Source organism: Hevea brasiliensis, chromosome 12, assembly GCF_030052815.1.
Source record: "Hevea brasiliensis isolate MT/VB/25A 57/8 chromosome 12, ASM3005281v1, whole genome shotgun sequence".
NCBI classification, from domain to species: domain Eukaryota; kingdom Viridiplantae; phylum Streptophyta; class Magnoliopsida; order Malpighiales; family Euphorbiaceae; genus Hevea; species Hevea brasiliensis.
Genome location: NC_079504.1, coordinates 25517255 through 25589343, shown reverse-complemented (window position 1 = coordinate 25589343; position 72089 = coordinate 25517255). Strand labels below are relative to the sequence as shown.

General features: G+C 31.4%; 4 protein-coding genes across 10 annotated transcripts; 1 reads left to right on the top strand and 3 right to left on the bottom strand.

Moving 5' to 3' along the window:
• Window positions 1-25372: 25372 nt before the first annotated feature.
• Window positions 25373-38359, bottom strand: LOC110640517 (protein PSK SIMULATOR 1). 2 transcript variants are annotated; one of them, XM_058131344.1, is made up of 14 exons: window positions 38069-38359; window positions 37577-37721; window positions 37111-37462; window positions 33695-34020; window positions 33478-33570; window positions 33289-33379; window positions 31148-31241; window positions 28258-28355; window positions 27930-27999; window positions 27124-27227; window positions 26835-26951; window positions 26626-26702; window positions 26260-26304; window positions 25373-26167 (listed from the first exon to the last, which is right to left on the bottom strand). In XM_058131344.1, the coding sequence occupies exons 3-14, from the start codon at window positions 37429-37431 to the stop codon at window positions 25642-25644; spliced, it is 1962 nt and encodes a 653-aa protein (XP_057987327.1). In that variant the 5' UTR covers window positions 37432-37462; window positions 37577-37721; window positions 38069-38359; the 3' UTR covers window positions 25373-25641. The 2 variants fall into 2 exon arrangements, with proteins under 2 accessions (XP_057987327.1, XP_021647535.1); XM_021791843.2 differs by having other exon boundaries at window positions 37111-37505; window positions 37586-37721.
• Window positions 38360-39896: 1537 nt separating this feature from the next.
• LOC110640516 (protein-tyrosine-phosphatase PTP1) lies at window positions 39897-46320 on the bottom strand. Of its 3 annotated transcripts, none has more exons than XM_021791840.2 (9): window positions 45946-46315; window positions 45364-45460; window positions 45177-45259; window positions 44924-45064; window positions 44397-44531; window positions 41666-41814; window positions 41440-41581; window positions 40576-40662; window positions 39897-40403 (listed from the first exon to the last, which is right to left on the bottom strand). In XM_021791840.2, the coding sequence occupies exons 1-8, from the start codon at window positions 46144-46146 to the stop codon at window positions 40600-40602; spliced, it is 1011 nt and encodes a 336-aa protein (XP_021647532.2). In that variant the 5' UTR covers window positions 46147-46315; the 3' UTR covers window positions 39897-40403; window positions 40576-40599. The 3 variants fall into 3 exon arrangements, with proteins under 3 accessions (XP_021647532.2, XP_021647533.2, XP_021647534.2); XM_021791841.2 differs by having other exon boundaries at window positions 39897-40400; XM_021791842.2 differs by lacking the exons at window positions 39897-40403; window positions 40576-40662 and having other exon boundaries at window positions 41440-41576; window positions 45946-46320.
• A 6012-nt stretch (window positions 46321-52332) lies between these two features.
• LOC110640515 (protein WHAT'S THIS FACTOR 9, mitochondrial) lies at window positions 52333-58054 on the top strand. Of its 3 annotated transcripts, XR_009142066.1 has the most exons (4): window positions 52333-54014; window positions 56354-56630; window positions 57131-57893; window positions 58024-58054. XR_009142066.1 is itself a non-coding variant. In XM_021791839.2 (2 exons), exon 1 carries the CDS (start codon window positions 52451-52453, stop codon window positions 53972-53974), a length of 1524 nt encoding a protein of 507 aa, XP_021647531.2. In that variant the 5' UTR covers window positions 52333-52450; the 3' UTR covers window positions 53975-54014; window positions 56354-56752. The 3 variants fall into 3 exon arrangements, 1 of the variants encoding a protein (XP_021647531.2); XR_002492121.2 differs by lacking the exon at window positions 58024-58054 and having other exon boundaries at window positions 57131-58015; XM_021791839.2 differs by lacking the exons at window positions 57131-57893; window positions 58024-58054 and having other exon boundaries at window positions 56354-56752.
• Window positions 58055-60601: 2547 nt separating this feature from the next.
• On the bottom strand, window positions 60602-63299 carry LOC110640531 (protein DETOXIFICATION 54). 2 transcript variants are annotated; one of them, XM_058131345.1, is made up of 3 exons: window positions 62850-63299; window positions 61867-62767; window positions 60602-61450 (listed from the first exon to the last, which is right to left on the bottom strand). In XM_058131345.1, exons 2-3 carry the CDS (start codon window positions 62710-62712, stop codon window positions 60872-60874), a joined length of 1425 nt encoding a protein of 474 aa, XP_057987328.1. In that variant the 5' UTR covers window positions 62713-62767; window positions 62850-63299; the 3' UTR covers window positions 60602-60871. The 2 variants fall into 2 exon arrangements, with proteins under 2 accessions (XP_057987328.1, XP_021647555.2); XM_021791863.2 differs by having other exon boundaries at window positions 61867-62742; window positions 62850-63298.
• Window positions 63300-72089: the final 8790 nt, after the last annotated feature.

Genomic DNA, 72089 nt, shown 5'->3' with positions numbered 1-72089 from the left:
CAATCTCATCTATGTACAATTTGGCCAATTTCTCTAAGCTATAGTCCATTCGGACTGGCAGAAAATGAGCAACTTGGTTAATCTGTCCACTATGACCCATACTGCATCATGACTCTTCTATGTTCTCGGAAGTCCCATCACAAAATCCATAGTTATCCATTCCTATTTCCATTCAGGCACTGGCAATGGATGTAATAAACAAGCTGAGACTTGATATTCTGCCTTGACTTGCTGACAAGTTAGGTATTTGGAGACAAAATTAGCTATATCCCTTTTCATACCGATCCACCAGTAATGCTCTTTCAATCCTCTGTACATTTTAGTGCCACCAGGGTGCATAGCAAAAGAAGACTCATGTGTTTCTCTCATAATGATCTGTCTCAATTCAACGTCATTAGGAATACACATTCTGCCCTGGTGTAACAGTAGGCCATCATCTCTCATAGAAAATTCAGTTTTCTTGCCCTGCTGAACTTCTTTCAGTAGCTTCAGATATTTTTTATTATTCTGAGCAGCCATTTTGATCTGACCAATCAACACTGGCTATACATGCTACGCAACTTCTGTCTGTCCCTCATCATCAACCTCTAAGCTGGCATGCAATGCTCTCAACTCATGTGCTATAAACAAAGGAGAAACTCTTAGACTTGCCATAGTCTTGTGACTTAAGGCGTCAGCCACCACATCAGCTTTCCCTGGCTGATAGTCTATCAGACAATCATAGCCTTTAATCAGTTCTAACCATCTCTTCTGTCTCAAGTTCAACTCTTTCTGGGTGCCCAGATACTTCAAACTCTTATGATCTGTGTAGATGTAATACTTCTCCCCATATAAGTAGTGTCTCCAAATCTTAAGTGCGAATACAATAGCTGTTAGCTCCAAGTGTAACACTCTTCACCTGGCTACAGTGTAACCGAGCGAGGTGTGCTACATTCGGTGTCGGAGCACCCTATCTTATCTTACTTTATTCCTTTAATCATTTTCAAGTTATTATCTTTTAATATCAATTATTTTTCGACGGAGAAACTAACGGAGTTTCCCTTATTTTATTAACGTTTGACGTATTTCACTATTCATCTGCTTGAAATTTTTAATAATATTTTAAAATAAAAATCTAATCAATAATTCTCATAATCATCTCATCATTTCATGCATCATCATTTCTGATAGTTTCCATATATTTCGATTCTTTTTCATTACCATGTATATTCATTCATGCTCATTTCATATATCAAAAATTTCAAATTTCTATTAATTACATAATTTACAATTTACATAATACATAAATTAATTACAATTTCATAATTTATATTTCAACATGATAACTAATTATAAATACATAAAATAACTTTTGTGAGCCCTATCTATATGCATTGCTGAGGAGGTGATAACTTGAACACTTCTGACACTTCTGCAGATCTGGACTCCAAAAATCTTAGTCAAAGTACATACGCGAGGAAATTAATCCATCGCGCTAAGCATTGCTGCTTAGTGGTGCAATAATATAACAAGAAAATAATATATAAAAAAAAATAGAGCATAATTCAAGTATTCAGGAATCAATTTGATTTACTATGATGTTTCTAGTATTATCTATCTTATATGCTAATTTGTTCCTCTTTGGAAGTACTGAGTTTATACAGTAATAATATTCAATATACAGATTAATTCTAGTAGTATTCTCTTTTCGGTTCCTACAATTCTGAAAATTTCATTTTTACTACTTGATTTGATTATGTTTCCATTGCTAATCTTTTTTTTTTCTCATTTCATTCAATACTTTCTAATATTTTTAATTACTAATGTTCTTAAATAATTTTAATAATTTACATTACCCAGGTAACCTATGACAGATTGACTAAACTGGATAACGGGTCGTTGGCACTGGACACCACGGTGCCTCGGGTTATCATATCATGGAATGCGGAATGTCAATCACGTATGCAGTCAGTATGGATAAAAAGCCAAGATAACACATAATTAGGCATAAAAGCCATGAGTGCGGGCATAAAAGCCATGAGTGCGGGCATAAAGCCATGAATACAGGCATAAAGCCTTTCGCAGTACTGCTAAAACAATACCCTATTGGCATGCCAAACTATCCAATCTGACACACATGTCTAGACAATATAAGGGCACATAATATCATTAGATATTAATATATTGTGTTTTATGACTTCATTATTTCATAATAAATTTCAATTATAATTCATATATTCATTTGATCATTTATATGATCACAATTCATATCAATTATCCTTTTATATCATTGTACTCAAAATACTTTTCCTTTCTACAATAATGAGAACTAATGTCTCACTCATACATTAATATGATTCATTTATTTATTCATTATGTCATTCATATTAATCACAATTCAAAATAATGGTTCACATGTACCATTGTATTCAAAACATTTTTTCCTTTTTCATTTATTCATTTTATGAATTCTATTTGTGATGGGCATATAAGCCCTAACTACCTATTCACATCAATTAAGTGGTTTACTTTTCATGTTTTAAGCAATCCATGAACATTTCATGAACATTTCATAAATTTCAAATTTATGGCCTTAATTTCCCTTTAACAATATAGTTTTTACACTTTGCATCTTTGTATTACTATTTACATTACTATTCACTCAAATTGTTGACTTTTTAATACATAATAAATTTATTGAACCTAAGTTCACCAAGATACCACATTTTGCATTCTAAAGTTGTTGGTATTGGTTGCCAATGCCATTTCAAAGCTTAGTGTTGGTTACTTTACAATTTTTAGATTTCAAGCACTAAGTTTACTATTCCATTGGTCATTTGTACAGTAGAAATTTGATAAAATTTTCTTCATGAAAGTTGTTCCTTATTGTGTCTAGTTATATTTCTTTTTTTGAATCACTTCATTTGGAGTTTTGTAGCTCCAGTTATGATCATTTTACCATAACTGGCCGGATTGACTTATACCTAGAATTTCTAGGCAATTTGGTTCTGCCAGATTTGGTGACCTATGTTTGGTTGACAATTTGACTAGGTTATGATCAGAATTTGGATCTGTGTTCTTCATAAAAGTTGTAGGACTATGTCTCAGCTTTCTGCTAGTAAAATTTCAGATCAATTGAACTTTTTTACTCTGAGTTATGATCATTTGAACAAACACTGTTCATTTAGTCATTTTCCAGGGACAGCATGTTGGTCACCCGGATTAGGGTAATTTTTAGATTAACATGGTTTAGTTTTCTGGACAGAGTTTCTTCACCAAAGTTGTGCCATTATGTCTTCTAAAACTTTTTCCATTGGTTTCATTGTGACACCCCTTACCCGACTACAGTGTAGCCGAGCAAGTTATGCCACTCAGTGTGCCGGAGCACTCTATTTTATCTTAATTCATTTTTATCGTAGTTTTGAATATAACTTGTGAAATATAATTCATTTATTGAAATTGTAATTTATTTGAGGTTCCAAAAATTTTAAAGAAAATCCGGCGAAGTACCGGCTAAAAATGGAGAAAACAGTTCTTCGGAACCTGTAAAAAACACTTCTAATAATCATATTCATCCATTCACAAACTCCAATATCAAGATCTCAATTTTTTTCAACCATTCGTTTCTCAATCATTCATCACATGTGATAATCATATATAAATTACAGATAAACATTCACTTTTCCATTTATAAACACAATTCTCATTATTTACATGAACATCAAATTACATTTCGTAAGTTCATTTACACATGAGAAAATAAAATCAATTACAAAATACCAAAATGACACCTAGTGTCCTACCAATGCACTGCAAACGGTGAGGTGACACAGACACTATGCAGAACTGTGAACTGCCTTACCCAATCTGTGGTCTACTGGGCCCTCTGTCCAAATCTTCAGTACCTACGCGTTGTAAAAGCGACGCGCTAAGCATAAAGCTTAGTGGTGCAATAATAAAATAAAAGAAAATAGCAGAAAATAAATGTGTATTTAATGTCTATGCCTTATTTGGTTTGCATTTGTATATCCCTTTTTTTATTTTTTTCTTTTTTCTTTTCGTTAACTTTGTCCACTTTCATTCATTTGGTTGCCCAAGTAACCTATACTGGACGACTGGACTGGATAACGGGTCGTTGGCACTGGACACCGCGGTGCCTCGGGCCGTCATACCATGGGACGCAGAACGTCAACCACGTATGCAGTCAGTATGGCTAAAAGCTATGATATCACATAATCGGGCATAAAAGCTATGAATACGGGCATAAAAGCCATGAATACAGGCACAAAGCCTTTCGCAGTACTGCTAAAACAATACCCTATTAGCATGCCAAACTATCCAATCCGACACACATGTCTAGGCAATACAAGGGCACATAATATCATTAAATGTTCATAAGTTTTATTATTTTATTTTATGTTCCAATTATCGTTCATAGTATTTTAATTTTATTTATAGTAGAAGCATAAATCTTCAAATCTCATTTTTATATAATTTATGCATTCATCATACCATTCACGTTAATTGCAATTTACATCAATCGATTTTCATGTACCATTTGTACATCGAAATATTTCCATTTCTCTCATGATGAGAACAATTAACCCATTTACCCATCCATGTGATTCATCTAATCGTTACAATATTTATATGAATTAGTATTCACATTATTACCTCTCATGTACCAATTTTTGTACAAGGTATTATAATCCTATTTGAAACAAAGACGTAAATCCTAATGATAACTTTATCTCATTTATACTCTAAACAATCCATTTGTGTTAATTACATTTTATATTTCAAGTTGTATTACTTATGTAATATGTGTCATTTTGTTTACTATTCACCTTACTAGTCAACCAAAATGTTGACTTTTTCATACACAATAAATTTATTGAACCTAAGTTCTCAAAGATACCACATTTTGCATTTAAAACTTGTTGGAATAAGTCACAAATACCATTTCCAAACTTAAAACCAAGAGGGCAGAATTTTCAGTTTTTGTGACCCAAATTTACTGTTCCATTAAGCCCTGTTGCAGTGGGAATTTGAGGAAATGGTAAACATGAAAGTTGTTTCTTATTTTGTCTAGTTGAATTTCCTTTTTTGAATCACTCCATTTGGAGTTTTGTAGCTCCAGATATGGTCCAAAAACCACAGCTGGCCGGATTTCCATTCTGCAAAAATTACCATATCTACAGTAACATAAACAGTGACTGCCACTGCCATTTGGGTTAGGTTCTGGTCACAATTTGGGGTAGGTTTCTTCATGAAAGTTATTTGTCTATGTCTTAACTTGTTGCTGTAAAAATTTCAGGTCAATTGACCTTATCTACAGTGAGTTATGGCCAAATGAACAATTACTGTTCATTTGGTCATTTCTGCAGGTGCTGTTGTAGGGTATCCGGATTGGGGCCAACTTTTGGTCCACTTGCTTTGGTCTTTTGGGCATGGTTTCTTCAGCAAAAATGTGCCATTATAAGTATAGTTTCATGTCCAATTGGCCAAACACCAATTGGACCTACACAGCCAAAGTTATGGCTGTATAAGTGGACTGAAATCTCAGTCACCTTGCTACTGTCTTTAGGCAGCCTTCCATTTCAGTTTTGCCATGCATTAACTCACTTCAAATTATGATTAACTTGCCTTAAATGGTCACTAATTGACCATTAAAATGTCCATTAATCACTTCATAAACCAAGTCCAATTCTTCACTCCCAAAACCCTAATTTCAAATTTCAAAACTTAATCAATTAAATTCCTATCACTTCTCATGCATATAACCTCATTAATCATCATCACTAATCATGTATATATGCAGGAATTCATCAAACCCCATAAGGTTCCCAAGGTTGCTGAATTAGGGATGTTTAATTCCTTAACTAATTCTTTCAATTTCTTGAATTTCCCACTTAATTTGGCATGCATACTACACCTAAAATTGAAAGAAAAGGTTTTAGTGCACTAACCTTTAAGTGGCAGATTTTTCCCAAGTTTAATCTTCACTTTCTTTCCCTTTCTAGGCTGCCAAACACTTCCCAATAGGTAGAGACAAGTTTTTAGTGAAGGGACTTAGGGTTTTATAGTGCAAATTCATGGGAAAATGGAAGTAATTAAAGAAAACTTCCATTGAGGGTTATGGAGGAGAGGATCACGTTTTGAAGAAGAAGATGGCTGCTTGTTTTTGGTCTTCCTTGGTCTTTATTTATCTCTTTTATTAATTAGTCAAATGGTTACTTAATTGTGATTGGTTATGGCTTTTAAATGACATCATCAAGATGTCATAAATTGCTTTTTATTTCATTTTCCTTTTCTTTTATCCACTACTCATTTCCAATTTCATTTTTAGTAATGTTTATTCATATTTTATGTCATATTAATTATTTACTCAACTGGGCAAGTCGGCCAAAAATCACCTCTGAAGGCGAAATGACCAAAATGCCCTCCGTTTGGCTTAACGGGTCAAAATTGTCTGTACCGATTGTAAAATTTTTCTAAATATTTTCTTGGCATTCTAATGCCATAGGAACCTCAATGACCCTTCTCTAGAGTTCCAAAAATTATTTTATAAATTTTTACCCGGGTTTAGGGTTCCTAGTTGCGAAAATCGCAACTTCCCTCCGGTTACCCATCGCTTGGGCACCGGCTCATTTGACTTAGTTGTATTTTATTTCTAAAATTTTTACTAAATTTTTCTTATTAATATTTGAGTTAATTATGGTCCCTCACTTTGATTTAAATATTTTTCCGGACGTTCTAGCTGTCCGGACCGACACCGGTCACCGGAACAGTAGAATGCACGGAGTTGCTACCGGGAGGGTGTTACATTCATTGCATTTGGATTTTTGTAGACCAAGTTATGACCATTTTTCCAAAACTAGTCGGGTGAGCTTTAGTCTAGGAAATTCTGGGCAGAATGGTTTTGGTCAATTTGGTGATCTCACTTAGGCCAGCAATTTCATTTGGTTAGAGGCATTTTTGGGCTTGGTGTTCTTAATAAAATTTGTAGTCCTATGTCTAATCTTTCCAATAACACAAAAATCAGGTCATTTGGACCTTTCTAGAGGAAGTTATGGATACTGTTCATTTAGTCAATTTTTTGGGTTAAGTGTTTGGATTTTCGGATTGAGACAGAGAATTGGTCAAGATTTGGACAGAATTTAGGCATGGTTTCTTCATAAAAAATGGGGTATTTTGTCCTAGGTTTCATCTCCAATTAGCCTCATACCAATTGGAGTCACACAACTTCAGTTATAGGTCAAACAAAACCCTAGACTTACAGGTCCGAATTTCCTGCATATGAAACATCACTTCCAATATTCCATCCTCCTTAGTCCCAACTACAATTTATCACTCATAACACTTCAAATGATCAACAAAAAGCCTCAATAATATCAATCTCAAGCCATATCACCAAGGTAACAAAATTAACTCAAACCCTAACTCCAATTTCTAAAATCAACTCTCATGTAAATTCATACCAACCAAGGTTATCAATCATATATATATATATATATATATATATATATATATATATATATATATATTCTTATCTAAGCTTGTATTCAAGTTTTAATTCAACAAAACACATCAATTCCTCCTCTTATGGTTGCTACCCAAATTTTACCTCTCACTTTTATACATGATTTCTTTCAATCTCTTCATCATTTGCTCATATGTAAGCTAACTTTCAAGGAATAAATAAGATTTAAAGGTTAATATGCACTAACCTTAATTGATCACTCTTCCAAGTCTCCAAAACTTCTTTTTTCCTTCTTCTTTTTGCTGCCCAAGTATTGCTCTAATGGTAAAGACCAATTTTTGTGAAGCTAACAAGTAATTTTATGGTGTGTTAGCAAGGAAAATTTAGAGAGAAGGAAGAACAAAAGTGGTGGTGGTAGAGAGAGATGAGGTTTGGCTGAAATGAGGAAGAAAGCTGCTGGAACTTGTTTTATTTTTGTCCTATTGTTATGTCATTTTTATCCCTTTAATTTATTTGTCAAGTGGTGATTGGGTGGGGGCATTATCATGACATCATGTGATGTCATAATTCCAAATTTCCTTTATTTTCTTTCCTTTTCTTTTCTACTCATTTTTAATTAAATTTTTAGCAATATTTATTCATATTTTATGTTATAATAATTATTTACTTAACTGGACAAGTCGGTCAAAAACCATCTCTGAAGACGAAATGACCAAAATGCCCTCCGTTTGGCTTAACAGACTAAAATTGTCTGTACCGATTGAAAAAAATTTTCTAAACCTTTTCTTGGCATTCTAATGCCATAGAACCATCAATGACTCTTCTCTAGAGTCCCAAAAATTATGTTATGAATTTTCTCTCGGGTTTAGGGCTTCTAGTTGCAAAGACCGCAACTTCCTACTGGGTTACCCATCGCTAGAGCATCGGCTCATTTAACTTGGTTGTATTTTATTTCTAAAATTTTTTCTAAATTTTTGTTATTAATATTTGAGTTAATTATGGTTCCTCACTTTAGTTTAAATATTTTTCCAGACGTTCTAGCTGTCCAGACAGACAGCGATCACCGAAACAGTAGAATGTACGGAATTGCTATAGTGAGGGTGTTACACTAAGTCATGTGTCGGATAGTTCCTCTCATGCGGTTTCAGCTGGCATAATGCATATGCAATAACATTTCGATCTTGCATCAATACACAACCTAACCCATTGTGAGAAGTATCACTATAAGTTGTGTATTCTTTACCCAGATAGGTAAAGTTAGGACTGGAGCTTCTGTCAAACATCTCTTCAACTCATGAAAACTCTACTGGTATTTATCCGTCCACTGAAATTTCACATCTTTCCGAAGCAGCTTGGTCAGTAGAGAAACCAACATAGAGAATCCTTTCACAAACCGACGGTAATATCCAGCTAAACCCAGAAAACTGTGAATTTCTGTGACATTCCTAGGTGACTTCCAATTAAGGATAGCTTCTATCTTGCTATGATCTATCTTAATGCCTTCTGCCGATACTATATGCCCCAAAAAGGATATTTTTTTCAGCCAAAATTCACACTTTGACAGTTTGGCGTATAGTTGTTTCTCCCTTAAGGTCTGCAGTACAATCCGCAGATGTCTATCATGCTCCTCTGCACTCCTCGAGTAGACCAATATATCATTAATAAATACCACCATAAACTGGTCAAGGTATGGTCTGAAGATAGTGTTCATCAGATCCATAAATGCAGCTGGAGCATTAGTCAACCCGAATGGCATGACCAGGAACTCATAATGACCATATCGAGTTCTAAAGGCAGTTTTTGGGATACTCTGCTCTTGTACTTTCAACTGATAATAACCCAATCTCAGGTCAATTTTAGAAAACACAGCTGTACCCTTTAACTGATTAAACAGGTCATCAATGCGGGGCAATGGATATCTATTCTTTATTGTCACTTTATTTAACTGTCGATAATCAATACATAAGTGGAGAGTGCCATCTTTCTTCTTAACAAATAGCACTGGTGCTCCCCAAGGTGACACACTAGGGCGAATAAAGCCATTGTCAAGCAATTCTTACAACTGCACCTTCAACTCTTTCAATTCTGTTAGTGCCATTCTGTATGGTGTTATGGAGATTGGGTCCACACCAGGTATTACATCAATCTCAAATTGCACCTCTCTTTCCGAAGGTAATTCTGGCAACTCATTAGGGAACACATCCGAAAAGTCACATACTGTAGGGATGTCCCTCAATGCTAGACTTCCCACTTGGGTGTTTATCACATGTGCCAAGTATGCTTTACACCCCTTTCTGATCATCTTTCTGGCTGGTGCAGCCGAAATGATGTTTGATGGCAATAGCTACCTCTCCCCGTGTATCACTACATTACCGTACTGAGGGAGACCAAAAGTAACTGTCTTCAGTTGACAGTCAATTATGGCATGATGCCTGGCTAACCAATTCATGCCTAAGATGATGTCATAATCTCTAAAGGGCATTTCAATCAAATCTGACAGAAAAACATGTCCTTGGATCACCAAAGGACAATCTCTATACATTCTGTTGACCCTGACCTCTTATCCTAACGGACTAGTTACTAGCAGCTCAAAATCCATTTTGGCACACAGAATATCAAGGGAACTAACGATGCTAGCACTAACTTAGGAGTGGGTAAAACCTAGATCAAACAACACAAATACTTCTTGATCAGATATTAAGAATGTACTGGCCACAATGTTAAAATTTTCAGCTTATTCTTGCTGTCTCATAGTGTAGACTATGGCCAGAGCACTACCTTGTTCTGACTGGTTTAATGTACCCTGACTGCCTGAAGTGCTGCCCCGACCTCTACCTCTACCTCTGCTAACTGGTTATGAACCTCTAGTAGCAGAACTCTGAATAGATCCTTCTACAGTGGTAGGAGATGGCCCAAATCTACGGGCACTGGTACAGTCTTTAACGAGATTCCCCATACTCCCGCAATTAAAATAGGCTCTCGAAGCCCAATAACATATCCCACCATGGGTCTTACCACATGTCTCACAAGGGCGGGGAGGGTGAGAACTCCTGGTCGTCTGCTGACCAAACCAAGGGGGTCTCTGCTCGGAAAATCTACCCCTACCAGACCTTCCACCTCTGCTTGATCCCCCAAAATTCTTTCTCTTACCAGTAGCACCACTGGAACCTTGATCCACTGCCTTTCCACTTTTCTCTTTTTCTGATTTCTCTGTCTTCTCTGTTTTCTCTTTCACCGGTGTTGCTTCTGACTCAATTCTTTCTAACTCAAGTGCTTGAGAGATGAGCTTAGAGAAGTTATTATGTCTGAATCCAACCACTTACATCCTTAGACTGGGCTTCAAGCCAGTTTCAAATCTCTTACATCTTTCTCTGTTGGTAGAAAGGAGACTTTCAGCATAGTGGCTCAAGCGGGAGAACTCCCTTTCATATTCTGCCACTGATCTGCTTCCTTGTTTTAGGCTTAAGAACTCCTGTAGCTTCTGGTCCACATAAGCATTTGGGACATATTTTTGTCTGAACTCTCTGAGGAAGTTGTCCCAGGTTAGCACTAGAGGTTCCACCAAACTATGGGGGATGGTTTTCCACCAATCATATGCATCCCCTTACAGCAGTGACACTGAATACTCAAATTTCAATTCATTAATGCAGTATAGTTTCTTAAACACTCTGTCCATTCTCTCCAACCACTAGTCTGCCTCTAAAAGGTCTATTGTACCCTTAAACTCTGTAGCCCCATACTTAAGTAGCTTGTCATACTGCCTGGCTGGAGGCTGTGGTTGCACCACAGGTGTCTGAAGTGGAGCTTGAGTAGGCATGCTTTCAGCCATTTGTTGGAACATCGCAGCCATCTGCTGGGTAAATTTGTGCAGAAAACTGAGGCATTGGTGGGGCAAGTGCCACTGATCCGCTTACATTTTGAAGGGCTGGGGATTCCCCTTGTGCCTCAGCCTCTACAGATTACTTAACTGAGCAGTCCCCTTCTTCCATTTTAATTTGAGGGTATTATACCTCCTGAATAAATAACACAAGGAAATTTTCCTCTTTTAGTTCATATTTATAATGTAATACACTGTATGTATCAAATAAGGACATTGAGCAGTTGTACTTATCACAAAAAATTACACATTCACAGGCCAAAATATACTTTAAAAATTTACTCTGATACCACTAAAACATATCACACCTTATCCCTCTGCAAGGCATAACATGATCCCGTAGTATACTTAATGAATTATCGAACTTCGCCTATCGATAACCCATTAAATACACTACAAAGGATTTTAAAATAATTTTATCTTCTTATTTATACTTAACCTTCTAGTCAGCACTATTTGTTTTCATTTAAGGATTTCCTAGATGTCTTAAATGTGGTTCTAATCCCCTTAATTATCCGAACCGACACCGGTCGCTAAAACAGTATAATATACCAGGCTATATATATAGGGGTGTTATAACTGTAATTATCTTGGATGATGAGAAGTTGAAGAAGATAAGTAGTAGCAATGAAAATGGGGCTTTTGTTGTTGGTTCTAGTTGTAGTAAAAGTAATCCATGTGGAAACAATTGGAGAAGGAATAATAGATAGGACTCAAGACCTTGAAGATAAAGAATGTTACCATTGTCATGAAAAGAGCCACATTCAATGTCATTGTATGAAGATGAAGAAAGATCTTACAGAGTTTAAACAATTCAAAAAGAGTCGTGAAAAAAAAAATTGTTGCAATTGCAATTGATGATGGTATTAATAGTGAATGTTTGAATGTAGATGATAATAAGGAAAAGGCTAAAGATTCATTACAAGATGAGTGCTTAATTAATTCTACTTACTCATTCCATATTTATTCAAATAATGAATGGTTTGATGTGATTGAAGAAAAGAAAGGAGAGAAAGTGAGCTAGCCAGTGGAAATAAGATGGAAATCGAAAGTGTTGAAAAAGTAAAGATAAAGTTGCATGGTGATTGTGTGAAGTTGTTCGTCGAAGTGATATATGTTCCTAAATTTAAAAAGAACTTAATTTCCTTGGATAAGTTAGATTTTTTGAATTATGGGTGCTCTATTGATAGTAGAGTCATGAGAGTTAACCAAGGTACTCTCGTAATCATAAAAGGCAAGAAGATTAGTGTAAAAAATCTCTACAAATTAAAAGAAAGCACATTGATTAGAAGAATGCAAGTTGACGCAAGAAATAACATCAATAATTAAGAGTGCAAAGAACTACCAAGAGAAAATTTACTTTTGCAAAAGTGTTGAATACTAATTCTATTTGACTTAGAGGTGGAGATTATTATAGTTCAAGCTAAATAGAAATTTGGAGATTAGCTAAAATAGAAAGTTTAGTAGAATTTAAATTATGAAATTTAATAATTAAAAATCCTAAAGTACTAGATTTTAGTGGCTTTTATATATGAATAGTTAGTTGGCCATTGTATAGGAGAGAGCTCGTGAAGTGGAGAAGTGCACCGAATTCCGTGAGTTTTGCTTGAAATAATTAGTGATTGTATAGTTTTTTTTTTTTTTCATAGTGGATTTGTTAGTAAAGTAGGCTTATACCAAATCACATTAATCTTTATGTTCTTTAATTTGTATAGGTGTTTTCTTCAAATGATCTATTAAAGAGGTGTGAAAATGAAAATTTTTATATTTCAGTTTTCTCATATCTAATGAAAGATTGTATTTTGTCATGTAACGCTCATCATTATATATATATTTTTAATTTATTTATTTAACTTTGATTAGAGAGTTTTAAGCTTTTATCATTAAAATGTTCTTGAAAATGATGATTGTCCATCTGAAAATTATCTATTCAAATTTATTTTTAAATCTAAAAATTACATTTTCAAATTAATAATAATATAATTCATTTAAAAATATTCTTCAAAATTTCTTTCAATAGCCACATTCTTCAATGATGTTGATAATTGAAATAAGGAACTTTCAAAAATTATTTAAGGGCATACTAATTGACTTGGAGACTAATTGAGTGTTTGTGATTTTTTTTTACATTAAAAAGCAAATAAATTAACATTAATTAGCTAATTTTTAATATTTCTAATGTATTAAAATGAACTCTTCAACTTGTGCATTATGAAAACATATGACTTTAAAAAAAAAAAAAATCCTTTCATCATTTTAGGTCTAGTGGGAGTTGGAGAACATATATTTTTTTATATTCCTTTGGATTGTAACCACAATAATTAGAGACAAATTAAAGTGTATTTAGAAAATCTATTAATAAACAATTTTGTGCATAATTATTGAAAATGACATTTAAACAACCCTAGAATTAAATATATAATGCAAAAATTGTTTAAAATAAGCAAATAGAAGAACAATCTAGATCCAAAAAAGCTAAAACATCCTTGTCTTATGAAGGTTGAAATTTACTGAATTTTTTTTTTATAATCGAATTCAATTAAAATTTAAGTTTAAGATTTTACAGTATTAAAAACAATTCAAATATACCACTAAACTAAAATTATTGATAGAAAACTTATATTTATAAATAATTTTTTTTAAAAAAATCATTTATAATTTTAAAATTTTAAATTAAATTTTTTATATAATATAAAAAATTCAATTTGAATCACTTATATTTCTATCATTTATAAAATTTCAACACAAGGCAGTAGCCACAATTCAAATTAAATTATTTATGCTTATTATATAGTAAGAGAAACATCTGAAATCTTAATTTATTTTTTTTTTAATTAAAACAATTTCTGATATAATATAAAAATAATACCCAATAATATCTCTACATCACTTACAAACTTAAATTTTTGAAATAAATTATTTATATCTTTATTTTTATTTTGTTAATCTTATATGATATATTATTATTTTATACTAAAAATTTGAGCATATATAAATCAAACAGAATTCCCACTGACATCTTTTCTGTTTAACTTTATTTTTATTTTTTCTGCCACTTTGTTCTTGCTTATGATAATTATTCTATGGCACTTAGCTTATTCTGCCTTTCTTTCATTATTCTTTTTTTTTTTTTTTAATTTTCCTTTAAAACTGTTACTGACAAATGAATTAATAACTACAATTTCAAGAATCCTTTTCTGTTCCCTTTCACATGGCAGTCCTAATCATATACTTCACTTTCATATGCATCACTGATCAGATCGTTCTCTACCCTTTGAGGGTGACCATTACCCTCCTCTTCTTATTTTAAGAAAGAGCTATTAGTCGAATAAATTCAAAATTTTATGTTGATTGCTATTTTAGTTAAATTTTTTTAATTTTAGATAATTTAATTATAATTTAAAAAATTAAAAAAAAATTATTCAAAATTTAAATTCAGATTTTAAGATGTCAAGTTATTTGATAAATTATAATTTTTAATTTTTTTATTTGATTTATTTCTTTCGCCCTCTCTTCCTCTCCTCTTTATTCTCTCTCTCTCTTATCTTGTGAAAAATTATAGCAAAGGGTAAGGAATATAAATTAAAGTTACTAACAAAAAATATAGTTCAACATGTTAAAAAAATAAAAAAAAATTAAAAATAAGAATTAAAAATTATAACTTGTATGAGAAAGAGGGTGGGAGAGAGGGCAAAGAGATGAATCAAATAAATAAATAAATAAAAACTAAAAATAATAACTTGTCAAGGCACTTGACATCTCATATAGCAAAAGTTAAAATCTCTGATTTTGCTAATTGGATAAAATTTCTTCAATTTTAAAATTTTTTATTAAATTATTCAAAATTAAAAGATTTAGATAATTGTTTATCTACACTTTAAATTTAATAAACATTCACATATGAATATTTACTAAAGATGTACTTCATATTCTTGCACATTTTAAAGAGAGAATTTTTTTATTATCATTTATTTAATTTGAAGAACCCACTTTTGCACTTGCACTAAAATATTGAAATGAATAATAATAATAATAATAATAATAATAATAAATTCCACTTTGGCAATGCTCTATTTAGGTTGAGACAGAATTTAAAGATTCTTGACAAGCAAATAATCAAGATAAGTACAACACTTGCAAGTCTTCACTTTAGTATAAGATTTAGGGTTTTATTCCTTTATTTTTTTATTTTAAAAAGAAAGTCTCTTGTAGTTGAAAAGAGGAGACTATTGATGGAAAATATACCTAACAATAATGTATTATTCATGTTGGACCAATTAAGATTTGACACTTGTAAGAAAAAAAAAGCATTATTTAAAAAATAAGGAGTACCAAATTAATTTAAAAATTGTATAACTCTATCCAAATAATTTTAACGGAAAAATATCCAAAGAAGAAAAAAAAAAAAAAAAGAATAAGGAATCTTATCTAAATTAAAGAGGACGAAGGTTATCTCGAGAATAATCAATAGTACGTAATTCTGTAATGTTAATCACTTATATATATATATATATATATATATATATATATATATATATATATATATATATATATATAATGTAAAATTAAATAATTAATTTTTTTAATTTTAAAATAAATTATTTAATATTTTTAATTTTAATATATAAAATAATTTAATTCTTATAATTTTAATATTTATAATAATTTTATTTACTGATAAAAAGGTTAAATTATTTTATATATTAAAATTATATAGATTAAAATATACTTAATATAAAATTTTAAAATTAAATAATTAATTTTTAAAAATTTATAAATTAAAATATAATATAAAGTATAATTTAGAAGTTAAATTATAAATTTATTTATTTATTTATTTTTATATTTTACAAATGATAATTATGCCGAATAATTAATGTGCAAGTAATTGGAAGCAGACTGTTGATGTGAGGCGGATATTGGGTCTTATATGACTTACATGTTAAGAAATCTTAAAAATTTTTGCGTACAATAAATAAAGAGATTGAGAATAAAGAAAAACAGGAATGGTATTTTATCAATTAGAGAATAAACAATTTTCAAAGTGTTTAACAAAAATCCAAAATCTTGAGTTTCATATAAGACATTAGCTAAATTAGTTATATAATTTTCTCAAAATTCTTCCTCTTTTCTCCCTCTTATTCTCCCCTTTGTAAGCTTTTTAGGTAGTTATCATGAATATTTTTACCGATTGTTCCTCTTCTTTTTTTTTTTCTTTTTTATATATTTTGTATTTTTCTTAATAGTTTTAGAATTGTATCTTTTTAAAATAGATTTGCGTTTGTCCTTAATTCATTCAATTTTGTTTTATTATTTGTCTTCTCTTTTTCAAGAATTTGACATTTCCTTTTTTGCGAGAATTTGCTGTTTTTTTTTATTATGAGGATCTTTTTTTTTTTTCCTTTCTTTTCTTGGAGGTTGTTTGTTGTTTTACTTTATTATTTAGGTAGGAATTCTACGATAAGAAATATAAATTTTCTCTCCAAGAAAATATCAAAGTTTGATGGTTTCTAAACCAAGCTCATTAAAAGGCCATGAAGTTGAACAGTGATAAATTACCACCGAGTGAAATATACTTTTATCCGAATAACCAACTCAAATGTTCTGTTAATATAATTAGGTTCTTCAAATTACTATTATATTTTGTATAAATAGTTTATCTTAAATTTTTTTATGTAAAATTATAGTAGTATTAAATTTTGTACTTTAAATTTATATTTTATCTCTATTTAATAAAAGCTCTCTATCTTTTATTATTATTATTATTTAAAATGGCTACAAATTTTCAATATTTAATTTTGTTATAGATCAAAAGTAACTACTTAATTTCATTTCTCGGATAAAATTTTTAGCTAGCTATTTTTCAAGACTCCTATCTAAAACAAGCCTACACATTTCTCTATGAACTGATGGCTAATTTTTAAAATTTCTTGCTGTTGGACATCTTTTTGAGCCAGTCTTTCACCCTTCAAATATACCTATCTAAGGCTTCATTTATTACCTTTTATTCTTGAGCTTAATCTTTTTTATTGTCTATCATTGGCAAAAATTTTAAAGAGTGTATTCTTCATATCAATTGTATGCATTCAAAACCTTTAGCTATATTAGAGTATTTTCCAATTCAATCAAATTTTGAATGATAAAATGTAACACTCCAAAATTTTAAATTTTATTATTTTAGGAGCATTTTTTGTATTTTAATTTTATTTAAATTTTAGGAATTTTTTTTAGATTTTTCGGATTTTAAAAATCGGGTTCGATTTTTCAAAAATATAAACTTTGATGTTTTTTAAAAATAAATTTAAAGACCACGTGGCAAAACTAAAAATATATTTAAAATCTACGAATTTTTCTGAGTTTTCTGAAATTTTTTCGGAATTTTTGGACCTCGTTTTTGGTCCCGAGGCAGAGTAAAAATTCAAAAAAAATTTTGTATCCTGAATCCAACCGGCCGAATCGAACTGGACCGGATTGGACCGATCGAATCGGACCGGCCTTTTCTTTTTCTTCTTCCCTTCCCCGCGCGCGTCCGACCTCCTCCCCTTCTCTCTCTCTTTTCTCTCTCCTCCCTCCTCCCCTTGCCGCGCCGCCACCTCCCCTGCCTCCTCACCTCGCCAGCGCCTCGACCCTCCCCACGGCCGGCCGCGCCACGGAACGTCGACGGCTCCAGGCGACGCACGCGCTGATCGCTCGTCTTCCCGGCCAAAATCCGGCCGATCCGGCCACCAATCGGACCGGGTCTTATGTCTAAAATCATCAACTCGTCGAGGGCTTTCCATAGACACCAAGAACACCGAAATCTATTAAGCGGTTTGTCCAATTTTTGCCCGGGAAGTTTTAGCCCATTTTGACTTTCGGGCTAGATTTCTCGCAAACCGTGAATCCCACGAGAAAACCGAGAGTACCAGAGCGCTCCACTCGTCGAAAGCTTCGCGGAGACATAAATTTCGAATTTTTCCAACACCGTTTTTCGGTGGGTCCCACGGAACTTCGCAGTGTTTTTCCAAGCGTTAAATGAGCTTAGAAAATTCTGAAAAATTTATGTACTAACCCCCATGTTGTGGGCTTCGTGTTAGTATCCTCAATTCCCGGAAATTCGACAGTTGTCCGGGTCTGCAAATTTCGGGCCAGATAGACCCGTTATCGGAAAAGTCTCCGAATTGGACCGAGGTTTTGGCTACCCCCCCATTGTCAAACATCCCGAGCGCGTTCCCAAAGTCGGAATTGGCAAAGGTAAACCCGAACCTTACTTTTTCGTAATTTTCTAGTGCTTAAATAGGATTAAAAATCCATAAAATATTCGTGGTAGCTCAGAAAATTATGATTCTTTTTGCAATAGCCTAGTAATATTGCTAAGGACCGCGGGGAAAAGTTTTAGAATTTTTAGAGCTTGTTTGGGTAGTTTTTACAAAAATGATCAATTATAAGGACTAAATTGAAATTTTACATATTATGATGGATGACTGATTTGATGGGCCCAGGAGGGGCTGTGTGATGTGATTGAGTTGTGGATATATGGATTGTGAATATAGAAGTGTGTTTTGAGCCATTTTGCAGGTTGGGTAGGTCCTAGGTATAGGGGAGACTCTGCCGGATTTTCGGCACAACTTAGGACGTATTTGGTCTTTTCATGATTTGTATTGAGTAGTTTGTATTAAATAATTGTAATATGATTGTCAGGTGAGTCGGGACAGCCTTCTTCCTCCGCCCAGCCGCCATAGTGACCGTTGTCAAGTCTGTGAGTAAAATATAAATTTTAATTGTAATTTCACTATTATTATATGTTCAAGCATGTCCATGCATCACTTATATGCATATATCTATGTAGATAAACTTTAGGCATTATTTATGTTGCATTCATAACTGTGAAAGTGCCATGTATGTTGTTGTGGTAATTTGGAGCAGCGTGCGTGCGTTGGCGTGCGTGTGATTTGGTGTGGACTATGGATAGGACGGGTAGACACGGCTTGAGATTTTTGCTGGGACCCGGTCCTTCGGGGTAGACACGGCTTGAGTTCTTCGCTGGGACCCCGATTTGGTTATTAAGTGGAAGTCCGAGCTGAGTTCTTCGCTGACACAGTTGGAATTAAGAGAGCTGTCTGTATAGGGGATCAGCTCCCATATATGTATAATTGATATTGCTGGGTGCGTGAGTGCTCCAAATTACCTTTTTGATGTTATGATGTGAAATTATTGCTGGTGTTGCATTTCACTCCACAGGGTGCATTAGTTTTAGATAGTTATAGAGATTATGGTTAAAATTGATATTTTACTCTCTGAGTCGAACGCTCACTTCTGTTCAATATTTTTTCAGGCTACAGGAGGATTTTATTGTGGTTAACCTGCTTTTCCCCTTCGCAGGTTGTTTATCGGTATTTGTGTAATTTTATTTACTCCTAGAATTTCCGCATGTGTTAGAAATATTTAAATGATTCGAGTCTGTAATATAAACTGTTATGTGGACCTGTAAAATTATTATATGCATGTTTGATGGACTGGATGAGGGAGCTGAGCTCCCATTTATCTTTATGTTGATTTGAGTATGTGGAGGGTGAGCTGAGCTCCCCAATTGATGATATATTTTGTTTACAAGTCGGGTGAGTCAAAAACTCCCCGTTGAAAGGTCCACTTTATGGCCGGACTCTGTCCGGTTGATTTCTTGAAATTGGGCCCAAATGGGCCTTAGAGTTAAATAAATGAATAGTTAGGCTTACTACGGGCCTCGGGGGCTATAGGCTGGCCCAGGTCCTAGTGCCGGTCCGGCCCATAGGTTGGGTCGTGACATAAAAAATGAATAATCACATCTTTACTAACCGATTAATATTTTGATGGTCTAAATTTTAGAATTTATATAAATTAAATGTTTTGAATTTATGAATTTTAATAGGTTTGATTTTGAGGTTTTATATTTTCAATGCATTTAATTTATAAGGTCGACTAGCATTTATGAGTCAATTTTCATTGATTTAAATTTAAATTTAATCTATTTAAGATATTTTAAAGAGGAGAAAATTTTTCTTCTTTTTTTTTTTTTTTGTTCAGTTAGATAGAAGAGAGAGAGACGAGTAGAAGATGGTGGTGAAAGAAAGAAAAGGGAAAACTCCAGTCAGCTTTACTAGTGCCTCCAGCGAGCTCAAAGTGGGCCTTGGAGCTCCAAATATCAAGCATTAGTAGTCATCGTGTTTCTTCGATGAAGCAAAGGGACCAACAACTTTTGGTTGTCTCCTCGCCTATTTATAACATTGAATCCAACAACCAAGCTCGCCATTTCCTTGAGTTGGTCCCGAGCTTCCATTTTGAGACCAACAGCGACAAGAACGGCAGCCTCGAATAACATATCAGAGCTTCAACGTCCACGGCTTTTGAGCTTTGATTATAGGAAAAGCATCATCTCCATCTGAGACCACTACTAAAAGACTTGAAACTAGCATCCATTTAGTGACAAAGCTTGTGTATAAAATCAGTGAATTGAATTAGGCATAACTTCTTTTATTACACTTTTCATGTTCTCACGTAAACATGCCATTATTACTTTCAGAGGACAACCATCCATTACTGTAAGCTACGCAATGAAAAATCATTTAAAAAGTTTTAATTTGCTCAGAAGTGCAATATCTAATATAATTGATTTTATACTTCAACAATGCTTGTAAATGGTATTTTATAATGATTGATAAGTCATGTTGTATCAACACTTATAACATCGTAGAACTCATCATAAGTTGTTATTTTGCGAGGATGCACTTAAAACACGTTAGTAAGCCTTTGTTCTTTATCTATATCAATCAAATGAAAAAAAAAAACAAAAAAAAAACTTTGTTCTTTTATTGCATTCATAAAATCATCTGATTTATGCAGTCAACAATCACCATCCCAAGCCTCAACCTTCTTGTTCTTTTAACATAATTGCAACAATATTTTGGTAGACAACTTAACTTCTCAGACCCTCCAGTTTGTATTTTTAAAGAGTCTCATACTTTTGCTCGGACTTATACTAGCAATGAAACGGGTTATAAGCTTTCTTTTCATACTTGAAGATGCACTCCTACGTGCACACATGAACTTAGCCATCCTAAAGGTCCAAATCATAATTATGTTGAATCTCCAATTTTGACGCTTGTCAAAAACTATTACTTTTTAAAATTGCAAGTTAAAAAATTTGATAATCTCTTTCGAGTTCAAACAACTAATTTAAGAGATTAAAAAAAAAATACATTTATTGTTCTTTGTTCATATATCTAAAAGAAATAAAAGTGTTTAAAAATAAGATAGTCATCTACTACAGTTTGTATTAACTTTATTTTTAAAGTTATTTTTATATTAGTAATAGTTGATTTTATTTTATTTTTTATTTAGACTATATTATACTTTTAAAAATATTTATTAATTATAAACTTTTTTACCTTTAAAATAATTTTTTATATTAATAAATTATTTAAAATTATAATAAATAAGTATATAATTAAAAAATAATTATATTTTTAATATATTATTTAAAAAATTAATAATTATATTTATTTTAATAATAAAATAAATAATATAATATATTTCTGAATTAGTAATTTTATACATAAATAATAATAATTAAATATAATTTAATAAATCTTTTAAATTATATGAATTAGAATTGATCATTACTACCGGCTATCAGCAATAAATGACCGTTGGTTAGATCAAACAGACAGTTTATTGAGAAATGTAGGGTAGCACGTGAGGCAGGGAAAATATGCGGCGAAAGAAAACAAAGAAGCAGTCCAAGGACTTTCGCACCGCGTCAATGGATAACCACGCGCCTTCCGAGAAGTGTAAACACATGCAGCGGGATTTTTTTGACTCGGAGAACAATGATTGGGAGATGACGTTGCCTATGGGACCCACTCTTTGACTTTACAACTCCACAGTACTATATCGCTGATTTTGTGGTTGATTTGACAGATGGATGATGTCGATTGATCGAATTATTTTTTTTAATTTACAATTTAAATTAAAAACTATCATACAACTTAAATTTTAAATTTTATTAAATAATAATTTTTAAAAATATGTTTAATATTTTAATTATAATATTTATATTGGTGTTTGAAAGTTGAGAAATTAATATATGAAAAGTTATCCTCCTTTATATTAAGAGAATGAGAGAATATTTTGATTAAAATGAAAATAAGGATTTATTCTATTTTTTTTCAAGTTATTTAGTGAGAAATTAAGAAATAAAAGATGAAAAATATTTACTTTTTGTTATTTTTTATTTTTTATTTTCTATTTATTTAAATATAAAAAAAATAAAAAGATGAAAAATAATTTTTTTTTATTTTTCTCTTTCCAATAATTAATCTAAACAGAGTGTCACATTGCATACAAGTTGGAACTATATGCCTTATCTTTGGTGAGGCAAGTTGGTGTCCATTTTGTTAGCTTTCACATGAAATTATCTTATCTTCTTTCCCAATTGAACTCAGCATTCAAACCTAACACAACCCAGTCATTTTGTGTTATTATTATTTTAATTATTATTATTATTAATCCATAAATAATCATTATGTCAATATTCATGACTCTCTATATGTGAGTTAGAGATCTGAAGAGCTCAAAATATATAAGAGAATCTTTCTTAATAAGTTTTACGAAAGAATACACTTTTAGATTTAACACCGTCTCTAATCCACCTTACGATAATGAAACTATGGGTCATTTTCATTTATATGTATCTCATTCGTAGAGAATTCAGCACTTCAATTTTCCTCCCTATCTTCCTTCGCCTCAAAAAAATTAAGGAGATTTTGAGCTCAAGTAAAGACTGTTTATGCTATATATATATATATATATATATATTACATAATTTGATATAATTTTAAATTCAAATTTTCACAACGTAGTATAAATATTTACCTAATTTAATAATATTAGAGAAAAATAGAAATAAATTACATTAATTCCAATTTACATAAATTATTAAATTCAAACTAGCAATCTGTATAATCAATTCAAAATTGACTCATCAATTTGATATAATTATTCAAAATTGACTCATATTAATTTGATATAATTAACTCAAATTTTGACTAAAAATTAAATAAATAATTTTTTTAAAAAATATTATTTTACTCATAATTAATAAATTAACTTAAAAACTAAAATTTTTTTAATAATTACCCAATAAATAATTTAAATATAAATCTCATATATGCACACTCTCTTATTGATGTGGAACTCCAAAGCACCCACTCCAATGCGTGGATCAGGGTGGGTCCATGGTCAACCACCGACACTCATTTATCATAAATAGCGATCACAAGCTTGCTCACATTTTTTTTTTTAATACAATTTTCATTTATCATTTAAAATATTATTATTTGAGAGAGAGAATGACAAAATTCTTGAAGTCTACTTTCATAGGTCTCTTTTCTTCAAAGATAAAATTAAATAATGAAAATAAGAATTCATTATGGGTTCAATCTGTTGGATACAAAATTAATTGATCATTAAGATCCAGATGGTTTCAGTTTTTTTTTTAAAAAAAAAAAAAAAATAAATGATGGAGTAGGTAAGGGCAACAATTAAAGAAAATCTTCCTCTAGTTGAAATAAATGCTGAAACTTGAAACATATATTAGAATCGAATTCCATAAGATTATGTTTGAAATAAATGCAGAATTGAAAATTTATTTACATTTATTTCTTAAAATATCCTTAGCATGCTATTATCATGAAATAAATAATAAATTCATAATTATTTTTATTTTAATTAAAATAATAATCTTGTATTTATCTTTTTTATTAAGATACATAAAATACTCATATTTTATGTATTATTACCCTTAAAATAATATCTATCACTATGTAAATTAAATAGTTTAAAATGACCAAATAATATTTATCAATGACGCATCTTTTTCTTATGACTTATTTTCTAAAGTTAAAACATGCATTAATGCCCCATAGTCATATAAAAAAAAATCAGAATATACATAGGGAGGTGGCCAATAGTATCCTTATGACAAAACCAAGATGCCCTTTTTATACAATTACCATATGCAATAGCCATTACTCAAATCCTATCATGCATTTCAAGAGAGAGAGAGAGAGTTTATGATGATTTGAAGATAAGGGAAAAAAATGAGTTTTGTGATATGGGTAGTTTAGTAGTAAAATTTTTGTTATAAATTTTATGGAATTCATTTAGAAATTCTACCTATTTTTATGAAATTTGTGATAGTTATGCTCAATTCTACAGAATTCAAATTATAGAATTGAAATCTTCTTTTTTTTTTTTTTCATTCCAAACAAAAAATTTGGATTTCAAAATGAATTCCACATAATTTAGCGAATTTATTCATTCCAAGCATAGTGTAAGAGGAGTTTCTCTTGCATTTCTGGCAAGCATCCCTGTCCTTCCAGAGCAAGGCTCTCCTCCTCTGCCAGGATGAATGAGTTTGCCCTCCCATTTAGCTGGGTTGGATTTGTAGATAGGATTTCATTTTGTTTGTCCTTTTGACAGATCGTGCTTATGAGTAGGGTGATCTGTTGCAACTTCTCATCCATGCAGGGGACGGCGACTATTGTCTAAGGTGATGGTTTCCAGTTTGCTTCAGGCTCTGCTCCAAGGGTATGGTGTTGTCGGTCGAATAACTCAAGGGAAAATCCAGGTGAATGTTAGCTTTCCAATCCCTTTATGGCTAAAAGAGATTGAAATTGCCATTGAGCTCTGCCTTACCTCCCTTAGAGCGGCGGAGTTTGGTTCCTTTCCTCTGGCTATTAAGACAACGTTTTGTGATGGGGTTCTTCTCTACTCTCGAATAAGAAAAATCCATCCCAACCTAAAGAAGAGTCTTATTTGGCATTGCTTATTAGAGTTCAGTCAAAACCATTTTACAACAAATTCAACATATTTTAATCATAAAAATTAGCAACTCCAAAACATCTAAAAATCATCAAGTTCCAAGACTAGAAATTGTGTTGGCTAAGGATGGCACGGCCAACAGCTAAAATAGCAGAAATGATAAATGAATCTAAGCATGGGCAGGAAAAGAGGGGGAAAAAAATTTGAACTTTAAATTATTATAAAATCATTCAAGCATTCTGTACACATAGGACTAAGCAGAAACTATAGCCTGATATTTTCCAGAACAATTAATTTCCCTTAAGCAAAACATTTATCACCTTAAATTCTAACATACAAAAAAACAATGACTTGCACCACTCATCATAAGCCCAGTAACAGACATAAAATCTCCCCCACCAGAAACCATTGCATCAGATGGGATCGTTCTCCACAAGCACAAGCCTCTTTCTTGGCCTCAAAATCATGATTGGCATGAACTTCTAATTGTGTCCACTCGATCAATAACATCCATAGCTTTAATTCGGTCTATGTCAAAGTCGAAGACAGGCACAGATGAGAGCCTCCTTATAGGGAAAGGATCTTTTTTACTTTCACTCATTGGTGAGTGGCTACTACTCTTGCTCAGCCTATGGTGTTTGCTTAACCTGGTTTTTGCAGTATCAAATTCCTGACTCTTGCTTATCCCAGGTGTCTTTTTCCTCTTGCTCACATCTCGAAGCATCTCTTGATCTTCAACTGTCAGCATGGGGGATGAAGAGTTCGGCTTGTCGGTAGATAACTGAATCATCTTCTGATTGGGTGATCGAATTGGAGATTTTACTGGAGATCTGATTCCACCATTGTTTGCCCTTGCTTTGCTCACAAGATGGTGAAGCCAAACCACCAATTCAAGAATGTAAGATTCAGTCTTCTCTTTATCTGCATGGTGTAGGGTCTCAATTCTGAGCAAGTCTGTCTGTCCAGTAGGTTTCCGATTCACCTCAGACCTGAAGGATTTTAATTGGAAAAGCTTAACAAATATATATTAAGAGAAATAGGAAGGAAAGGGGAAAAAAGAACAGAAATGTTTGTAACTCACCCCGTATTTGCCCATTCTCCAACCCAACCAAATCCGTGATGAGCCCTGGTAGTAATTCAATTGACAGAACAGCAAAACAAGTATAAATAATCAGACATTGGGCTACTGCAAAGATACGTCATACAGTGAATAGTATGATCATCAAAAAACTGTTGTTCACAACAATCATAGCCACACCAGCGCATACTTTCCATCATTTAACCTACAATGTTAGTTCAGTAAATTGAACTAGTAACAGCATCAGACTATGGATGAAATGATGTGGCATGCCTCTTCAAGAATTGAACAAATTATAAGATTAGATACCAGAATTAAGCACTGTTTGACCTAGGCAAAGAAATTAGTATATAAGATTGGCTATTTTACTTGGTTGTGTTACTAGCAATTGGAACAAGCCACTGCAAAGTTTTCTCCATTTCAGCTTTGATTTGGGCAACTGCAAGCTGCAAGCATAACATTTGAAATGAACAACTAAATCAGTTATTGATGAGTGATTACAATCTTTTTCTTCGGCTAGCAAACTCCTAAAAATAAATATATAACACAAGTGTTTCAGGTAAAAAAAAAAAAAAAACCTCTTCCTTTACATGGAATGTCTGTAATTTGGAGCGCAGAGCAGATTTGATATTGGGTGGAAGCCCTTGATACAAGGCATCCCTTGTATTTGGAGGGACAGAACTTGATCGGGACACCTGGTCACTTTCAAATATTAGTTACAAAAAGCAGTCATTTGATGCAAGGCATGACCCATGTCTCAATGATGACAGAATGATTTGATCTCTAATGCTCTTGCTTAAGAGAATTATGAAAACAAAAACCTTAATGGGTAGGTAAAGGACACCAAGACTGGAAGAAAATACTCACCAGAGTATCAATTTGAGTGATAATATTTGCATAATGCAATGCAAGACCAGCAGAGCCCAATCTTTTGTGATTGCTCAAAGAACCTTTTACTGGTCTATCACCATCTGCAAGTTACAGGGTAAATCATTAGGAACAATAACATCAGTAATAACAACTATAAAATAATAACACCAAAAGAAACTCCATCATATTAATGAATCCTATGAATAGTTTGCACATAAGCTTAAGGATTTGCTTTTTCCAACCTAAAAGGCATATGAGGTAATATAAGATGTGAAATGCAGAGAGTGCCAAATGTCCATCTGCAGGAGATGGACAATGCTTAGAAAATAATGAGCATGTTAACACACCCTGTGGGTTGTAGTTGGCATATTCACATTTTACGAAATACAAAATTCATGGCTGACAGCCAATTCTTTAATTTGTGAATATATACCATTGGATTCACAAAATATTCCCGCTATCTCCAACACTCAATTCAACTCAGTTGAGCTCTAATCCCAGCTATCTTGATAAACCACAAATCCTTTTCTAGCTTTTCCAAAACACATCAAAATGGACAACCATCTATAGTGTCAATATACTTATTTACTAAGACATCACTTGCATTTTCATTTTGATGGTATACAAGTAAAACAGGAACAAGGACCTATAATGAACCATTCTCATTCTCCATTGCAAAAAAAATATACAAGGCCTACAAATAACTATTATCACAAATCAACCAGCACACTAAGGCTCACATGGTGAATGGAGCTAAAATAAACACAGATCCAAAGTCACAAGGCCACAAACAGAATGCTTACCAGCACTACCAAAAGCTTCATGGATCTCCAAATGCAAGAAATGGACAATATCTACCAGCTTTTCCATTACCTATGAAATGGCATTATCTTCTGATAGTATATTGTAATAGCATGTACAGTACAACTTTAAAGAACAAAAGATTCTATAACTATCAGTTGACAAAGATGGAAGGGCATAGTCCATCCAACATCATCTGTGACAGATGCGCACTCATAGTCGTCATATGATCAGGAAACATAAAAACCAACAAGGTTAAACATCATATTATTAAGAACCATTAGAGCCCATCCACCAAAAATATGCACCATTAGCAATACTGACTCGTACCTCTTCCAAAATCTTGGACCAAAGTGATTTCTTCTTCAAACCTTTCACATGCTTCCTTTGAGACTTTAACTCTGCCCTCAAAATTGCAAGGCTGTCACCTACACATAATCAGACCATACATCCTCAATAAAAAAGTTAAAATTTTGTTAATATTCATTTTAAACAGAGTAGGAGAAGAGAAAGAAGATAGAGGAAAAACAGAGTACGTCATCATTTTATCATACAGAAGATCAAGTTAGGAAGTATAACTACTAGTTTTTTGAATTCAAATGGCCACTTGGCAGACATCCTCACTAAATCCCTTAAAGGATCTCGGATTAATTACATTTGCAACAAGTTGGGGCGCATTTGATGTGCATACTCTAGCTTAGGATTAAGGGATTGTATTATGTATTTTAGGCTAGAATTATGTAGAATATTAAGTGATACAATCATGCACAAATCACAAGAGTAATTGTTGATATTGATTATAATAGTTCCATGTTTTCCTATACAAAATCCCAACAACTTGAGGGAATAATCAAGCAATTCATTCCAATTTTCTTCCCTTCTTTTCGGCTAATTTTTATCAATCATCCCTTAAATTTAGAGTTCATTACATTTTCATTCCTCATCTTTATTTTGTTACCATAAAATCCCCCAACTTAAAAAATGTTACTTAAAAGTTCCTCAACTTAAAAAAAAAAAGTTACATAAAAGTCTCTCATATCGGAATCCTATCATATCTCTGACCAATTTAATATGTGGCAGTGTTACACTATAAAATGAAAAGGTCAAATTTATTTGGCATTACTATTAGAACTGCTATTGAGAAAAATACTTTCTTAAATATATTGGTTATAGAGTATTAAAATTTAATATAAAAATAAATGACATATTTTAGCATAAGAACACCAAAATAACAAAACAGTTTTTTTCCAAGCTGTTTTTTCCAATAGTATCTAAAATTATTCATTTTCTAAAAAGCGCTTTTTGGCCTTTGAAACTCAATGCCAAACAATTTTGAACTTTTTTTTTTGTGCAAAAAATATAGGGTAAATATGTTTGATAGGTTTTCTGATTGTAAAACTGGATTTTTTTTTTTAGAGGAACGATTTGTTATAATAACTATATCTAATTTATGTGTTTGGGTATGAAATTGCAGAGTTCCAATTGCTATGAATATTTCGAGTGATATGATGACCCAATCATTAATTATAAATATAATTTTTGGACTTTTGAGTATGATTAATAAACATGAGGTAGAGGTTGCAGGAGAGAAACTAATATGAATTTCATATGTGAAATTTTAGTTTCTTAAATTTCTTTTTATTTTACAGCGTGATACTGTCACATATCAAATTGATCGGAGATATGATGAGATTCTAGCATGAGGAACTTTTATATAATGTTTACTGAGAGATTTTATGGTAACAAAATGAAGATGAGAGAAGAAAGCGTAACAAACTCCAAAGTTGAGGGACTGCTGAGAAAAATTAACCCTTCATTTTCTTCTTCTCTAACATCACACCACCCATCCATGTGCTAATATAGAAAATTTGGCTCTAATTGAAATAATTAACCATTTCCTTCAAAAAAAAAAAGAAAAAAAAAAGAAAAACTTTTAGACACCAAATTACCAAGATAAATTGCCATAAGACTTTCATCAAGTCCCCATCTAACTAAGCAATCATGTTCACCGTCCCCTACCCTAAATCAAAATCTTCTCAATGTTATCACACACCCTAACAAGTATCCTAAACAAAGAAAAAAGATGGCAAAAGCTAGAAAAGCAAGCTTGGATGAGATCAACAATCCAAACACGTAGAAGTCTTTTGAACTATAAGATCTCAAAAGGTAGATAAGAACCTCTCCCGTAGAAAATCCCTATGAATATGGATTATTATCTATTATTCAAAATAAAGATGAACGGATGTTAAGGAATGCCCCTCCATTCCCCAAGTATCTTTTCTTCAATTAATAATAAAACCTCCGATACTTGAACTCACCAATTTGCCATGCCATGCCATGCCATGCCATACCTATGTCAACACAACACGACACGAGATACGACATGGAATTTGTTTGACACATATCCATGAAGTTGGACATGCCTATGAGAGAGACAAGATGAAGGGAGCGCTTACTAGCAAAAGTGTAGATTCATGAAAAGTTTGCAACCTAAAATAGCATTGAGAGAGAGAGAGAGAGAGAGAGAGAGAGAGAGATGATGTTTTCTCGGTTTGTGAGGGTTGTGCTGAGAAAATCAATTATCTTTGGTTTTGCTTTTTTTTTTTTTTTTACCAATCCCGTCATCATAGAGCAACATTCCAGAAAGAAGAAGAAAAAGAAGAAAACCAATTCTCTTTGGTTTTGCTTCTTTTTTTTTTTTTTTTTTTTTACCAATCCTGTCGCAGTAGAGCAACAGCCCAAAATCATACCTAGATAATGTGGTTGTCCTTTTTTTGTTTTTAAGTTCTTATGGCTTTATATGGTTTTGTTGTGTTGTGTAGTGTAATAGAATTAAAATGGGCTATTAGGCCTAAATCTAATTTTTGAGTCTAGATCCAATTTAGAGTTCTTTTAGTTCTCTTTTACATTTACAATTTTTTTTTTTTAATTATATTTAGCATAAGTTAAAAATAAACTAATAATTTACATCTTTACAATTCAATCTTAAAATTTAAAATAACTTAAATATTTTTTAATAAATTTAATATTTACCATTCAACATATCTAAGCACCCATGTCTAAATTTTGATCTATACCCCCGTATTTTCTATTTAGGAAGTTTACAGGTCTGACACATGGATATGTATCCATTTCCAACACCCGTACCCGAGTTCGAGTAACATAGATGAAAACCTATTGAAAGAGAACACGTGTGAATTGAAACTAAGCCACCACTTACCTCTTTGGGGACCATTTGTGCTATCATCTTCTTGAAGCTTACGCCGGTAATCTTGCTCAAATCTGTCCAAGGCATGCATTTCATGATATAATTCCTGCAACCAGAAAATAAGAAGGGGAAAAACATTTTGTCATCGTTAAGAAACATTATGGGCAAATCAGAAGTGTTTATCATGCAACATCATCAGGACTATAATATAATTTTATAAGAATTACTCTGCTGTGATAGATGTCGTTGAATTACTAAAATATCTAGAATAATTCACCCTAATAAAAACATAAAAGGTTAGAGCAGTCATTTCATTGAATGTTAATTATCGCGCCATTTTCCAGGACAAAACTCACAGCATACAAATATCTCCATAATCCGCCGACCACATTGTTTGAAACCAAAAGTGGGAAGCACACATTTAACCATTTGAGAACAAAAGTGAAACAAGTTCTACATTACAATTTTCACCACTCAAAAATAATCTATCTGGTCCAATTATAGTTTACTCCAAACAATTATGTTCATGTCCTTCAAAGCCTTCAACTTCTGAAAAGCAATTGCCAAGCATGCCTTTCAAAAATATCATTTACATGTGTTTCTCAACCCCCTTAAAGATAGCCAGAAAAAGCCACAAGCATGCCTTTCATACATAACATTACATGCTTTTCTTAACCCTAATAGCCCTCAACTTGCACCAACTCACTTCTACTTGGTAGCTGATTGTTAAGGAGTGTATTGGGTGTATAAATAGAAGGTGCAGATTGAAAGCCATTAAGGGGAAAGGAATAAAAGGGTATAAAGGTATCAAAAGCCAATCGGCAATGATCGTAGGCTTGGAGCAGTGTGTATATAACTATGCATAAATAAGCTTTAGTCCCTGTAACTATTTCTTGTATTTTGTGAAGAGAAGAAACACCACTCAGGAGAGCTTTAGGGGGAGAAGGATTTTCTCTCCACTGAAAATGTTAGGTCATCATGACTTTTGGTTTAGTAGGCAATAATTTGTGGACATACATAATGACTTTCGCATTGTTTTTTTTTTTTCTTTTTTTTTTTAACATGATTTCCTCCCTGCAAACTGAAAATAACAAAGGTTTCAACTTGCAAATTTTGTATCTTCTGACTAAGACTTACTTCAGAAAGCTTTTCAAAAGTTTAATCATATACATGTTACCAATGGCTGTAAGGTGTACGCTGACCAGCTGAGGCTAACCTGCCCTTCTACGATAAGGATGGGACCATGGATTCAAACCACATTATGGGAGCTCGAGTATATATATATATATATATAATTAAAAGTTGGATCATCAGCACAAAGTTATTCAATCACGTTTTACTTGAATTAAAATTTGGATCATCAGTACAAAGTTATTCAATCATGTTTTACTTAATGCATTTGTAAATTCAATTATATTTTGTCCTACCAGTGTTTGTCACTTGGTACAAGTGGCCAAGAAATTTTAAACCCATATTCATCAGCACCATTTCAGTTTCCACAAGCATTTTGGATACTGACAACACTAACAACACTGTTTGCATTTCAAGTATGAATTATAGCACAAAAATAATAACAATAATGCAAATGAAGTTTAAGTCCTCACCAGTATGGACACACCATGGAATCAACCAGTTAAGCATCATTCCCCAACTCCAAAAGTTGAGAACTTTTGTGATGGTGGTGTGTAAACATATGCATAAGTGTGTGTAGATTGTACTCTCTCCCTTCTCCCCGGTGAGCATAGGATATAACCAAACCACATCACACAAAAGAAAAGGGGGAAAGGAAGCAAAGATTGCCCTAGTTCCAGACACTTCCTGCATCAGGGTTCTAGAAAGGGTCAAATGTATGCAACCTTTATGGATTCTGTGGCATAAACCCATGACCCTTGGCTCCAGTTCACAATGAAGCAACCTCACCATTAGTCCATAGCCCACCCTTAAATGCGAATGAGGATGGAAATGGAAAAACTCAAGGCTAAAATAACTTAAATTAGTATAGGTGTGGTTCATCAAAGCCTTTTTTGTCTTCCCTCAGCATAAAGAAAGAACATTGTTAAACAGTTCCCTGATTATCACAAGAAACTACAATGCATGCTACAACCTAGGCCTAGGGGCAGCTTCTCTGTACAATAGCAACACCAAATACTCACAGCTGTATATTGAACCAAAGTCATCAGTTGCTGCATCACCATATCTGCTTCTTCCTTCAATTGCTTCTCAGGTGTGAGTTCTGTACCCAACCTAACAAGTACAAATAATAACAAAACATAAAACATTTTAGAGCCTTATTTGAAAATTGTGAAGAATAAAATACTGCACACAGATGCAATAAGAATTACTTTTCAAAATAACGGTCCAAGTTGTGCCATTGAGGATCTTTGCAACGATTACCAAAACGTACCACTTCTCCAGAAAAAACTTTCAATTCTTCTCTGCCAGATTAGATCAAAATTGCTTAATATTTCCTCAATATGTTTCTGTTAATACAGCTACAGCAAAGAAAACATAAGAGAAATATATTTTTCAAATTAATATAGCTATTTCTGGATTGTATACCTCTTGTCAGTAGCTGCAGTTCTCAAGAGTTCTTCCATATCTCTTGATATTAAATTTTGAACCCCTTCTGATGGAAGCACAACCTCTTTTAAATGCTTAATATTTTCTTTTGAAAGGGATTGCATCAGATTGGCTCCCTTAACAATTGTATTAGCAACTTCAAATGCCAAAATTGAAATTTTATTCCCTTTCGTAGTCACTCCAGAGGTAAAACCACTGCTGAGATTTAAATTTGTCATGCTACTGCCAAGTGTGTCCAACACTTCCACTGCCTTACCAAGCCCAGCAGTCCCAGCTCTGCCTAAAAGTGAGCTCACTTCTGAAACCTGTAGCACAAAAATAGTGAATTGATTCAATCAGATAATATGAGAACAAGCATCTTTGCATAACCTCAATTGCCAGGCTGCACAATAAACTGAAGCACTGTCTTAAATCACACCAGCCACAGCAAATACTAGCAGATTATGCTACCAAAGTCCCTGAAGGGACAGCATGGCGGTTTGAACTTGTGGTTTCATCTTGGCAGTCATAAACCTGAAGGGACAGCATGGTGGTTTAAACCTGTGGTTTCATCTTGGCAGTCATAAATTCAAACTGCAACAATTTCACCGAAGAATTACAAAGTAACACAACCTTCTCTTATTCTAGTTTATAGAGGGAGTAATAAATCTTTAAGAAGGTATGCAAGCAATTAGAATTATAACCACTAGTTCATATCTTACAGCCATCTAAGAAATCCTCCCAAAGAAGTCAATAACTCTAGATACTCACATAGCCAAGTTCTACAGACACTTAATCATGGACCCATTTTTTCAACCAAGGTCAATGTAGGATTTGATTTTTCAAAAGTTGGGACAATCATCTTATACTAACTTTTTTTTTTTTTTTTTGAGGAAACTTATACTAATGTTTAAGTTAATAACTATTTATTATATAATCTTCTTGTGTCAATCAGCTAATCATTTTTAAAATGTTATCAGATGGAAAAACTAATTTGTTGCAAGACAATAAGCAAAATTAAAATTGATCAATAGGTCAACTTTCTCTTCTTTTGTAAGTTTTGGTGAACAATAAATTGGAAAAGCAATAAAGAAAACCAGCAAAATTGTAAATTAGAAATACACACAGAGTACCTAAAAAAGAAAAAGAAACAGATGTCTAAGTCTCCTATCTTCATTAAACCTCGCACAAGACCCAAAATGTAGAAGACTAGTAGAATTAGAGAATAAAGAAAAGATTCACATATTTGATCTGAGTTATCTGACTAAGCATGTGCTCAATTTCAATCATTTACTTGAGAAAAATGGTTTCATTTGGTCTAGCTTGGAGAGGATTTTTCAAACCAAAATATATAATTTTCAATTAGAAGGGAAGCCATACTAAAACATTGTGTTTGGTTTCAATTTTCATTCGCTTAGGGCTGTTTAATTGGGGTTAAACCCATCATGAGAATTGCAAGCCCAAAACTAAATGATTATAGAACACATGTTAATACATAAAGTAAAAAGTATACTATAGATATATAAAATAATAGTTGATAACATATTCATTAAAATACAATTACATGTTAAATTATTTGGTAAACTTTGTTCTTTTTTGGCACTTTGCTAATAAAAAAAAAAAAAAAAAAAAAAGGGAGGTTTTGGGGGGGGGGGGGTGTGTTTGGAAGGGGAAGGACAAAGCAAGTTTATCTAATGAAGTTTTAAATTTTTATATGGAAGAATCCAAACCAAACAATGTTGATAGCCAAATTAAACTTCAGAGTTAAATACTTTCTGGTTTGGCTTGTTTCAAAGTATACTTTGAGTAATGCACTATCCTACTAGATAAAGCTCTATCATTATGAGCCATAAATCATAAGCAAGCTTCTCTTGTTCACAGATCCAACCAACCAACTCAGTGTTGTCACCAGGCGCTCGCCTAGGCACCCAGGCAAGGAGAAATCCAGGCACCTTGCCTGGGAAGCCTCCAGGTGAGGCAACTTCAACCAGGCAACGCAAGGAAAGGTGAGAAAATGCAAGAAATTTAAAAAAAAAAAAAAAAGGTTGAGAGAGAATACAGCCACCTTCTCCTCTTTCTTTCTTTCTTTCCTTTTTTTTTTTTGGTTAAACATTTTTATTATTTTTCTTCATTCTTCTCTTCTATCCCTCAAATTTTGAAATTCTTTTTTGTTGTCACTTTTTTCTTAAACCAGTATATTATTTGAAATTCTGCATGTATTCTATATTTTTTTGTCTAAAATTCTGTCACATTTTTGTTATTCTAGCCGAGTACGTTTATTATTCCTTTTTTTGTTTTGATTACTCCTTTTTAGAAGTGTTGTGAAGTTCTTTGGATTTCATTGTTCTTATACTCAGTAAATGGAAATAAAAGAATCTTTTCATTCTTCTCCTTCATTTAAATTCCTAACTCCATCAAATACACTGCCCATGCCAAATTTTTTAACCCCTCTTAAATATTATTTTTTAAGGAAACACTCAATACATTCAATGAATATTATTTTTCTAAAATTCTGTTACATTACACACTACAATCTATTTGAGTACCCTATTACAATAATATAGTCTATTCTAGTATTTACAAGTTACCATTCTAATCTATTCTAGTGTTCTTAATTGTTACGATGGTTTTTTTTTTTTTTTTTTGGTTAGGATCAAAACAAATGGCTGGAAAATCCATAGCATCATCACACACAAACAATAAAAAGGATACAGCACGAAAACATAATGAATGCTTTTGACCTTGAAGCTTAAAACATATAATATATTATGAAATATGTATATGAAATTTGGCAATTTATTGATTGTATAATATATTAGAATTTTTTACATTGTATATTTAATAATTTATTATTTTAGAATGAATTAGCGCCTCACTTCGCTCAGCCGAGCGCCTAGGCAAGCGCCTAGCGCCTCGGGTGATGAGGAACCTTCTCGCCTTAAGGGCGCCTAGTACTTTTGATAACACTGCAACTTAATTGGGAAATGCACTCTATCCCTAACTATTTCTTGACTTCATTATGCATTCCAAATAATGTAAACTATATAGAAACCTTCTACAATTTTTCAAAAACCTTTCATACACTCCCCCACTATTTATCAAATCCTTTGAGAAAAAGAAACTAGCTTGTTGGTCTAGCTTTTTTGAAGTTTTCGAGGAGCACTGAGTATGCTCAACCACTTTATCAGAGTTGTTGCTTATGAATTTTAGGACTTCCAAAAGTAAAAAAGGAGTTCAAGGTTATGGCAATGTGGTTACCTTGCTACTGTTTTGAGTATTTGTTTAAAGAGGAAAACTAGGATATCTAGAGGTCAAGTTCAACCTAGAAAAAGTTCATAGGACAAGATCCCACAAAGGAAAGATAAAAGTTGAAAAACAGAGAACTAAGGACAATACGGTTCAAAGTATAGACATACCTTTGCAACAGTTGCCTGCTTAGACTTGGTTGATCTAGATTTATTTGATAGAGCCCTTGACAAACGAGGAATACCATCATCAATATCATCCCCGCTCATCCCATATGGTGGAACCACATTTACCTCTGGAAATGAAATGTGTTCTCTTACTTGCTTATTTTCAACATTCTCCTCAACTGGAGATGTAATTGTATTGCTATTTATTTTCAATTCACCAGACTGATAAACCAAGCCAGTGGCACTAAGATGACCATTCACATGCGGAAAGCGTCCACCGGGAGCGTTATCTACAGCCGAACTCCTCGAGCAAAGCCCCCCCATTGCAATGATCACTTTGAATTATATAATTCAACTTTTGCCCAAATTTCCATGCAAAAACCAAGAAGTTTGTTTATCTACAAGAATTATGAAATCCTTGAATCAAAATACTTTCAGAAGCTCAAGAACGAGATCGTTAGTGGCAAACCAAAATCACCCTTTTCCAATATTCCGCAGGATTCATCTATATCACTTCGAAACCAAAAATGCAGTCCCTTGCCGCATTAAAATTACCACAGTACCGATTTTGATCACCATTAGAACTCCAATCCATTAACAACAAGTCTCCAATACTGCAAATCAATAAAATAGCTAGCACATAAATTGTCACCAATATATCAAACAGAATAAGAAGATCAAAATCAAATATTACAAAAAATAAAAAGAAGCAAGTGCATCAAAATTTAGGAAAAGGCAAAGAAGACCCAGTTCAAAATTGAGCCCAAAAAACAGAAATTTGAGAATATAAGGCCACATCAAAACCAATTTAGATAAGAAGCTGATAAAAACAAGAAGAGCCCACAAACCATAGCCAAGTGCAAGGATCAATCAATACTAGAGAAACACACTCAGGAACAAAATACGCAGATAAGGATATGCTTGAAAACAAAAAAGCACAAAATATATAGATAAAGCTTACCAGGCAGAGATAGAGATCTGCGAGAAGATAGAGGAGATTCCAGTTCGTATTTGCTTCTAATAAGTACAAAAAGGACAGAGACACAGACAAGACTGTAGAGAGAGATCAGAAAATGCATAAACAAAGACGGAAGCTTTAGAGAGAGATATAACGGAAAAGGGCAGAGAAGTGTGAGGAAGAAGAGTGAAGAGAAGCAGACAGAGAGTCTAGGCTTGTTGTGAGCCTCTGTTTGCACTGTCAAAACCAAATCATACACATTGCAAAACAGTAGAGAGAGAGAGAGAGAGAGAGAGAGCAGTCAAAACCCCAAACCCACCAGACTTATTACTTCCTACTACTACTTAACCATGGTTTATTATTTCTATAAAAAAAAATGATTTACCAGTTTATTTTTCTCCATTGCCCACTCTCATCCTAGGCGAGTGACGTATATACTCTTCATATTTTTTTAAATAAAAATTAAAAACCCTTTTTCAGTCCCCTATATTTTTTTAAATTTTATCTATTAAACTTTTATTATTTATTTTGGGTTATTGAATTTACAAATTTTTTTTTAATTAAACGAATTTTCTTTAACATAATTGGCTCTTAACTTTAATGAATTTTCGAACTCATAATTTTACTGTTTTAGATACAATTTGAATTATGAGAGTTTTTGTCTGATGAAATAATTTATAAATTGTAAAAATATGTTGAATTATCTATTTGTAATAATTTTTTATTTATAAATTAAGCTTATAAATTAAAAAAAATAAATTTAGTTTTTGTGTTTAAAAATAAGAGATTCAACTTTTTATTTTTGTGTTTATAAATTTTATACTTATAAGTTAATTTGATCAAATATTTTAATATATTATCCTCATTTAATTTTTAAAATTTCATCATAAATTTTAATTTTTTATTATTTTAATATTAAATATACTCATAAGCTATTTTTTATCAAATATATCAATTACTTATCAGTCACTCATAAGCACTATAACCAAACACGTAACTGTTTAAAATTTTAAATATTTACAAAATATTAAACTAATTTTTATAAATTAAGCCAAATAACATTTGAACTTATTCAATAGAAAAATTACAATATTTAATAAAATTCTATGTCGCCTAAAAAATGCATTTACAGGGTAATAATTCAAATCTGAAAACTTAGAAAATCATATATTTACTAATTCATTATCTCAAATTAAATAAAAATTAAAATAAAGGGTTTGCAGTTTTAGAGGAACCTCATTCTCTCCAAGCAATAACTCGTTACGAGAGAAATTATATAATTTGTATTTATGTTCAAAATTAATTGAATGAATGTGACAATAAAGTCCAGTATCGTACAATCATGGATAGTTCATGAATTATACCAAATAAGTTTAGCTTGCCATGAAAATGTTCTAAATTAAATCGGGTCCATGTTAGGGCTCAATAAATTAAAGTCAAAATTAGGGAACAAAAGAAAATTTATTCTGTTACTCCATTAATTGCACTTCTTATAAGAGTATATGATTAGGTTGAAAAATATACAATAAAATGAGTATCTGAACATCTATAAATTATATAAGAATAAAAATTTTATTAAAATTATTATAATTTTAATTGTGATTCATCTCTATCATTTCTGACAAAAAAATAAATAAATACTAATGTTACCCATCTGTGAATACCATTACCCAGCCCATCTCAAATTTCAATTTGGTCCAACCGCCACAAAACTATTTCCACCGCTGCTTAAATTGGGCAGGGTTGAGGAACACATATGGCATCACCTCAGGCATTGGTTGCCGGCCACCGATTTTTTCATTTTTTAATTATAAAGTTTGGAAAATGGGAATGACCAGGTAAAATGACTAATATTAGAATTGCAATTAGAAAAATACATATTAGACCAAATCTCTGGCAGTCTTGTTGACCCTTGCTGTTTCAAACAAGAACGATCTCACAAATAATACAAATGTGAACTTGGCAATTCAAAAGTTTCATCTGATGCGAAAATCAACCTTGAGCATCCCAAGGTTGCTCGATTTAGCTCCAAACTGGTAAAATGAGTAAGTAATCCTGCAGTGACTAAAATTCTGGTCATTTAGAGAAAATTTGCTTTTAAGTACTGAAAAATGAAAAAGTTGCCATTTAAACTACACAGCTTCCCAGAAGTGGATTCACTAGTACAGAATTGGTCATTTAACCAAAGCATGCAGCTGCTGCAGAGTGCAACGAACACATTGAAACATCATCAATTTGCATTTGTCCGGTCCTGCTTCTGAGAAGTAAGCAAGTGGGAGCAGCTGTTGCATTTAATCCCAGTATTTTCAACCAAACACGCCAGTCACTGATCTAGCTGCTGCCATAAAAGTGATAAGAAGCATCAGCTGAATCAACAGTGAATCTACATAGTACAATACAACAAACAAGGAATAGCAAGGAAACATATGAAAGCCATAGAACTCCTTATCTATTGTATGGTCGAAGAATGACCCATACAATACAAAGAATAACATGTAAGAAACAGGTACCATTTTGAGGTCCTTCAACTGTTTTCACTCTGAGATGAGGTCCTCTAATTCATCAATGATAGCTTTATAGCAGAAAAAATATTGCTCCTGCAGAAGGTGAATTTTAACCAAATAAGCAATAGACTCAGGGGTAAATAAACAATAGGGGCACCGGTACTTGAAAAATGAAACTGAAAATTTTAGTGCCCTCATTTCTCTATCCAGTAACATCAAAGAATCAAATAATGCCTCCCATCATCCCCAAAACCCAAAAAGAAAAATGAAAGGGGAAAGGGTTAGGGTTTGGGAAAAAGAGGGGTGAGGGAACCCATGAAAAGATACAGAGAAACTGCATGGTGGAAAAACATGACATTAGGTCATAAAAAGTTAAACATAAAATGAATTTTAGTAACTCTGAAATATTTACTGTGATCTTTTTCCCCTTTTCTTGCCAATTAAAATTAGCTGCTGAGAAGGTCATTTTCAAGACTCAAATAGGTTATTTGATTGAATTTGTTAAATGCATTTCTCACTGAACCCAGACAAATAATGCAAAATAATCTTTTCAATTTTTACCTTTTTTTTCCAGGGATTTGTTCAGGGAGTCAATGTAACATCACTTCAGACTTCATTACTAGGTAATTCTCCAAAAATTTGTCAACTATATCTTCAGCAATAAAACCATACTTTCATCGTCATGCATTTATGCTTTTTATGGTATTAGGGACTCAAAGCATGCCAATAGGTCAGCAAGTTCAAATTGGCATTCAGAATTTTTAGAAACCCAAGTAAATGAATAGATCAGATCAAAACTACACACACACACATATACAGTAAATGAATTAAGAAAAACGAAGTTTTAAGAAAATGTAAAAAAAAATATACCATGGTTTGAACCATCCCCACTCGCTGGGACCTAAAAATGGTTATGGTATTAGCAAGATCTAAAGCAGACATGTCTCCAACAAGGATTCTCTGAATTGTGTTGTGAATAGTGCAGTAGGTTCCAGTTCTACCAATACCTGCACTGAACAAGAGAGACATTGTCTCAGATATATGTGGTTCACTAATTTTACTTGCCATCAGAAATAACAGGAGACATCAAGTGAACCTGCAGTGGACAACTACTGGGCCCAGATTCGATGGCACTTGGTATGTTCTTTTTAAGATTTCGCGAACGGTAAGTGTGTCCTTGGGAACTCCATGATCAGGCCATTCAGTGTACTGAACATGCAAAACAGACATGGGTGGCTCCTCTGACTGCAACCAAATAACCAAGGAAAAAGAACCCACAAGTCAATATTTGGATTGATTAAGGTGATACTTATTTGCTACTTCTTAAGAGAAAAGAGTGTATGCTAGATAAAACCTCCATCCAAAATTAGAAATAAACCTTAGACATGCAGGTGAAAATGCTGAGATTGAAGGACATTATGCCAGCATGTTTAAGGGCATTTAACAATTAGTGTTATTACATGTGCATCTTGTTTGGCTTGAGTTCACAGATTCACACTATCATAATAGCAGTGGAAATTATATGTCATTATTGTGTAGGAGAATATAACTCACAACAGGTGAAGCAAGTGCACTGACCACTGAGAATATTTTCAAACATTAATTTCAAATATGCAAATGGAAATCTATAGCTTGAATGTGACCAAGCAAATAATAAAGCCAGCACATTTGAGGGCATGTAACTGTTAGATTTAGTACAAGATATTTTCATCAATCTCGAGATTGCATTGCACAGTGATTGAATTGACAGTACAATGAGGATTAATAATTCTATATGAAGTTCTATAATTTTTTTGTTCTTTTCATATATATGCATTGAGGATTTTTTTTCAAAACAGGAAAAATGGAAGGTCTAGGACATATTGAATCCTAGAAAGCAGTTTTTCATTTTCCATTCCAGTTTTCATTTTAGTTTTGTCCCTGTACTCTATTACCTACTCAATTTAGGATGTACCTAATATGAGATTAGCAGACTAAAGGTGAAATGTCAAAGGAGTCATATGTAAATCCATACATCAGCCACAAGGACAATATTTAAATCATATCCATCTCCTTTACATGAAAGGCCTTCCATGTAAGTCAAATTACTTTTTTTTTATTCAATTTAGTTTGTATTTAACATAAGATAAACAATCTAATGGTGAACTTATAAATCATACCCATACATATGCCCCTATGACAATATTTAAATCATACACATCTCCATCAAAACAAAAGCATTTCTCGTTTGTCAAAGGACCTCTCCAATTACAGCCTTTAACATACATGACAGCACCTAGGTCATTATTTTATACGCATCCTTTTTATGTTTGTCAAAGCAACTCTGTAGTTAAAGCCTTCAACATACACATCAGTATCAAAACAAAAGCCTTTCATGCTATTGCTACCACAAAATATTGACTAGTTGATGCAATCAAGGAAGTCAAAGACAATTTCATTTAGGAATCACCATAATCATCTTCTTTAGGAATTCTATTAGGTTTGTTATTATTTACCTAATTTAAGTGTTTAGGATTCTTAATTAGTATTTGTTTAGTATTTTATTGTTTAGGGATTTCTTAATCCGAATAGTAGTAGAATTGCTATTGTTGGTCTATAAATACCAACGCAATTTGGTAATGGTATTTTTCCTGGAGTTTATTATTATGATAACTATTGAGAATTAATAAAAGATTTAAGAATTAGTTTCTCTGGAGAATTTGTTTCTCTTCCTTCTTGAGAAGTTAGGTCTCTTAATCCCTTTGTTCTTCTTGTTCTACATCACTAGTTCCACATATCCCACTCCCATACCAATCCTAGAAGCAATATTTGTTACAAGTAAGTGAATTATTCATACCATCCTCCTCTAGACAGAATACTCAAAAATTTAGAGTCAATGGATGCCATCCAACTTTACTACCTACAACAATTTCCCTTGGTCCACCTTCTGTTTATCTTAAAACCATTAAATCACTTCCCAAACATAAACAACTAGGCTTCCACATTGCTGAAAACAGTCCTTCGAGTTAAGCACTAATCTCCTAGCAAATGTGATGCTCAGCCGCTTTCTAACTTCAAATATAATATAGCTAGCTACAGAATCCGTAGCCATCATCACAACCAGTAAGGTAAAGAATAGAGTCCCCAAACAAAAATAAACATATTTACCAACAAACAATAAAAATCCCAAAATTATTACTCTCACTTCTTAAGCTACCACAGTTCACAATGATTGAAATATGGCATCTGCCATTTGAAATGCGTCACAATGGTTATCCGATATCTGTTCAGATTTCAGGAAGGCTGGATTTATTAATGATTTTTTAAATGAAAAATAAGCGTCATATCAGAGCATGTCAATGGAGACATTATAAAGAGAAAAATGTGGATCAAAATGAAACTGCAACCTCCACCACTTCCATAATGACACAAAAGGACTCTTAATTTGCTTTCCTTGCGATTCCAGATCCCTTCAGGATTCCAATACATACTCATTGCATTATTCTCTAAACCTAAAACCACATTTGTACACTACAACATATGATACCAGTCAAACAACACAACAATCTTTGATATTGACGTTAGTTCCTTAACCTAAATAAAAACCACCACTGCAACCAAACAATATGCTTTTACTAATCTGTCATTTATCAAATTACAAACACAGAAAGACACACATAGAACAGTTAGTTGATCATTAGAATGATAATTAGAAGGAAATCTATCTGCATTATATTCATATTGACAAATCATAACATACCTCACTAGATAGTTTCTCGTTTTCACTTGCCTAAAGAATCCACATCTCATCATTAACAATACTAGAGTTGATTGATAATAAAACTAACCTCTTTATATCCCACCTCCAAGTGGCGCAACACTAATGAAGTGTCAGTACTTCTCATCCATTTAGTAACTAGACACATATTTCCAAAATCTCTAGGACCATCTTCTGCTTGAAAATAATCTCCACATTTTACAATCTGCATAAACAACTCAAATTAAGAAGTGATCCAAAATGATAACAATATCTAAATATTAACAACATCTAAATATTAACAACCTAGAAAGAAATACTGTAATTTATTAATACTTGCTTCCTACGAAAAAGAAATGTAAACTGGAATTTTAGCTATTAACTTATCAAATTTCTAAAAATGCTTCCAAGTGCTTAGCACTTATGAACAAATTTTGAAAAAGACAGCTAATCCAATAAAACAATAGAAACACAAATTAAAATAACTTTTTTTTAATTAAAAATAAGTAGACATTGCAGCATATTTAGAATTGAAGCAACATGTCCTATATGAACTGCTCTACGAGAGATTATAAATGATGAATTACACTCATTATTCAAATTAAGAAATTGAAGTACCTTGTAATTGTCAACTAGCCGAGTAAGCATCACAATTACCGGGCAACGATACTGGATTACCATCTCCCAAAAATCCTCAAAGGTGTGTGGCACTGGACCCTGCGTGGCTATAAACCGAGAAATGCTTTCAGATGAAGAAGTCTGCATAAAAGAAAAATCTCTGAATCGTCACAAGCAGGAATGTGATTCAAGTACCTCATATAGATTTCTGAGAGACAAAATGAACTAAATCATAGGCTAAATAAATGTTCACCGTGATGAAGCTCGCATTTATATATCCCTTAGCAGATGGTCTATAATCCTTGCATGGATTAAGAATAACCCTGTTTTGGTCAACTGAAATTGATAACATAAAAGAGCTGCAAACCATTAGTGTTCATCTTCAAAAGTGATATGAGCAATGTAGACTTATAAGTGAAAATTTATGAACTAATCCTTACAAGGTACCACATCCGTATAACGGTTTTTGCTCTTGTTGACACTGTCAAAAGCCACTTTGCAGTTTCTAGCCATCTGAGATGGCGTTATCCTAATAGCCTGAAATCACAAATGAAATGCATACATTTCTAAATCATGGAACAACATATAAAACAAGATTAAGCTCTTCATACTTCAATAATAATCCCATTTATAGATAATCAACAGCAGCACAAGTAAACCTTAACCCAATTTTTTTCAGTGTGAACAGCATGTACCTCCTATAATTCTAATAGAGAATCAATATACGTTATGTACCTATTTCAATACAAATCAATGCTAGATTGCTTTCTATTTCTTTTCATATAAAGTTCTTAAAAGAGCTATTCTGAAAATTCATTTCCAGTTGCTAAGAAACTAAAAATGTTTTCGCTATAATCATAACAAAAAAATAGCACCCAAGAATTACATTTCTACTTGCTCTATGTTTCTCAGCAAACAAGCATAAGAAAACTCCAAAATGTTTAAATAAACAAACAATCAAGAGAAAAAATCTTGATAGGTCAACCAATAGAAGGATAAATTTAGCAAAATTCGATTCGAACCTGCAAATGAGCGAACTCTTGAATGATTTGCTCGGGAGTACGGAGCTTCTCTCTGAACAATTGGAGAGCCTCAGAGCAGTACTTACGCTGATCGGGAGTGAGAGAGATTCTCGTTGGGGAATCGGAAGAGAAAACGAATGGTGTAGGGCGAGAGGATGAAATGTCATCCGGCGGTGGGGTGCCGGCGGAGGAAGCGGCCATGGCCGATCTCCGATGGCGGTGGGACCGAGCGCAGGTGGAAATGATGTTACCCAGTTGTGTTGGCTAAGTTTTTGTACTGTGGATTTGTTGGCTTGGGTAGGTTCATGTCCTCGATTTTGTAGGGTAGGGTCTATGCTGCCGTCTGGTGAAGCCTTATTGGAAACTATGCAGTGCACACATGTATATATCTGAATCGTACTCATAATTCAAGAAAAAATTATTTTTTAAAATTTTTTTAATTACAAAAAATAGAACTATTCTTATTATATTAAGACTGATGATGTCTTTAATTTAATCTAATTTCATAAAAAAAAAATTATTAAATTTAAAATAAATGAATATATTTTATAACAAGCCAAAGGCATAATAGAGAGAGATTGGTCTTTATTTAAATTGAAGGTGAATTTTTCCCTCATCTTGTTAAGTATATATATATATATATATATATATATATATATATATATATATATATATTTACTGTTATACATATAAAAATAAAAAATTATTTAAAAATATGACATTTAATAATTATTTATACTAAAAATAATTAATTGAAATTTTAATTACTTTAAGACTCAAAATTAATTAAATTATTTTTTAAAAAATAATTTAATTATTTTTATTTTATTAGTTAAGAGACCTAATTTTTAGGTAATAAGAGAAGTTATAGAAAGTTGGAGGGATTGGACAGTAACTCCCACAACTTGTTGAATATGGAAGTGATATCTCCACATCCTTTCAGCTATATGCAAGATGTTACTCAATTAATTAATCAAATCAGACTCTAGCAATCAATTTATCATTTATTTTTATTATTAAATCTTTAATTTTTCAAATGTTATATTTATTTTTCAAAATCTCATATTTAATTTCCCAAGCTCTATTTATAATGTTTAAGCAATCAAATAAGTTCTCTTTTAATTTTCAACATATTTTACTTTTAATTAATTGTGATGTTGATAAGACTGCATACAATATAATTATTTTTCTATTGTCATTGTTGATTCTAGAAGTTAAAAGCAGCATTAGTTGATATGCTCGTTAGAAATTACTAAGTAGAGTAAAGATAATTGAGTTGAGTTAAGTTATTACATTATAGAAATCGAATTAAACTCAAATATATGAAAAATTTAATTGAAATGAATTGTCTTAATTCGGTTTGATTCGATTTAAATGGTGTTTGAGCTTTGATGAATTTTTTATTTATACTTAATTTTTAAATTATTTGATCTGATTTCAACATTGATTTAAACTTAATAACCATTAATCCATGAAATTATATATATATACATATAATACATAAATTCTCTATAAAAATAACGTAATTTAAAAATTAATAAATTAATTTAGTTCAATTTGGTTTAATCAATTTTTTCTCTCCAAGTCATTTTTAACACCTTTACCCCACAAAAAGTTACTTCAACAATGCCTTCACCATTTGCAAAATGACATCTACACCGAAACATATATAAAAATATAATCAGATTATAAGAATTTTAAAATTTATTAATAACTTAAAATAAACTTTACATTTTATTTAAAAATGGTTAATATTTCATTTTTAACCAATTTCAAGTATAAATGTCAATACCTCAAATCTTACCACCATATGAAAACATATCTCTAAGGATAGAAAATCTTCTTTTTTTTTCAAGACCTAAAACAACGCTCTATGGCATCGCGTAATGAATTGAATGCATGTAATTAACTTTTTTTAGACCTTTGGAATATGGTCCCTCTCCACAATTGCACAAATAATAATATTCTCCATGACATGGATTAAGAAAACTAGTTATATTAGTATACTTAGTATATTAACCAAATAACATTTATCTCGTAGGAAGCATAAGAAACTCATTTTTTGGTTTGGCAATAATTAAAAAAAAAAAAAAAAACTTGAATCATTTGCAGTTCCTTCCTAACCAGCCATGACAAATGTGAATCTCAAGTTGCAAGAGGACACGTTTTTGAGTTGGCTCAACCTTTATTGTATGAAATTTGTTGACAATTAGAAAAGAAATAGAAATATGAGTTCCATATATTGTTCTTTTCTGCAATTTTGTAAAGAAAAAAAAAGTCCATAATAATAATAGTAATACAAAAATATGAGTGAGCATTCGGTTCAAATCGAATTAAACTGAATTAAATTATGAAAATTGACTTACATATTTTAAAAACTGAACCGATCCGAAATAGATGAAAAATCGAATCGAATTAAACCGCTCTATTTTGGTTCAGTTCGATTCAAACTGATCGATTTTGATTTTTAATTAATTTTTTAATTTACATTTTATTTTCAAGTTATTTAGTTTAACTTAATTTTCAAGTTATTTGATCTAATTTTAAATTTGGTTTGAACCTAATAATCATTAATCAATGAAATTAAATAATTTATATATATATAATTAAATATAATTCATAAATTTCCATAAAAATAAATCAATTCAAAAATCGATTTGGTTCGATTTGATTCGATTTGACAATTTATATATATATAATTAAATATAATTCATAAATTTTCATAAAAATAAATAAATTCAAAAATCGATTTAGTTCGATTTGATTCGATTTGAATATATAAAATTGCCTCTTCATGTAGTGAATGTTGTAGAATTTCACCTTAGGGTGCCTAATTAAAATATAAACTTTTTTTCTCATATAAAGTGGATAATTCGTTATGTTAAATTGCTATCGTTAATTAAAAGAATATGAACCTCAAGTTCCTCAACAATTAAAAGATTTTAAGTTTTTTTTTAAGATAGAATTTCATTGAAATTGGAAAAAATACAAGAGATAAATATTAAGCACAACCCAAATTCAAAATAGTAGAGAAATGAAAATAAAAAATTATAATAACTCAACCATAGCCAAGAAGTAGCATATGAATAGCACTCAGTAGGAACACATAGTTATGCTCTTGAACACACATAAAATGGGTGAGTACCACTAGATCTCGACTAGCACCTCAAAACACTAATGAGTTTTTTCTTATTAAGAATCATTCATAATGATTGAATATTGTATTAAGTACTGGACAAAGAGAAACCCTTCTCTAATTTCCTTCTCTAGGAGCAAAGGCTCAACTCCATTAATAAGTATTGGGACTCAGATCTCCTGTCAAAAAAGGTTTTCTCTTACCTTGTAAGCTATAAATCTACTTTTTAAAGAGAAAAAAAGCTCACCCATAAATCAGCTAAGAAGACCTCCAAAAGCCTCATAAAATGAGGAGAGAAAAAAGCTCCCATAGAGCTAAATTTGTGTAAAAAGCACTTCTTAGTGAATATTTTTAAGAGAAAATGAAGGAGAGGAAGTGGCTAATGGCTAAAAAAAAAAAAGGCTAAAAAACCACACCTTCAAGCTAAAGAAAACGGTGAAAAGGAAAAAGGTGTAGAGAGAAGGAGAAAAGGAGAAAGAAAAAATATAGTAGTTTAAAGAAAAGGATGTTAGGATTGTCTGAGTAGGGGTGGTAGTGGTCCGGTTTTAAATCGGAATCGAATCGAAATCGTTTCGGTCAAAATTGGATCAAAATCGAAACCTATTTTGGACCGGATCGAAATTGTCATTCTGTAATTTGGTTTAAGTTCATATTTTTCAGGAACCGTGAACTGACGGTTCCAAACTGGATTGAACCGACGGTTACGAATCGTACTAAACCAGCGATTTAAATACAAAAAAATTCAATAAATATATTACCTCACTCCGAATTCATTTATATATATCATTAATTATCTACACAATTATTCTTTGCACTCTCTTCAATTCTTAATATTTTTTTATTTTTCTCAAATTCTCTAAATAATTATTTTCTACACTCCTTTTAATTTCCAGTACTCTCTCATTTTTTCTACTTTATTATTTTATATACTCACTAAAATTTTTAATACTATATCAATTGATTTGTTATTAGTTTATATCCTCAATAAAATTTTCAATACCTTCTATTTTATTTTATTTTTCTCTTTTATACTTTTTTAATTATCAATTATCATATAATTTTTTAAAAAAGGCAAGCAATAGAACTATAAATTTTGATTTCTCTAAATCCTAAAGGGATACATAGATAAAATTAAGTTTATATACTTTCTGCTAATTTCTTTAAAAAAAATTAATTTCATCTATAGCTTTTTAATCAGGTTCAAGTATTTACTTATTAAATTTTTCTTAAAGATAATTTTTTTTCCTTATTTTATTTTGATTGAAAGATTTATAAGAAAATTAAAATATTTTTACAAATATAACTTAAATTCTGAATCAATAAAAATTTTTTCCAATTTTTTTGTCTAAGCTACCCTTAAACTGCCCTAAAATCATCATCTAAATTATCTTAAATCGTCATTCAAACCATTTTAAATTAGGGCTTGAACCGAAACCGGTAATTCAGGAACCGTCCTCTAACGATTTGATTCATATTCTTGATTTCATTGAATCTAAATCGGTGATTCATGAACCGTAACCGGTGATTACTAAACTGTGACCACCCTTATGTCTGAGCAGTGGAAGTCTTAATGTGATAGTTTTAATTATTTTTAACCATTTGTTTAGAAAAGAATATTTGAGAATTGGACAAAGAAAGTGTTATAAATACATCCAATATTTTAGTCTGACCTTTATTATATTTCAAAGAATATTGAAATTAATTTTCATTTTAATATTTATCATTCACTAAAATTAATTCAAAATTTTAATCACTCATATAATATACATTTTTTATAACAAGATCTAAATAAAGTAATTTTCTAGTGAACGTGAATATAAAGTTATATATTTTTTTCATTTTTTTTGCTTAATAAGGAAGTGTTTTCATTTCACTTCATATAATAAATGTTATATGTCCTTTTGTTTTGTTCTTGTCTTTCTCAGGTGGCGAGATCTCTGTTTGGCTTTCCGCCAACCTCTTTTGCTCAGTGCCGTTGATGGCGGTGCAGGAAAGGAAGAGAAGTCATAGGTTTTGTTTAGCTGCTTCAGTTAGTACTCGTTGATTAGGGACTTGGTCTGCCATTTTGGGCTTATATTTGTAATCTGAAAACTTTATACTGTCTTTGCCTGGTGTGAAATACAAGTTTAATTTACAGTTAAAAAAAATTATACATATTTATAAGCGATTTATTTAATATCGTGAAATTATTTTAAATAAATTTTAAAAGTTATTTAGTTTAATTTATAAATTAATTAAATTTATTAAAAATTATAAATAAAATAATATTAATTTAATTTATAATTTAAAAAATTTATTTAAAATAAATCAAAATTATAAATAAAGATATCTCATTTATAATTTAATAATTCATTTTAAAATTATTATTTGATCAAATTACTTATTTTTAATTTAATTTATAAATTAAAAAATATTTTAAGCTCAAAATTAAAAATAAATAGTCATATTATAATCCATATTATATACTTAAAATAAAAAAAGTTATAAATTTGGGAGAAATTATTAAAAATTTTTTTAAAAAAAATCATATTTTAACTTTTCAAATAATAATGTAATTTGTGGTCAATTCTTTTGTCATTAATAGTGAGAAAAACCCTAACTTTTTGTTTGGATTGAAGGGTTGGGGTAGCTGTGAAAAGCAAGAGATGATTTTAAGGAATTTTTTATTTATTTGAGATATAGGATTAAGGAATATGGAGAGTTTTGGAGGGTTTCAATCCCTCAAAACCTTCTAATTTCTAAGCCACTAATTTAGTGGGTTAGAAATGATTGAAAATTTTTTTATTTTTTTATTTTTTTATATTATTCATATTAATTTTAAAAATCTCTAAAATATTATTTTTTACTATAAAATAATAAATTTTATAAAAATAATAATTTTATAATTTTTATATTTAATTTTACTTTCTAATATCATTTAACTAAATAAAATAAAATTATAAAATCTATATTTATGTCACATTTTTATTAAATATAAATAAAAATATTATCTTATCTTACCATATTATATATTTTTTTATTATACCTTATCTTATTTCACTAAACCTTCGTTCATATCATCCAAATAAATCCTAAAATTTGAGAAATTATTATGTATAATTAATATATATATATTATTTTTCATAATAATTATATAAAATTTATTTTATATTATAAAAAAATTTTACTTTATTTAAAAAAAATATTATTTTTTAGTGCTATTTATACGTATTAATTAATTCTAAAATTCATTTAAGAATAGTAGAAAAATCTTAAAATTTTGACAAAAACCCTATCTTAAACCCTAGATCCTCCTTCAATTTACTGTACTTCTGTCTCTGTTATGTGAGAAGGAAAAGAAAGCAGCGGCAACCTCAACCTACAAAGAAAATGCAGTTCCTCTTACGGTATCTCCCCAAACATTGCCGCCTCCGCCGCCCTCACCACCGTGGCTTCGTCGACTTTGCTGCGATCAAACATCTACGCGACCGGGGCCTCGACCATGCAGTACAGAGAGAAAAGCATCTGAAGCCCATGCTGAACATCAAGAACCTCATAAAATCAGAGCCAGCAAAATCCCTCCCTCTATCCGTCATTACTCAGCACAAGGACTCCCTCGATATCCCAAGTCGCCCTATTGAATTCATCCGAAAATACCCTTCAATCTTCGAAGAATTTCTCCCTGGGGGAATAGGTGTTCATCCCCACATCAAGCTCACGCAACAGGTACTTGATCTTGATGCTGAAGAGCAGTTAGTTTACCAGAGTGAGAGTTATAGGCAGGATATTGCTGATAGACTCTTAAAATTGTTAATGATTTCGAGAATTAATAAAATACCACTGAAGATTCTGGATGATATAAAATGGGATTTGGGTTTACCTGAAGATTATACCAAGAGTATTGTTCCTGAGTTCCCCGACTGTTTTCGAGTTATTGCTAATGAAAATTTGTCATCTGGGTTGGATTCAGATTTGGAATTGGAGCTAGTTTGTTGGAGTAATGAATTGGCTATTTCGTTCATAGAAAAGAAGGCAACGAGAGGGAAAATGGACTACAAAAAGGGGATGCCTATTGCTTTCCCTATGCATTTTTCAAAGGGTTTTGAGATGGATAAGCAGTTGAAGAAATGGTTTGACGATTGGCAAAAGTTGCCTTATATTTCTCCATATGAGAATGCAACCCACCTTGGGCCTAGTACTGATGAATCTGACAAGTGGACAGTGGGGGTTCTGCACGAGATTTTCCGTCTTTTTGTTTCAAAGAAGGTGGAGAAGGACGCTTTATTGTGTCTGGGAGAGTGGTTGGGGATCCGGTCAAGGTTAAAGAGAGCATTGCTTCACCATCCAGGGATATTTTACTTGTCTAGTAAATTGGGAACTTATACCGTGGTTTTAAGGGAGGCCTATAAGAGGGGATTGTTAATAGAGAAGAATCCACTGATTAGTATTAGGAGTAGGTATATTCATCTCATGAACATTGTAACTGAGGATCGAAAAGCAATTGGTGTGCCTGGTGGAAGTACACAAGGGAAGAAGCCGGTCCCTGATTCTGAAGAACAAAGAGAAAAAGGTGATTGTCAGGGTAGTCTGGAGATGAATGATATGGATTCTGATTTTGAGAATGATGATGACTACAAATATGATGATGATGAGGAGGAGGAGGAAGAAGAAGAAGAAGGCGAAAGTAAGTCACGTGCTCGTAGAAATGCCCCAACTAGCGGTTCAAAAGCAAATAAGAAGAATTTGAATGCAAGAGGGTCTTCTACGAATGCTGGAACTGGAAGACATAGGCTGGTTCAAAAACACCATGGCATGGCCAAAGACAAAGTGCAACTAAAAGATCCTAATAGAGATAGGTTGAATTCCTCTAAGAGCAAGAGGAAATTATTTACAGAAAGGAGGACAGCTACTTAAATGAAGACTTAGTTTGTCTGTTGAAACCAAAAATGGGCAGGTTGGCTTCTTAACTTGGTTCTTTATTGTCTGGATAGTTTGCTAATCAATATAAGTATAAATAATTCAAACATGCTGATTTTGTATTTGAGCTACTTGGTTATATCAAAATTTTTATTTGGCTTTGCATAAACATCTAGGCAAGTTATTGTTTGTTTATTTGATGAAAATATGATAAACAGATATCTTTTCCTTGGAAATTGTACAATTGTGGATTTGAGACCAAAAAATAGATATGATGGACGAATGTGTATATTAGGCCAAAGCCTAGAGTGTTTCAATAGTGTAAATGCGAATTATCAGTTTTAAAAGAGCTTGTAACCTTTCTTAGTAATGTTTTTTTCGTCTTGTAATATGTTTTGGATAATCTCCTATCTAAATGCGAAATTGAATTAGTGGTTCATGTGAACATATACGAACTTGAACAGCATAAATTTATTGAAACTAATTTGTTTGTATTTCTCTGTTAAGGAAGTTGGAGTGTTGGACAATAGTACACATAGTTATTAAAGGCATAAAGTGCAATGGAGTCCTAGGCACAAGCGCTCACCTGAATGAGGTGAGGCTCAAAAAAATAAAATTTAATAAAAATTAAAAATTAAAAGGAAATTATCATAGATATAACTCTATTTAACCAAACTTATTGAAATTACCAATCTACAAAACATTAATAGACATAGAAAATACATAAAATGAATATAGAGTTCACCATTAATATCTTTTTTCCCCTCCTTAAGAGAACACTATTAGAACTTGTTAGAAAATAAAATAAAATGAAGGTTGCAAAGATTGGGATTGCAAGAGCTCTTGTGGAATCATTACATGGAGGCCTTACTTCTTCTAGTTTAGTTTCAACAAGCATTGCTTTAAAAGTTGTTGCTGTCAATGTAAGTTCTAAATAAAGCTTCTAAATTAACTAATAGACATTGAAGCTTTTTTCCCTTAGATGTTAAAACAAATTAAAAAGAAAAAACCAGCAAGCTGCAGCAACAAAATATGAAGTATCAATCATTCAAGTACAAATTAAAAAAAAAACAGCAGCTCTCTAATTTGTGTAATCTCAGCAACTTCTAAATTAACTAATAGATAGCATAGCTTTTTTTTCTTAGATGTTTAAAATAAATTAAAAAGAAAAAGCCAGCAGGCTGCAGCAACCCAAGTGGGTTTGTGAGGGGAGAGGGGGGCGGCGGCAGGGGAGAGGAGGAAAATTCTTGACTGAGAAAAACCGAAGTGAGTGGAGAGAGAGAGAGAATGGGATAGAAGTAAAGCACAAGAAGGAGACATTGTTATTAAAGGCGCACTTGAGGCGCAAGGCGTGCCAGGTGCAAAGCCTCAATGCCTCCAACACCCAAAGGCAGGCAATGTCATCCAGGCGTGCCTTGCACCAGGGACAAGGCATACCAAGGAACGCCTGCATTTCAGCCCTTTTTATTTATTTATTTATTTTGATTTTTTAACCTAATACTAACTAATAGCATTGGAGCTGCTGCCTTTGAAGATTGAACTAGCTACTGGGTGTGTGTATTTTCTCTCTCTTGTTTCCTTCTCTCTTTCTTTCCTTCCCTTCTCCTCTCTCCATCTCTCCCTAGAAGCTTCCTGTTCTTCCTTCCTTTTCTTTCCATTCTTTCCATCTCTTTTCCTGTTTCTTTTTCTCCATTCCTTTCCTTCTTCCCTCTCCACCTCTCCCTAAAAACTTCCCATTCTTCCCTCCTTTTCTTTTTCTGTTTTCTTCTCTCCATGGATTATGACTTCGGCTTAGAATCAGAGATAGGTTACAGAAACAGTTAAAGGATTGTTGCACTAGTGATTACACCGTATGAAAACATGAAAAAGCAACTTTAATGTTGCACTAGTGATTGAACTAAGGAAAAGGCCCTCAAAACTCCTTTTTCTCCATCACACACTGGCCCCCTATGAAAAGATTTTGACATTACGTTGCACCAAGGCTCTCCCTCGTTAAGTACTTTGAAATAAAGAAGAATGTATGAGCTTTGCAAACATCTCTTGATAAGCAAAATGAACAATGTTGGTACAGTGCAAATCCTTCTAGATTTTAAGTTGGCCATGGCTGTGATGTGGAGCTTTTTGTAACAATTGAGCTTTTGCAATAATAGTTATTGTTTAGTGGAAACTGAGCCTCGTCTTTGTTAATAATTCAGGTATTTTTATTATTGATTGATATGGCCTACAAACGATTAAGAGTACATAATTGCTTCTTATTGATCTTAGATAATCAGAATGAGGAGCTCTTTCTGCTGATTTGATGGAAAATTGTTTTATATATTAAATATGCATGTCTATGTTGGATTCGTCATCATTTACATGAAAATCAATGTCCAGTGATGCTGCAGAGATGGTACATTACATTGATCGCAATTATTTATGACCATCAAACACTTGTCATACTCTTTGATACGCCAGAGTACAATGGCTTACAGTTAGCAACTCTCAAGAATGCATTGCTGATGATTGTTGATCACAAAATGATGTGATTGATAATTTGAAAAGATCTTTCACTATTCCTTGTCTCTTCTCCAATCTTAAGGAAATGCATCATGTTCTCATGATCTACATTGCTCTGATTTGAAGCTGCTATTCAAATTCTCTTTTCTGTAAGGTGGGTTGTAGAAGTCTTTCACTGTTTTGATTTCTCATTCATATCTCTTGCCCTTTCTCTTTCTTATGCACAATGACGTTTTAACTTGTGTTTAAATTTTCAGATTGCTTTCTTATTCGCCACTATATTTGTTGTGATTTGCTATGTTGCAGTTTCTGTGGCACATTGGTAATCATGCATAATATTTTAAACCATCTTTATTTTCTTTATGCAAACTTCTCTTTGCAACTTAGGAAACCTACATTTGCCGTTAATCTTTGGTCATTCTATCATAATATCTCTCTCTGTTGGCTATGAAGATTTCCTTGTTGCTTTTGCATCCGTTAAACATTGTTCGAAACAAAAAAGAAAAGGGAGGGGATAAGTTTGAAGCTTAGTGGGATGGCAAGTCGATTATCTTGTCATGTGGATAAGATGTTGCATACTCAAATGGTTGGATGGGAGTTATCTCAATTTGATCACTGTTTGGTATTTGGTTTATTTTGCTCATGAACAATCAGATATGCAATTTGATGGCTCTTAGACTGGAAGTTTCAAGTTAAATGAATGGAGAGGAAGTTTATGTTGATGTGCTGCATTGAAACATAGATGTTAAAATAGGGTTCTGGGAAGTATTTTGAATTGGAGATGAGAAAATAAAGATTTATGCATAGTTGGGAATGCCTATGGTGATTAATATTTTGTGGCATAGATTCTATGATACTGGGCTTGATAATCTACCATACTTCATGAGATGGTGTCTGAGCAGTTGGCACTTGAAGGCCGTGTGGCCAAGTGGATATATATTTTGTGTCGCTAAGTGGATAAATATTTTGTGTCGTATGATCAACTGCTTACCAGATTGCTTCTAGGATAATATTATTTAAAGAGAAGGGGGGAGAAGTGGGAGAGGGGGTTGGGGGGAGACGAATGTTGAAAGATTATATGTACTTTGTGACCACATAATATTGGCCACTTACTGTATCAACTCAGTGACGACAAAGTTGTTAGCATTGTTATCAAAGGCCCGCCTGAGGCACAAGGCGTACCGGGTGCAGCTCATAGCGCCTGAGGAACCCAAAAGCGCACGACTTGCAGGAGGCGCGCCCAAGCGCACCAAGGTGCTAGGCGCTCCTAGCCATTCACACCCATGCAATCACAGAAAGCAAACTGAAAAAAGAAAAAGGAGAAGAAGAAAAAGAAGAAGAAGAAGATCTGAAAAACCTAACTTGATTTTATCCTCTCCTAGGCTCGAGCTTATCTAATTTCTTATCTGAACTCCAGGTATGCTTTCTCTTTTGTTCTTCCTGCTCCCCTCTCCCTCTCTCCACCAGATCCATTTTCACCCGACTGATTTGGGTTTTCATTTTCCTTTCTCTTCTATGCTTTCTTTTCCTCCTTTTTTCCCTTTTAGAATCTCAGATCTGCGAGAGTTCACGGCTTCTCGTCATTTTTTTCCCCCGGCTGCTATGTTCAGAAAGTACCCTTTTCTGATTCTAATCTAATGGGCCAAAGCAATCTTTATCAATAGGGACTGTTATGTATTTACATTAGAATTTTGATGGATTATTCATATCTTTATTAATTAAATTACATACATGAGTAAAATAAATACATAGTTATTCTTAATGAATTTATAAAATTTGATTTAAATTATTTTAAGTTATGTTTAGTAAAGTATTATTAAATTAAATATATAGTAAAAATTAAAATTATCATTTTAATAATTATGTTTAATTAAAAATAAATTCTTATTATGCATTTTAATGATAATTTTTACTCATATATATAATTTAATTGATGATAATAGTAATCCACTAAAATAAAAATAAGTAATGAAATAAATGATATATTATATATGCTTTTATATGTAATTAATATTATCTTAATTAGATTTGTAATACTTATTATATAATTTATTTTTATGATTTTTTTTTTCTTTATTTTGCGCCTCACTTCACTTAAGTGGACGCTTGTGCCTTATACCTAGACTCCAGGTCCTCTTAGCGCCTTGGCGTGCCTTGATAACTATGGTTGTTAGGAAAGATTAGTTGGACCATCGAAAAAGAAATGATCTGAATTTAGTGCATTCTGACACATTTGATGCTGCATTCTGACACTGTCAAGCCGGGGCCAGGAATTTCAAAACCTCTTTTCGGTGTTCTAGAAGATCTTTTATCAATAAGTAAGCTAGCCTCCCTGAAAAGGCATCTATTTTGAAGTGAGGATGCTTCCTGCCTTGGAGTCATCAGAAACACGAAGTAGTGCAACTTGAACGGTTCAAAACGGTGTATGACACTGAAAATGGTGTGAAATGAAATAGCCAAATGGGAAGAGTGACTCCACATGAAGATGGTTTAAGAGTCGAGGCACAGTTGTTTCTTCAAGGGTTAGCGGCTTATGGACTCTTCGGCTTAGTGAATATTGTACTGTTTCTATAATCTATACGCTGGTATTTTAAAGTTGTTGCTAAATGCACCTGATTTGCTAGCTGTTAATTCACCCTACAATTGAGTAAATTTTTGTAACTAATTGTTGTAGTTTTATAGACTAAGCTAGCCTAATTGATGGGTAGAGGCCTGATAAAGATGCTGCATTTACTTTCAGTGCTCTTTTTAAGTTTCAGATCAAAACAAAAACATATATTCTTGCATTACATAATGTGCAAATTACTTGAAGTTCATTGGTGAGAGTAAAAAAATAAAGCATTTAGTGTTTTGTGGGAATGTTTCTCTTTAAATCTTTGCTCGACGATGGTGTACAAATGTAGACAGATAGACACAGAAAGAACAGATAAGCCAGAAATAGGATGAGCAGCTCAAAGTGCCCTTTAACGTTTTGCCTTTTAGAGTCAAGCCCATGTGACCCCTCCAAGATCTTCAACCAAATCAACCCCAACCAACAGAATAAGCGCAAGGCATCACTAGAAGGATGTTTTATCAAAATCAACTTCTCTGTTCGTCTTCTTATGCATAGCCCTCTCTAGTATCCGTACACCAGGCATTGTAGGGATGGTTCTCAGTCTTCATACTTATGTATGTAGTTTTGAAAGTGATATTTATGTTTAGTAGCATCAAGTTGGATTTGCAGACTGTCCTAATCAAGTTAAGAATATATGCAATATATATCAAGATATGTGATCTTCTGCTATCTTTGAATATTCTGTTGAAATGAACAGTAAATATGATTATACAAGAATTTACACAATTATTCTAGCAGTAAAGAATCAGAACATATGACTCGAATGTGCCTCCAAGAAATTTTAGGTTTGTATTCTGTTAGTATTATTATTTATATTTTCTAATAAAGCAAACTAACAAATGGATTGGAATAAAGCAAACTAATAATTAGTGGCGTGACTGAGACTACAGAATGATGGCAATTCAATTTTTTAGTTGACCGTATCCGAAAACTTGTAAAAACAATTTGGAAAAAGGTTAGCATATGTGCAATAGTCATTTTGGCCTCAGGAAAAATTTATAGTCAAGCATGTCATTCAAATTTTAATTTTTTTTATCCGTTTTATAATTCATAGAATATTAATTCTTTGAGGATCTAAATAATTTTTTTTTTTACCTTTCGTTTTAGAAATCTTATTCTAATTATTTTCTTAATTTCAATCTCATTTAATTTTTACTCATTTTAGGTCTGTTGAATAATACTAATTATTCTTATAATTGTTAATTATTTTAATAGTCATCGATTATTTTTATTAACTATTAGATATTAATTATTAGTAATTAATTATTTATATAATAATTTAAAATAAAAATATATGAAATATTAAATACTAAATACTACTTTAAATTAGAATGAATAATATTTTATAATTCACTCTGTCAATGTATAAATAATAATAATATTTTAATTAGAGTTAAAGTATTAAACACAATACATTAAAAACTATTGTCAAACAGGGGATGGTGTTTTTGGTTTCTTATCCATTTGGACATCAGCAGGGGGACAAGATCAAATCATGCAAATAGAGAAAGAAAGCAAAAACAAGGCAAAAGGTAGATCATTCATGTTAAAATATGTAACCTTCTTTACGTATATATGGGAAGTGACATTCTCTCTGGCCACAAACAGCTTCATGACAACCCCATCAAAACAAAACCAAAAAAAAAAAAAAAAAACCAAAGAGGCCAAATAAAAATTCTTAGCATGAGTCAGATCCTCCCCATAAGCAGTTAAAAGATAAAAACAAATCCCAGAAAAGCTCACCACCCACTCTCTCACATACTCATCACATTAGTTCTTCCTCAAACATCATCTTCCTTTGCTATGTTACCATTTCCATTAACCAACAACCTTCTACTTTCTTCTTCTTCTTCTTCTTTAGCTCGAAGACCATTGCTTGGACTCATTTCTATGCTGGTCAGCTTCCTAGACTTCAATGCCTCGTGTTCCCAATCCGTACGGACCAACACAACATAGAGAATAGACACTGCACAAGCCACTTGGGCTGAAAGAAGTCCAAACCAGAGCCCAATAAATCCAACATTAAGCCCGAAGGCCAGGCCCACTGCGACTGGGGTACCCACAAAGTAGAATGAGCCCAAGTTGATGCGGGCACCAATCACAGGCCGTGCCGTGCCACGTAGGATTCCACAGCCAGTTGTTTGAGGACAGTTGCCCAGCTCACAAAGTCCTATTATGGGCAAAACTGATGCTACTAACCCTTCAACAAGACCATCTTTAATGAACAAACCAGCCCATCTCTCTCTAAGGATCACTGTCCATGTAACATTGATGATACCAATCACAAAGGCACACCCCAAAGCAACCATAGCAGCCAATTTGGCTTTGTGTGGCTTACCAGCTCCAAGCTCATTCCCCACCTGCAACGTAAAGAGGATATTCTAAGCTTTGAGTCAGGAAAATAAGAAGGCTATCGTCACATGCCAATGGAATTTGAGCTTTTTAAGGGACAAGTGCTTACTTTGTCATGAAGTTATGATGTCCAATCACACATTTTATGTGTGATTTAAAGTGATGCAATCACCCAACCGATCGAAAAACATGACTTTCAAAATATACTTTCCTCTGAATTTGAGTTTTGTTGGAACTATTGTTTAAAAAAATATTTATTAAAAAATATATTTTTTTTCCTTGAAAAGTAATTTTGGGCCCAACCATAATGATAAATAAGCACCAAGATTAGGTATATAGACCATCTAATACCATGAATCTATCTTATAGCGACCCATCAAAGAAAATAGCTTTATATTATAAGTGGGTATGGAAAGAGACAAACCCGAGCAGAGACACAACCAGCAAGGGCCATAGGGACAGTATACATCATGCTAGTGGTCTGGATGAGTATCCCAGTGGCGGCCACAGCCAGAGTGGGATTAGGCAAGTACCCGGACATTACTATCACTATCTCATACCACCACCACTCCAAGCATATACCTAAACAACTAGGCACTGCCAACTTAAACAGTGGTCCCACCCCACCACACACCCCTTCAATCCTAACCGTCCATCTCATCTCCCACCGTCCACTTACCCACCACACGTATCCCACCATCAAAATCACCATGTTCATGTTAGTCACCACTGATGCCATCGCCACCCCAGCGACCCCAAGCCCCATCACCACTACCAGCATGTAATTCAGTGGCACGTGGAATATAACGGCCAGAAGTGAGCAGTACATTATGGGTTTTGTCACCCTCTGTGATCTTAGGAAAACCCTCAAAGGTTGCAGCAAAGTATTTGTTAAAAGATCAGGAAGAGAGTAAATACAGTATGTTGCTGCCATTGCTGTGATGTTTGGATCTTGACCCATGAAGTTCATGATAGATTCAAGATTAAGCCATAAGAGGCTTATAGGTATGATTGCTATCAAGAGGATTAAGATCATGCGTTGGAGAGAGAGTGACAAGAGGTCCCAGTTCTTACTGCCGTAAGCTTGGCTGCACACTGGCTCCAGTCCAGAGGCTAAGCCCACCAGAACTGAGTAGCCAGTTATGTTGGTGAACCCAATGGACAGTGCACCACCGGCTAGCTCTAGACCGCCCAGCCTGCCTAAGAACATGACTGAGACCACCGCTCTAAAAAAGGCCATTAAATGAGCTGCTGTTATTGGCAAAGCCATCCCCCATAGCTCTTTTAGCTCTTCAAGAACCTGTTGAACCCGAAAACAAACATTTCTGCCACTATCACTATGAGAAACAACAAACAAGTCAAGAAGAAAAGCTTACGTCTACATGCCTCTGTGGCGGCCGGGGTTACCTGAGAGGCAGAGGGGAGTTTCTGAGAAGGGAAATCTGGGTCTTTATCCGCCATTGTTGTCTTCTCTTTGGATTTCTAAAATGGCACGTAAAAGATTTCAACCAAATTAAAGGCTACAGAACCGAAAACCCAAAAAGCTACTTCTTTTAATCAACTTGAATATTACATAAAGAAAAGAAGATCACAGGGGGCTTGTGCGAGGAAGAAAACTAAGAGAAATAAAAGATTGTAATAACTCTTAACTCTGGCAGTCGACAAAAAGGAATAAAAAGATTGAAAGCGTACAATAGAATCAGAAAAGAAGCGTTAAATAGGGCAGTAGCAGCAGCAAGGTAGAGATTTGAGAGCTGGAGGCATGTGCACTGTGTAATTTCAATAAGTCAAGACAATAATATAAAAGTACGGGCTTATTTGTTTTGGCTATGTTTAGGTCGAAGAAAAATAAGAGGGGATGAAAAATTATGGAAGAAAATAAATATATATATATATTTTTTTTTTATTTGAGAATGATAGAAAAATAAAAGTGAAAAATAATAAATATATATATTTTTTTTCTTTTAGAGAGGAAATAAGTAAAAAAATTATAAAATTATTTTTTTTATTTTTATAATTATTTATTTTAATTTTTAATAAAAAAATAAAATAAATATTTAATTATTAAAAAATTATTTTTCCTTTTTATTTTTCACTCTAATATTTAAATAAAGAAAAAAATTAATTTTTATATTATTTTTATTTTTTCTCCTTTTATTTTCTTTCCCTTTATCAAAGTTTCCAAACATAGCGTCTGTGTCTTTATGTACTCCCATTACAGAAAAGAACAAACTGTCGGAAGATATTTTGTTGAAGGGTTGGTATCCTTCCATGCGTATGTATATATGCGGCTATTTATAGCAGAGTAGGACAACAAAAGCGTAGGCTTTGGCAATGGCGGCGAGAATCAGAGAGAAAGAAGGGCAAAGGATGGGAGAGAAAGAGAGTTTTTACTGTTCCAGAGAACAGAGGCGTTCCTTTTGAATTTTTATTTGATGAACATTTGATTATAATCATTAATTATATTATAGTCACCGCAATTAACAGTGTCATTTCATTATATAATTTTTTTAACTGCATTTTATAATTTTTCTTTCCTAGAAAAGGTTATTGAAAAAAGTAAAAAAAAAAAAACTCTATTTATTTACAAAAACATAATAGTTTTTTAAAAAATATTTTTAAGAAAATTAAAAAAATAGAATTTCACTTATACCAATTTTTTAAAGAAAATAATTTTTCAAATTTTAGTTAAGATTTTAAAAATAAGTTTCATTTTATGATAATTTTTTAGTGTTTAGAGTATTTAAGAAAATAAAATAATAGAAGATATTTTTTAATTAAAAAAAATTAAATTATTATTAAAAAAATGACTTTTTATTTTTTTTAAATTCAGTTTTTATTTTTTTATATTTTAATAATCTTTTTAAAATATGAAAAAAAAAATTTTAATATTATAATTAAATAATAAAAAATATGTTTTTAAAAAAAATTCATGAAAATTTCCATATAAATTTTTTCTGCATAACAAATGGAGCTCATTTTCTACCTTTATAATAAAAAAAAGTTTAACTACTTTCCAAATGAAAAATAATAAGTTTTTTATAATGAAAATTATATTATAATTTTTTTATAGCTAACTAAAATTGACTAATTATTTATAAATATTTCTTTATAATAATAAAAAATTAATAATATTATTATGAAATAAATAAATAGCACATTAAAAAATTTCAAAAATAGAATAAAACTTTTTCTTAAATTAGTGGGAAATAAAGAGAAATGAGTATTAAAATACTTAAATGTCATTTTACAATATAATAAACATAAAAAATAAAAAAAATAAGGGTATAATATTTATTTTCTAATATTTTATAAAGGAAAAATTATTTATCTTTTATTCTAATAATCTATCAAAATAATACAAAATAAATTAATTTTTTTTCTTTTTTTATTTATTTTTGATTAATTTCTCTTTATTTTTCCTGCACAATTAAAGATGCAAACAAAAAGGTAAAATCAGTTTTGGGCAGTTATACATTTCATTATTTTCTCTTTTAATCTTCTTTATTGTGAGAAATTATTATAAGATTAATACATAAAATAATAAATTAATTTTAAAATAATATACATATAAAAAGATAATTACAAATTTAAAAAATAGTTTTAGACAGATAAATTAATGTTTATATATATATATATATATATATATATATATATATATATATATATATATATATATATATATATATATATATATATATATATATATATATATATATATAATTTTATTGACTTATCATTTCAAATAGATTATTTTACATAGATTATTTTTTTGTTATTTATCTTTGCAATGACTTGAATTACTTTACTTTTTTTAAATACAAAATAAAGCTGGCCATTATAATAAGATAATTTCTGAAATAATTTTATAAATATTTTAATTAATATATTTTTAATAAATTTTAAGCATATATTTATTTGAATTTAAAATAATATATTAGAGAATAAACTTAATTAACAATTTGTACTAAGATTAGCACTTATGATTAAGAAATTGGTGCATTTAATATAAGTTTGACGAGAACGAATTTAATAGATGTTAAATTAAATATTTGTTATACAAAATTAATTATAATGAGTGCATTATTCTAAAAATAAGTATTTAATTTAATAGCTTATAATAATAACATTTTTAAGAAAATAAAAATTTTCACTACCTTTTAATATAAATAAAAAATATTTTTTAAAATTTATAATAAAAAATATTAAATACATAATATATTAAAAGTTTATTTTAAACTTCTGGGATGTAATTTCAATCTTATATTGTAATTGAATGAAATTAAATCTCTAATCATGCAAAATTAAGCAATTGAGTTCTTATTATATCAGCTCAATCATGTAATAATAATGTGTATTAATTGGAAGTTAAATTTGCATAAAGCATCCCTCAATATTCTACGCCCTTTTCAGGTTTTTTTTTAAATATTATTTTAAATATTGTTGAAAAATTATTTATTATTTTAATATTTTTATAATTAAAATATATTAAATATATTTTTATTAAAATTTTAATGTTTTAATTAATATATTTAAAAATATATTTTTTTAATAACAGTGTCAAATAAACCTTTATTCTTTTCTCTCTCAGCCTGCCATCATCTAAAAGTTATAGACAGTAAATATTCCTTCTAGGCAAGGAGCCTAGTAAAGGATTTGATCTCCCCATTGACCATGCCTAGTAAAAGATTAGATCAATCTTTCTTTTTTATCCAGATTATTTTTTAAAAAATATTTTTAAATTTATATTTTTTTTCTTTTATAAAAAATTTATAATATTCTTATATTATAATACTTATTAATATAAAGATTAAAAAAACTTATAAAAACCTGTAAGTCAGTAATTATATTAAAAATTAATTAAAATAAAATAAAAGAATTAGAATAAATTCCTAACGTGGTGAAAATTCATTAAGCATATAGAAAAGTCTATAATTTTTTAATTATTTTGCATATCCGATCTTTATTATAAATATATGATTAAGGAATGTAATCAAGAAACGTTTGGATGGAGTAAAATGGAGATCAAATAGAAATATTAATTAACTTTTCTATATGAAAACAGATTCTTCAAAGAGAAAACTATTCAATATATTCTCTTTTAGGTTAAAGTTTTTCTTTTGGATATGGTCATAATTTGTCAGATTACAAAGCACACAAGAATTTGATGCTAATCATTTTTATAATTTTTTATTCAAATTTAATTATGTTCTTGATTTAGCCATCTTTAATCCCATTTCATCATTTACCTATAAGTTAATCTAACTAATATGGGTATAATGATAAATTTAATATTAATATAAAAGAGTTGGTTCACAATATTATTTTGTCATTTAAAAAAAAAAATGAGAAAATTCTTTATTTTCATTAAATTTTCTGAAATAATTATAATAAAGTGGCTTTAATTTTATAATCATAAATAAAATTTTTTTCTTTTGTTTTTTTAAAAAATTCTTTTTGTTATTTTTAGATGTTAAATAAGAGAGTAAAATAATTTTTAATCCATATTTACATTTTCATTATAAAATAGCATTATAAATTTATATAATTTTATGTAGATAAAAATTTTAAAGAAAAAAATGGGTGCAGCTGAGGTGTAATATAATATATTATAAAATAATAAAATATGCACCTATTATTTGCATCAATAATAAATTATATTGAAAAAATTATGAAAGCCGTAATATTAATTATTTTAATAACTGTTAGTTATTTTCTTAGCTGTCAACTGATTTATTAGTTATTAACTGTTAGTAGTTAGTTGTTTATACAGTGATTTAATGTAGAAGTGTTCGTTAAAAATAAATGTTAAATTAACTATTAAATATAAAAATAGTGGTATCATCTAAAATTATAAGAAGTCATTTTTCTTGAATCACTCTCTTAATTTTTAAATACTAATATAAATATTATACCATCAAATAATATAAATAAAAGAGATAATGCTTTAATTAGGGTTAAAATACTAAACAGTAAATACTATTTTAAAAGCTATGGTTGAATAATGCTAAAATGTTCTTTGTGATTTGATATAATTAATGACTCAATTTTAATTTATATTTGAAAATTTAAATAATTTATTTTGATTAATTAATTAATTATTTTATTCAAATTAACCGTTAAAGATACTTAATAAAAACGTTATTACCTTCAAACCAAACCAAATTTACAAAATTATTGGCCCTCTTTGTTTCTCTCACCTTTCATCTCCTCCCTTCATCTTTCCCTTTTACTCCTTTATCGTTCTACCCATGAATAAATTTTAGCAATTATTCCTGAATTTATATAGTTGTAACACTATAGTCCTTCAATTTTAAAATATAACATAAAACCCCATAAACTTTCAAGTTTTGCACAGTAAAATTCCTCTAACTTTCAATTACTAATTTTTTAGTTAGAAACTGACGTGAACAGCTCTCGCATGACGCTTAGTCACTATTTCTCTCTTCTCTATTATGTAAAGTATAAAATTATTCTTTCTACACATGAAAAATTATTCTATATACAAAGAGAATAATGATTCAATTTACACATTACTTGAGAGAGAAAAGAGAAATACTGACTAATCTTCATACTAGAACTGTCCAGGTCAGCGTCTAACTAAAAAATCTATAATTGGAGTTTATAGGCATTTTACTGTACAAAATTTAAAAGTTGATGAGGTTTTACGTTACATTTTTAAGTTAAGGTATTGTAATATTACAATTAGAAAAGTTCAGGGATAGTTGTCAAAATTTATCCTTCTATCCACACATTCTTTCTCTGAAAATCTATTATCAAATTTGAAACTTATAACCAGTTGACCTGATGAATTGATGATCGAACATAAAGTTGGATTGGTTTTTTAATTAGACTGAGTAAGAAAATGACCTAAAAAATTGAATAGGTGATCTATTGACTCAATCGATTTATAACTTTAAATTAAAAATAATTAAAAATATTAATGATATTAATATTTTAATAATTAAAATTTTGAATTTATATTGAGTTGATGAATAAAATTTATTTAGTTATAATTTTTTTATTTATAGTAATACAATAAATTTTATAAAATGATATATTTTTATTTTATATTTAATATAGAGAATTAATATTTTATAAATATTAAGAAGATAATTTCTCATTTATTAAAAATATTTTTATTTCATGTATTGCATATAAATATTGAAAATAAAAAATATTTAATAATAATATTTAAAATTTAAAATTTTTAATATTTATATAAAATTTAAAAATATTATAAAGATATATAATTGCAATCAAATAAATATTGAAAGCTTATTCTAAAAATAAAAATTATTTCATTAAACTTAGTGATTTATATTAATAAGTGTTATGTTTAATTAATACATATATATATTTTTTGCTTAGCTTAATTTAGTTTAATGATTAAAAGCATATCTCTTATTTATTAAGTGTTAGATTCGAGTCTCTCTCTCTCTTTCTCTCTCTATATATATATATTAATAACCATTAGTTAAACTATTGACTTATTGATTAAACTGGTGATTTGTTGACCCGTCCTCTTTTCCTGAAATGGCACATCTAAGTTATGGGTTGAGACATAGATGATAGTAATTTGATATCTAATAAAGCTGAATGACAAAACAAAATTCATATATACAATATTTTATGATGTAATAAAATGCTTTTTTTTATTATATTTAACAACAATAATAATAATAATAATAATAATAATAATAATAATAATAATAATAATAATGAGAAATGGTAATGACTAATTAGGTATGGAAATGGAACTTATGCTAAACAATCCGAAAGGGCATCTAATGAAAGAAAAGAAAAAAAAAAATAATCAAAGGGACAAACTTTATCCTCATTGTGGAAATCTCATAGCAAAGAATTCATAATTAATATGATTATAAGGTGCTCTACTATTAAATAACAATCCCACAAAGAGAATATTGTAGCCAAATATCCATAGCTACCTTCATTTTATTAATTTATCATTTCATTACATTGGTACTAATTTTGTCATTAATTAAATAAAGAATTTAATTATTTTTTTTGTTTGAAAAAGAAAATTAAATTATAAATGGTCCTTTTCTAGCCAATAAGGTCCACTCCCTTGGAAAAGGCAATTTAAAGGATTCCTATTTGCCTTGAAAAGTTTGTACATGACCTTCTAAGTGGTTTGGCATATATATGTATACACGTACCTCTTTGTCACAAACTATTGGAATCTACTTTAATTAATTAATTAAGTGAAATTGTTCATTAATAAATTGTGATTTGCTTACAATATCATGTTTTGATTTGTGTTATACCTTGATGTATGCAGTTTGATTTTGTTGTGTTATTATTTTATAAATTATAAAAGAGGTATGATTATTATTGGCTTCCAATAAAAGCATTAATATTTAATTAAATGTGTGAAATATTGTGTTAAATTTTAATACTTTAAAATTTGTGTTAACTTTTAAGGTGAAATTAAATTTGCTCTTTCTTTCTCTACGTAATATCAAAACCCTTTATGTTTCAATCTTAAGTCACGTTAAATGTAAATTTCACACTTTAAATATTCATTTTGTACAATATTTTAAACTAACTTGACCCAAATTTTATATTTACGTAATATTTTTTTATTTGAAATCGATATAAGATAACACATTCCTCATAACTCACGCTACTGATATATTTAAAAAAATATTTTTTTCAATAACATTTCTATTAATAATGTTAAATAGGAATGATTAAATGAAAGGAGTTTTTAAGAAAGGGAAGATGCCTCCATTAAATAGCCCACTCAATAAAAAAAGATGGAAAATCTTATGGATTCTAAATTTTTAATATTTGACATCCAATAATGCTTAATTAGATATGGTAGATCTTGCTATATCTTTTGATCTGTATGACCATAACTAGCTTTAGAGCATAGCCTAGAATATATAACATAGATATTGGTATATGGTTATTCGTATCAACTCGATTAATAATTTTATCATGTAAAATAAATTGGACAAAATTTACTTATATTTTAATTAAAAATGTCTTTTTTAATGGTATCTTTAGAGATTAATTTAGTATATACATAGATACATTTATGCATACGTACATATATATGAAAAATAAAAAAAATCTTCATATAAAAATAACACCTATTATATATATATATATATATATATATATATATATTGTCACGACCCAACCTATGGGCCGGACCGGCACTAGGACCTGGGCCAGCCTAAAGCCCCCGAGGCCCGTAGTAAGCCTAACTGTTCATTTACCCAATTCTAAGGCCCATTTGGGCCCAATTTCAAGAAAACAAACGGACAGAGTCCGGCCATAAAATGGACTTTCCAACGGGGAGTTTTCGACTCACCCGACCTATAAACACAATAAATACTCAATTGGGGAGCTCAGCTCACCCTCCACATACTCATCAGCATAAAAATAAATGGGAGCTCAGCTCCCTCATCCAATCCATCCAACATGCATAGAATATTAAGTTTACAGGTCCAAAAATAATAATTTAGTTTACAGGTCGGGTGAGTCGAAAACTCCCCGTTGGAAAGTCCATTTTATGGCCGGACTCTGTCCGTTTGTTTTCTTGAAATTGGGCCCAAATGGGCCTTAGAATTGGGTAAATGAACAGTTAGGCTTACTACGGGCCTCGGGGGCTTTAGGTCTGGCCTGTGTCCTAGTCTTGGTCCTACCATAGGTTGGGTCGTGACAGATGTGGTATCAGAGCTTAGGCTCTAGATTCATGGGAAAGAATATAATTGGGAGTGTAAAAAAGAGTCTTGTTAGGATGTTACATGCGGAGCATAGGATTCTGTTTTGTCTTTTCTGTAATTCTTTGTTTCTAGATTCTGCGTTATACCTCGGGAAATATAAAAGTACCTCAGTTAGTGTCTTGATTTTCGTGGAGTACATAGAAATGTGAAATAGAGTTAGCAGACATGTTGAGGTCTATCATGAAGATACGTACTCCAAGAAATGCTATGTTTCTGTCTGTATGGGTTTAAATGGTGTGCCTATTTCGTGCAAGGCACGAGTACATAAAGGTGAGTCTTGAAAGTACAGTTGCCCTAGATAAAGATGAGGATACCACTGCTGGCAGTCATCAGTGGGTGACCCAGTCAGAATAAGTTTATGATAATAGAAGATTCAAGAGAGATAAGAAATTAGGAGACCTAGTCGATCAGGACGTATCGTAGTAACTATACAATGTTCTCGATGTCATACGCATCTGACATGAGATTATTGTGTAGAGCTGCGTACTTCCCTGTAGTGCTTATGATGAGGATGTTGCAGGCAGTCTCTGTTTTGGTACAGTAATACTAGAACAGAGTTCTATATTTGCAGAGGAGTTGGGAACTCCTAGTTAGGGGTCTAGAGTTAGAATATTGAAAGGTCACAGTTTGGTGATAACTAGAGTCAGTGACTCAGTTACCCTAGCATGAGCTAGAGTTACAATAAGAATTGCCATCAGACCAGAGGTTTTGGATTAGTTGCAAAGTAAAGGTGACACCTATAGAGTGAGATTATCTAGTATTCAGTATGGAATTTTGGATGGTTTTTGCAGTATGACAAACATTTTGCTTAGAGCTTAGTGAGAATAGTATACCTTGTGTGTATCAGTATGGAATAAAGTACAACCCTACTACCTAGGGAAGGTCGGAA

Coding starts and splice junctions, on each gene's coding strand:
- LOC110640517 (XM_058131344.1), bottom strand. CDS start 37,431: ATGGGGGGGCTTTGCTCGAGGAGTTCGGCTGTAGATAACGCTCCCGGT. Junction 27,228..27,929: donor TGAAGCTTTTGGTAGTGCTG/GTAAGCATTCTG, acceptor TGTAACTTGCAG/ATGGTGATAGACCAGTAAAA. Junction 26,703..26,834: donor CATTCCATGTAAAGGAAGAG/GTTTTTTTTTTT, acceptor TTATGCTTGCAG/CTTGCAGTTGCCCAAATCAA.
- LOC110640516 (XM_021791840.2), bottom strand. CDS start 46,146: ATGGCCGCTTCCTCCGCCGGCACCCCACCGCCGGATGACATTTCATCC. Junction 44,532..44,923: donor GGCTAGTTGACAATTACAAG/GTACTTCAATTT, acceptor TTGTTTATGCAG/ATTGTAAAATGTGGAGATTA. Junction 41,815..44,396: donor TGGAGGTGGGATATAAAGAG/GTTAGTTTTATT, acceptor ATTTGGTTGCAG/TCAGAGGAGCCACCCATGTC.
- LOC110640515 (XM_021791839.2), top strand. CDS start 52,451: ATGCAGTTCCTCTTACGGTATCTCCCCAAACATTGCCGCCTCCGCCGC.
- LOC110640531 (XM_021791863.2), bottom strand. CDS start 62,903: ATGGCGGATAAAGACCCAGATTTCCCTTCTCAGAAACTCCCCTCTGCC. Junction 62,743..62,849: donor AACTCCCCTCTGCCTCTCAG/GTAACCCCGGCC, acceptor CGGGTTCAACAG/GTTCTTGAAGAGCTAAAAGA. Junction 61,451..61,866: donor CTGGTTGTGTCTCTGCTCGG/GTTTGTCTCTTT, acceptor TTTACGTTGCAG/GTGGGGAATGAGCTTGGAGC.